This window comes from Danio rerio, chromosome 19, assembly GCF_049306965.1.
Source record: "Danio rerio strain Tuebingen ecotype United States chromosome 19, GRCz12tu, whole genome shotgun sequence".
In the NCBI taxonomy this organism is placed as follows: domain Eukaryota; kingdom Metazoa; phylum Chordata; class Actinopteri; order Cypriniformes; family Danionidae; genus Danio; species Danio rerio.
In genome coordinates this window covers 13399592-13471680 of record NC_133194.1, presented here as the reverse complement: position 1 = coordinate 13471680, position 72089 = coordinate 13399592, and the positions used below count along the sequence as shown (strand labels likewise).

Genomic DNA, 72089 nt, shown 5'->3' with positions numbered 1-72089 from the left:
CGCTTTCTCACTGCAATCGAACCGCTCCAGAGTTTGTTTTAATCGAGCCGAGACCACCTCACTCAAGCGATCTCAGAGCAATTACTTTTACGATTGCCCTGTTCACATATGCCAAACGAACCGCGCTAACTGGGCAAACGAGATACGTTCCGAAACTAAAGTGTAGGTGTGAAAGCACACTTAGACCTGATGTTTTGGGGGTTATTATAATTGGAACACCAACAGAAGCATCCGATGTGTATATCAGCTTACTCTGGACAGGTTATGGTCTGAGTCTAAAGGTTGAGACCTACTAGTCCAGATTTGACTAATCATAACCTGTTGGAACATTTTACCCACTCGTGATCAATGAGTGGAAAACAGTAGAGAATGCTGAATTTTGTCAAAGTAATAAGTGCTTCATCCATGTTGATGCCTCTGCTGCATGGTGGGACATTAACTCTCTCAGGAGTGCTTTATTGCTCGCCCACTTTTTTCTGCAGCTCTGGTTCCAGAAGCATATTTCTCAAATCAACCATGAACGTCAAAATATTTTGAGAGCATATGGAAACTCAATTCATGTCATTCGGATTAAAGCAAACAAGTGGGTTCAACACAAGCATATTCAGTTCATTTAAAAAACTTTAATTTCATAAAAAGTAATTTACATATTGAGAATATGAGTAAAGCATTTACTTCTGGAACCAGGTTGTTGTGCTCTCGTTGCTAATACACTATCAAAGATCGAGTTTGAAAAGAAAAATGGAAAATGTATGCGCCACTTTATGGGAGTAACCAAAATACTGAAAGTTCAATCATTTACTCATTACACAGGAGTCTAAAAAATTAAATATCGTTTGATTGATTTGTTTATTTAAGCTTCATTTACATATGAAAGCTGCATTTTTCATTTATCAAAACAAGCTTGTTGACAACATCTTTTGTCTATAAAATCTTTGATTACTTTTCAGTGTCACAAAAGTATTAACATGACTTGTGACGGAGTTTCTAATACTAAAGCGGGAGAAATTACAAATTCCCATGACATTCTTGGAAAGCTATACGAATTTTCAAATGTATATAAATCTCCAGTTCTCATCTAAAGAAGTAGATCAAACTAATATGACTTCTGTTTCTTAGAGACCCAAAATAGACCTGTCACAATATATTGACTTAACCTGCAATACTTGGAGATTAATTAATTTGCCATTGCAATGTATATTTACAAAATCACAATTAACTTTAAAGCCACTTCACAGTGACGTTTACAATCTAACTCACTGGTGTCGAAGTGTATAATTAGACATTTACCTTATAGGGCATATAATAGCATATATATAATAGGACATTTACCTGTTTAACATCAGATTAAAGAATATAAGTAACCTTAAGAATGATAAGTATTTTAAAGTGTTCATGGATATTTGCATTATTATGCTGTTATATAATCATTATATAAGATTATCTCAAAATGACAATGATATCGCTTATCTTAACAATTTCTGTGACAATATATCGCACAGCAAAAATTCCTTATTGTGACAGGCCTACCCCAAGTTATATGGAAAACGATCTATACAGAGTTCTCAAACTCGCTTATATTTCTGTTCGACTCTATGCGCATTCAAATTCTTTTAACAAAGCTTTGTGGTAAATGCTACTTGATGATACTTGACATTTTACCTAACAGCTTCAATTACACAAAGCCATGCTAAAAACATGAATTCTGAAGAATTTGTTTCTTTTTAAAAATTTTGTTTATAATAAACTAATAAAAGCAGGATTCCCACTCTTTCTCAAACAGTAGATTCAGAGACTTTAAAGAACTTTTTTAAAGCACCGTAAATTTTAACATCAAGCACTTTTGTAATACACACCGCTTACTGTACTTAATTCTTACTGTACTTAACAAGTCACTTACACTTACAATAAAATATCAGAGATGTTGTTTTGAATGTGTCTTAAATTCAATGCTGGTGATATTCAAATGCGGTTTCTAAAATATTGATAAAATGGATATTGTTTGTCAGTTATTCAGTTCATAGATTTTCTAGAGTAGAATTTCTTATTGTTTTTGATAGCAGCACAGTACAGTTGTTTAAATTACACCATAAACTAATTTAATTTCAAACTTTCCAGGCCTTGAATCTGTTTGTCTGAATTTCAAGTACTTCAAGAAATGTGGGAACCCTGTGAAAGGGAATACTTGGGATGTAATTATGTGCAAACTTTAATAAAACACACCGAGTTATATTTAGCAAATCATTAAGTTTTAAGGTTATTGCACACCGAAGTCTGAAATTTCCAACCGTAATTTTTGCACATTAAAAAAATACATTTGACCTGTGTGTTAAAATCTTTCCCTGATTGATAAAAGAGGTCAGTGCAGCTCAAAACCCCACCAAGCTGGCCGGCTGGATTGAAACGGTGGTGAGCAGAGTTGTTAGTAATCAGACTGTGGTTATAGACCGCAAATTGGAAAGCATCGGCGAGAAACTAGCGGCATTGTAACAACATTTGGACAGACCTGGAGACCAGTGACGGACATTAGACATCTGAGAAATTGGCAGATATTGACTCAAATTTGAAGATCTTTCCCATTTCTCTTTTGGCTTCAGCCTTGGCTGGAGACAATTAACTTCCCTCGGAGAACAAGATAACGAGAAGCTCTGAATTCCTGCTTCCTGTTCTGAGACTCCACAGGTTTACCTACACCGCTACAGATAGACAATCACCCCCCATCACAACCTATACAATGTTATGTCAATGTTTATGTGCTTGGTTGCTGGGCTTTTTTCCCCCTGATCTCACATCGCCCTACTTTAAGGATAGTCTAAGAGGGGCATTTTTCCACCTCTCTTTTCCCGAATGTATCTTATCTCCTGTTTCTAAAGACTACCTCTCTGTCTTCCCCTCAAATGTGTGATGTTTGTGGATGGTCGTGGGGGGTCCAATTTCACTACATGTTAAAGTGTATGTGACAAATAAAGGCTTTTCATCATCATCATCATCATCATTTGGAGATAATCATAGCAATCTTTGATGATGAGCTGAACTCTCCTTCCTCTCTATGCAGTATTGGAACACAATATGTAGCTTATTCCTCTTTCTTTTTCTACTTTGGAGAAAAGAGAACCAAGTATCGCTGCTTGAACTCTTATTTAATACACATCAGACTCAGTGTGCAAGATTTGTTTATGTGATGAATTTTCCACGTATGAATGCGGAAAAAAAAAGCGCATACAAAAACTTCAGTGTGCAAAGACCTTAACTTATAAATTCAAAAATCTTAGAATAAAACCCACTAAAACAGCATCACGGCTACAGCACTCTGTTGCATTTGTACATTTTGATAATATTTTGGCAGGACCTAACCTGATTCAAAAAAGGAAAAGCTAAAGACATTTACAGCTTTGAAGAAAATCAATTCTACTGTTCTAGAACAAAATGAGGGCGAGTAAATGTTTAATTTTCATTGTGGCCGAAGTAACCCGTTAACTTTATTAAAGTCTTGCATGTTTTGACTTTGTATTCTGCCATTGTTTTGACAGAGCGAGAACAACCAATGACTCCTAACTCCATGGCAACCTCAGCAAGAGATCTCCATCCCATATCTCTCTCCCCATCCCACCCCTGTGTTTTCAAAGCCGTTTACAGCATGAACTCCTCGACAAGGTTTCTCCACTCTGAACAACAGCACACACACCAGCACTATATCAGTGGACGAAACTCAATAATATCAAGAGGACCGCATCGCCATGGTTTGGATTGGTTTTTATTTTGTCGGACATATCATCTTTTCTGTTTAGTTTGCTTTTTGTTTTGTTGGGGGGAAAAAAAAAACAGCAGGATCTGAAAGTAGGTCTACGCGTTTCTAATGCTGTTCACACATTGTATTTTTAAGACGACTTTTTTTCAAAGGCAAAATGAAATGCTCTATTTTTTATATGAAATTACTTGAAATTTCCTATCATATCTACAGGGCTGTAATGCTCAAATCCAGTTTGTGAGATTATTAGATGACGTCCTATTGACGCGTGATCACATTGTGTACATAGTCTACCTTCTGAAATGTAAAAAAACAAAACAAAACATAATAATAAGATTGTACAAAATGATAAACAGACATTGCGTTAGGTGAAGACACACAGAACAAGCCAGCTGTGTCTGATGTTGAAGAGTCTTACTATTCTTAATTCAGGAGTAGGATCCATGAAATAAAACTGCTACTATTTTTTTTTCTGTAACAATGTGTTGCTTGATTCGTTTTTTTCCCACTGAAGCAGTCAAGCTGATGTTATTGCTTAACTATTTATACTGTCCAAAATGTCCAAACTAATTATTCTGTGCCATTTGGTGTGAGGGTAAATCTAGCGTCCAGGGGCCGTTGCACTAGCAGTGTGCAAGGTAAAGAGTAGTCTCGTTGTGACTTAAAGGGACACTAAGGCCCAATCCCAACTCTATTTTTGTACCCCTTCCCCTTAGCCCTTAAAACCTAGGGTGAAGGGAAAGGGCTTCAAAATTTACCACACCACTAGCACACGTCATCATATGTCATCGCGATCTCTTGCTTCATATGAGATCAAACGATCGCGACTGCTGCAGTTATTCCAGTTGTGCTATTTTTTGGTATTTATCTTCAGGAAATCACTAAAGGCATATATTATGTTATCATAATGATATAATGTGGCAATAAGATCGTAACTGTACTGTGCATTTAGGGATTATAGCGTTTTTTATTTTAGCTCAAAATAAAGGGTAGTGCGTAAATTGTAACTTAGGCCCAATCCCAATTCTACCCCTTAGTCCTTCCCCTTACCCCTAATTTTTTTGCGTTCCCGTGAAGGGTAGTGGTGTCCCAATTCTTTTAGCTTGAAGGCGTAAGGCATGGGGTATACACTCCTTCAAACGAAGATTTTTCAGGACCATACTCGAAACCAAGGTGTAAGAAAATTTCCCAGAATACACCTGCCACAGCTGCACCCGGAAGGAGATCCACAAATTAGTATTTTTTGTCATTATTACGATTTTTTGCAACAAACAAACAAACACACGTTTAATAAAATATTCATAGCTGTGTTTGTGTTTTACCATCATGCTTTAAAAAAAAAAACACTAAAATAAAAATTCCACAATTAATGATTAATCAAAACTCCTGTACAGCAGTCCCACAACATTCTGACACTTGAATACCCTTTCAGAGAAGTCTAGTGGCTGAGAATGAGCTTATTACAGTGTCTGCCATAATGTAAGTGTTGTTTTCGTGTGTTTACATAGATGAATATGGCCACTGTGTAAATACACAGTACAGTTACAATCTTATTGCCAAATTAGATCGTTATGATAGCATGATATATGCCTTCAGTGATTTCCTGAAGATAAATAGCAAAAAATAACACAACTGTAATAACTACAGCTGTCGCGATCGTCTGATCTTATATGAAGCAAGAGATCGCAATGACGTGTGCTGGTGCTTTCCCTATTCTTAGGGGTAAATTTTGAAGCTCTTCCCCTTCACCCTCGGTTTTAAGGGTGAATGGAAAGGGTTAGGGGTACAAAAATGGAATTGGGATTGGGCCTAAGTTACAATTTACGCACCACTGAACTTAGTTTGAACGTAACGCTGGGTTTTAACTAAGGACATTTTTAATGTTGTGTTTTCTTTCAGAAGTCATTATAATATGCTGATTTAACACTCAAAAGAAATGTTGCAAATGTTTTGCTGCTTAATATTTTTATGGTATCTGTGATATTTTTCCTCACTATTACGTGGACTAGAAAATGTAACCCTCTTTAGTGCAGTTCACCTGGCAGGCAACATTGCAACTTAAACTAGTGATTTGCCATGAAGTTGAGGTTTCCCGATGGTGGGAAATGAAATTTTAAGTTATAGAACTCTGTTTACTGTTTTGGACAATACAGACAAATCTTTTTTTAAAACAACTTTTAATCTAAAATTGTGGTTTAAAAAAAAAATCTACATCACAAATGTAATTGCTTTTAAATTTAGGGCTGGTATCTCAAAAAAAAAAAAAACTTTAAGTAATAAATTTGTTTTTTCACATAGGCAAGGGCTGGTATAAGATTCTGACGGTATGATAATCTTGGATAATATCACGGTTTTGCGGTATTGTGATTACTGCTCTAAAGTATATTCTTTTTAATGACTGGCTGTCTTCATTAGTTTTAAAAACACAGATTTCTTTCACAATTAAAACAGCATCTTTATATTTCTTTTCTGCTAAACAAAACAAAAAATGTTTTTTTTTTTTAATTTTAACACAAACCTTCGGAACTGTATAGCAGAAAATTTTGGTGGTTTTAAAACCTTGACTTTTCCAAACCACAGTATACCTTAAAACAGTTATCGTCCCATGCCTATTTGCATGTTAACAAAAGATTTAGCTAAATTCAACTTCCAAATTGTTTCCAATGCAGTCATTCTTAAATCTTATTAAATCTATCTCCAATTTTGCTTTTAAAACTATTGGTACTTTTGTAATAGTTTTAGTGGTGCATTTTTGATCAAATAAATGCATCCTTACTGATTTTAAAATAATAAAACCTGTACTTGTCTTATACACACATTTAAACCCAGAGATATCTTTGCTGGTTTTGTCAAATACATTTATCATTTTCACATCAGCTAACAGTAATGATGGGATTACTTTTTTTTTCGTCAGTGGTATTTCTTGGTAAACAACAATGGTCAATTTACTGTAAGAAAAGGGCTTAAAAAAGGGCTTCCCATAAGAGCAGCTCACAACTTGTCAGCGCAGGTTTAGCGCTGCATCACATTACAAGAACTGCTGCTCTGCTGGGAAACTCAAGTGGCAAAAAGCCAGAGCTGTTCTGTTCTCCACCGGTGTGTGGACGACACTATCAAGCATGGCAAAAACGACTCAGGACACATCATTTGGCAAAAAATAATGTTAGCAGGTTATATTTCTGTACTGTATGACAAGCATAAACGTGTATTTAGTGCAGTTTGACACCTTTACATGAGTCCATCAGTGATTTCCCTGGTTCATCCTTAAAACAGTCAGACCTGCAGATCAAATATGGAGTTCATAAAGAGATGTTTCAGAAGAGGAGAGGAGGTATCCCACTCCCGAACAGCAGTTTCCATGAAGGAGGAACCCGCCACTGCACTGAGCCCTGCGTCTAAGAGGAAACGCAAGCAGAAAAAGCCTTTCACTTTAGACATTCCAGAGCAGAGCATTCTAGACCATTTCCAGAGCAGGTCAGGGTGATTGTTTACTGTGGGGAGTACGGCGTATTGTCAGAGTCAGCAGCGCAACACGCAAGTGTTGTACTGCCCGAAGTAAACATGCCCCTGATCTGATATACAAGACAAAGATGAACTAAGTCATTTTTACAGTTTTTCTGGCATAGAAAGTGTTCTTGGAGCTTCGTTTGATCACAGTTAAAGACTGTAGTCACATGGAATGTTTATGGTTGCTTTATTGCCTATGGAGGATGAGAGAGCTCATGGATTTTATCTAAAATACCTTAATTTGTTTTCTGAAGATGAATGAGATTAAAACAACATAGTACAAGTAATTAGTAACAGAAATGTCATTTCTAGCTGACCATCCTTTAATTGCCAATTTTTTTCAATACAGTAAGACTAGGGATGTAACGGTATTGTAAATACCGTAATAACGCAATAGCAATTTTTTTTAATATTACCGTAGTCGCATGACTCGATAAAACTATAGGTCTTTTGAGAAAATTTGCTCAGGCGAATGAAGCGAACGGGAGGTATCGGAAACTACAATTCTACATTCTACCATCATCCTTTGCGGTCTGTTGTCGCTACAGATCCAGTAATGCGGAAATGGAGTGTGCTGCTAGTAGCGGGGTGAAAAAGAGCTGGAAATGATCGAACCTAAAGTGGGTTTTAAATTGGATGTGTGGAAGCATTTCCGTTTCTCTCTAAAAAAAAATAAATAAAAATGGGGGGGTTGGGGGGGTATTGTTGTCGCCGTGCGCCTACTAATTAGCGGTGTTGTCGATTTTTTTGGGGTATTTTCCTTATTTTTGTTTTTCCTGTAAATGATTCAATAAATACCGTATCGTGCCATTCATACCGAGGTATTACCGTACCGTGAAATTCTGATACCGTTACATCCCTAAGTGAGACACTGATTTATTAAATAAAAAAGGAGGTCTGACCGTTACTGCCTGGTATTAAAATGTGCTTACACTGATTTGATTATAAGTGTTCAGTTGAGAAACATTACCATTTCCATCTGGCATTTTCACATTTAATTACTTATTATTTGGGGCTTCAATTAGCACTTTTAAAAGGTCAGAGGAGGACAAGCTCAAAATGATTTTTTTATTTTTATTATTGAATTGACAAAAACACAATGTAATATCAGATGCAACCAAGGCCTTTGCATATTCAGGGTTCTTAAACCTTTTTCAACTTCAAATTCCAGCACTTTTCAAGCACTTTCAATGTGCATTTGTATGCTTTTTCAGCACCTAATAACCACGGTTAGTTACTTTATATATGTTGTAGGTACTTTTTCACATTTAAATCCATTGTGCTATTTTAAAAAGCACAATATGATATTTCAACTTAAAAGGTTAAGAACTATAGAGCACAGACTTATTGGGATAGTTCACCCAAAAATGATTAAAAAATAAATAAAAAAGTTCAGTTATTGGATGAAGCATGTTTTTAAGTTTGGTCTCTTTCTACCTAAAGCTGATATCTCAAAAAATGAGCTTACAATCAGATTTTGTTTGGCTGTAGTACCAAACTTTAATGACCAGTCATTATTTCTTTTTACAGTCATTGGATAGGGGTTTCAGGTGCAAAGATGCATTCTGGGTGAACGTCTCCTAAATACACATGAAGCTAACAGTGCCACAACAATCTGAATTTGTATTGTGTTCATTTGAATTCTTAAAAACCTAAAACTGTATTTTTAAATACCCAATGTCTGCAGTCTTTGAATTCAGAGTAAATAAAAATGTAAAAATATGTCTATAAAAATCAGACTTAAAAATTAGTCTTAAGTTTCAGATGTTCAAAAATCAAGTTAAGAAATACAAATTCAAAACATTTCTAATAGGACATGGTTTTATATTTCAATAGAAACTTTTATCACTGACAAATTTGCACCAGCTTCCACAGAAGTGATAATGATTTGTTCTTTTAAACATACATGAAAAAAGTAGCTCTACAATATTTAAAGATTAGTTCATGCACAGCTGAAAACTGTTTTAATGACTTATCCATGTGAAGTTCCTGAAAGCTTTGTTCATCTTCAGAACACAAATTAAGATGTTTTAGATCAAAATCGAGAGCTCTCTCATCCTCCATAGACTCCAATGGTCCAAGACCAAAAACTCAGTAACTTTGTCAAAACATTCAGTATGATATGAAGCTTCAAAAACACTTTTGTTCACACACTATATATATATATATATATATATATATATATATATATATATATATATATATATATATATATATATATATATATATATAAGGGGTGTAACGGTTCACAAAAATCACGGCTCGGTTCAATACAATACAGTGGTGTCACGGTTCGGTATGTTTTCGATACAGCAATAAAAGAAAAAAGCCAGAGGATTTCTCAGATTTTAATTCAACGGCCCTATTACTAGTTAACAATAATAACTGTGCTGTGTTCTCACGGGTGGTGTCTGATATTGCACAGATGATATTGACATATAAAATATATACTTATTAATTGCATACGTCATCATAATAGCAGTAATGGTCTTTTCATGAGCTGCAATATTAGTTTCATCTTCGAATGCAGGCTCTTTAGCGATAGTGAACGCAGTCTCAGTTGCACGATTGACAGCAACGTGATGATTAAATGATGGACTAAATAACGTTAGAGCATCTCATGCTTAAAATGTGTAGATTCAGTGGCAAACATTGTAACCTGTAAACTCTGTCCCATTGGCTTAACGGTGTATGCTTTAGATATTTTCATAGCGGACTTTAACCACTTGAAGTCTTTTATCCACTCTTGGAAATGTGTAAATGCTGGATTAACATTTATTACATGATCACTAATCAGATGTGTCATTATTTGTAACTTTAGGTGGTTTCTAAAACTAAATCTGTCAATGTTGTTTTCATTCTCTCGTATCCAGACCTTTACGTTTTTGCGGCTGTAGCGCCCTGTCATTGGAACTGAGTGATTGACAGCTGATATTAACCAATCTATTCATGTTCTGTTCTATCGCAGTGGGCCAATAAGAAGAGCTTGAAGGCGGGGCAATCATTGTGGGGTTTGTTTACTGCAAGTTGACATGTCAACTGTTTTAAACCATTCCTGAGCGCTGCGTTTGGCGTTTTTAGGTGCAAAGATGCTTAATGAGTGAATGCCGCCTAGTTCCACGCACTGGTCGCGCGACATTAATTTTATGCACCACCAAATGTATTTTGATGTTGCATTGATAACATTTCAGGCGCATGTCCTATTATTAGGATTTAAATATAAAACTAAACTTACAGGTTTTTCCAGCAGATGGAGCCAGTCATTGAGACAATTGATGAGAGCAAACGCGTCAGGGATGTTGTCTCCTTCTGAGCAGAAGATAAGCACTACTGCCATAGGGACGTCCTCTGTGCAACTACAAGACAAAAAAAACACTTCTTTGACTGATTTTACTATTATTAATTAGACATTTTACAGAAATATGAGGTATTTTACCAGTCAGTGTAAAGGCATTTTGTTACTCCTCCTCCAGGAATATAGAGACGTTGCTCAGAGTCAGAGATACCAGGGAAAACACTGATTTTCTCCATCTCCCTCCAGCCCAGCTCCTCGAACCTCTGCCGTTCCTCTTTCTCCAGAGACGGGCTCAACATGTATCGCAGAGGAGTGCTGCTCAAAAACAGGTTTATGTCAGCTGCTATTGAAGTGGTAGTTCACCAAAAAATGTAAATTCTGCAAGTGCTTTTTTTGTTCCCTCTAACCAGTTCGAGTTTCTTTCTTCTGTCGAACACACAGAAAGATATACTGAAGAATGCTGGTAAAAAAAAAAAAACAGCCATTGACTTTCATAGTATTGTTTGTTCCTACTATGGATGTCAATAGCCGTTTTTTTCAGCGTTCTTCAGATTATCTGCCTTTGTGTTCAACAGAAGAAAGAACTTCATAAACTGGGTTTCTGCAGCTTTCACCAAGTCAAATTTAAGACTTTAAGACCTTTTTAAGACCATGAAGAATAAAATTTCAGACGTATATAGTCTTAAACACTAAGGATTTTTTAATAGCCCAGCAGAAAAAAACATGTACATGCCCTATCAAAAACAAAAAACTAATTGTAATTAGTTATTTGTTAGCTACATATTAAAAAAAAAAAAAAAACTTAAAATAAATGTATGCACAACAGACATAGTTATGAATTAACTATTACAATTAGTTATGAATATAGTTTTGCTAAAAGTTTTATTGAGATGAATTGTTGATGATTGGGTAGCTTTGTGATTGTGTTGGATCGATTGGGTAGCTTTAAATAAACAATGAAGGATTAAGATCCGTTTCAAATTATTTAAGACCTACAAGACAATATTTCAGTGAATTTAAAACTTTTTCCAAAGTCTAAAATTTAGTTTTTGACATGTAAAACATTTTAAGATTTTTTTTAAATCCCCACGGATACCCTAATAAATGTTGAGTGCGAGTAAATGGTGAGGACAATTTTAGGTGAACTGTTCCTTTAAGCTTTTTGGTAGTCATTGAATGTGTCCAGTCAGTTGAGTCTCTAGCAGGTGTGTATAAAACTCAAAAATAGTGCTCACACACACACACACACACACACACACACACACACATTTACAAAAAAATGACTAAAAATGTATTCTAGAATCCCGATCAGTAGCAACGTAAAAAAAAAAAAAAAAAAATAAAAAAACTACACCCCTGCACACATATTGCCCTGTAGTTCCTCATTATGTGCAATAATGTTACCTGGTTCACAAAATCACATTTTCATAATATACACAGAAACAATAGCATAACGGTTTACAAAAACTTGCATCTTGAAAACCCTTTTTCAAAAATCAACACACCATTGTCCTGTAAATGAATGACTTAAATCAGGGCTGCTCAACCCTCTTCCTGGAGATCTACCTTCCTGCAAAGTTCAGCTCCAACCCTGATCAAACACACCTGAACCAATTAATTAGGACCTGAACAGCACTTGATAACTACAGGCAGGTGTGTTTGATACGGGTTACAACTGAAATCTGTAGAAAGGTAGATCTCCAGGAACAGGGTTGAGCACCCCTGACTTAAATATTCATTTTGTTTTTAGATTTTAAAACATTTTGTTGTATAAAAAAATATAGAATTTGAAACATTTTAAAGTAAAGCTTTCTTTCCTTAAAATTAATCACATGATGATTGATAACACAGTTTTAGTGTTTATTTTACAGCTTTAGTCTTCAAATGTTGCACCGCACATACTTGCCATTCATTTACATTATATAAATTACATTCTGCGTATCAGGCCATCAGTATTTCATTACCCATGAAGCTGTTGGTCATCTCTCTGATAAGCATGTGCACTGGACAGCAGCACAGTTCTGAGGAATCCACTGCTCTTCATCCAGGAGATCATCAGCTTTCGGAATGATTTCACTTTTGTCTAAGATAAAAATAAAAACTGACTGTATTAGTAATCGACTGTTAAATTGTCAGTGTTTACAGTATGTACCAGCAGATATTTGGCATTTTTTAGTTATCGGTGTGACTATTATTGTGTCATCAGCGAGATTTAAATGTAAGTTAGTTTAGATACAATTTGACAAGACAGTTGACAGTACTTTGGTAAGGGAGTAACAATTGAGCAATGTAATATTGACAAAATATAGGCAGGTTCATCGTATTATTTATATTGTATTATTATTTGTTAATATTAAACTGCATATTGTATAATTAATATAATAGTAAAAAAGAGATTCACCCAAAAAAATGACATTTTGTTATCATTTTTCCAAACTTCACTTTTTCCAAACATTGGGTTTCCCAAAACCATCGTTAGCCAACTAAGGTCGCAAGTTCCGTCGTTACAAACAGGGTTTGTTAATTTGCCATATCCCAAATACGTCGCTCCAACGAACATTCGCAAACTGCGTCGCAAACTTCTGCGCTTGCAACTACACCTCTGGAGCTGTAGTTAGAAAAATAGTTCCTGGCTGTCTTCTATTCCCACTTATCCCCCCTATGCCCTTTACATTTAGAACATTTTAACTTTCAAAGTTGGAATTATTAAAAATAAAAAAGCATTAAGGTCATCTCTCTTAGGTGTAATTTGCTTTCAAAGTGTTTTTACAGTTCAGTTATAGTGATCTTCATCTTTACAATTGTGTAAATGCGTGTGCGTGTAAAATATGGGGTTTTCTTTAATGAAGTAGTTACTCCGCCCAGTTTAGAGCATCATTGTGGGCGTTTAACGTAATAACTAACATGGTTCAAGCGATGGATCTGCGACAGAGAAACAAAGGGTTTTGGAAAACACCTGTCACTACATTGTTCTTTTCTCAAACGATGCATCGTACTATGATAGTTCAGCCGCGAGTTACATTGTTGTTTGGGAAATGCATCGCTGTTTGAGTTTCTTTCTTCGGTTGAACACAAATCAGATATTTTGAAGAATGCTGAAAACCTGTAACCATTGACAAAGTGTTTGTGTTTCTCTACTATGGAAGTTAGTGGTTACAGGTTTTCAGCTTTCTTCAAAATGTCTGCTTTTGTGTTCAGCAGAAGAAATTTAAACAGGTTTGGAACATAAGGAGGACTAAATAAATAGTGAGTAAATTTTCATTTTTAGGGTAAACTATCCCTATAATGGGGTCTTAAAACAAAATCTAGATAGCACTGGCTTTTACATTTTGTAATGGCTATATTTGAGAGTCTGTGACATGTAAAAGACAGAACCAAAAAAATCAGCATGGCAATAAAAACTCCACACTGATTAACCACTTAAAGCAGGCATGTCCAAACTCAGTCCTGGAGGTCCAGTGTCCTGCAAAGTTTAGTTCCAACCCTAATCAGACACACCTGGGCTAGCTAATCAAGCTCTTACTAGGCTTTCTAGAAACATCCTCGCAGGTGTGTTGAGGCAAGTTGGAGCTAAAATCTGCAGGACACCGGCCCTCCAGGACCGAGTTTGGATACCCCTGACTTAAAGGCACAGTATGCAATTTTCGCCGTCGAGGGCATCTGTTCAGAACAAACAAAGGCACAGTTTGAATATGGAATTATGGGACTTCTGCAGAAATCTTGTTAATGGATGAGTTGAAGAATTACAGATGAGAGACAAGAATGATACAGCATAAAGACAACAGAGCTTTTATTATACCACAGTCTACCGCTTCCAGTTCATCCAGTCATGATCAAATGAGTAAGCAGCAATGCTGTTTTTCATACGAAATACATCTTAAGATTCTGATAAAGTGCTGCTTCTTGCAGTCTAATAAAAGGCACGACATATTAGAGCATCTTTGCTATTTCTGTTTTCTATAAAAGCAAACCAGAAATCGAGGGTGCGTGTTGTAATTCACATGGCAACACATGACACGGTTTGTCACAATAGTTCAAATTGCTTGTTTTTTTTTTAATTTGAACATTCTTCTAAAAGTTCTTTGTGATAATTGAAGTATTAATCTTGATCAAAATAGATAGCACGCCTTTATTTTAATAAACAAAAATCATACATATTGTGCCTTTAATTGCACCTGTACACTTGTTGCATTAACATACACCACTAACCTGGATGATGGGCGCCCTTATCTGCAGCACAGCCAGTTTTAAGTCCCTGTGAGAATACACTGCACAAAAACAAATTCACAACATCACTCATGCAACATCTGTTTGAGTAAGCACACCGGCTTATACTCATGGATTTGGGTTACAAGTTAAAGATAAAAAAGTTCACCAAAAATGAATGGTATGTCATCATTTACTCATCTTTATCATTGTTTGAGTTTCTTTCTTATGATGACCACAAAGAAAGAAACCGGTAACCACTGACATCCATTGTAGGAAACGCAAACACTATGGAAGTCATTGGTTACCGGATTTCATCATTTTTCAAAACATCTTTTGTGTTCATCAGAAGAAAGAATCTCAAACAGTTTTGGAACAACAGGAAGATGAGTAATCGGCAGCAGAATTTTCACTTAAAAGTTTGCAAGAACTGGAAGCTACGAACATTTTTTTTTTGTATTATGACACAGCTCCTAGAGAAATAAAATAGTAAATGAGAAAACAGTAGGCGTGGCTTGTTTTTTTATACTGCGATCTGAATGGATGTAGTAAAGTAGGCATTTCATATAGAATGATTGAGAAAAAAGTTTCCGGAGAGATATTATAACCTAAAACAGAGTATATACAGGAATCAGGGATTGAAATTCAATGGCTTTTAAGACCTTTTTAAGACTTTCCATATATTTTATAACATTTTTATCATTATAGGTTTTAACCGGAAACACTAGCGAGATTTTAACTTACATTATATAAACGAAATATTAATGTATCCTAAATATTAATGTAAGAAACTAATCCAGACTAAAACATTATTCATATCCTGAATAAAAATCTATTAAATCTAGTGATTTAGCAGGTTGGCACCTAAAGAACTGCAGAAATAACGGTGTTGTCTTGGTTACTGCAGTAAACAAAGCAGAGTGACGTCAAATCTAGCAAGATTTAATTGATTTAATAAACTAAACAGCATCCTGATATTTGCAGATTTACTTCAGGCAAACTTTAGCATACAACCACACATCGCATAATCAAAAATTCAATCAAATTTAATACCTAAAAGCATTTAAGACTTTTTAAGTGCCTTAAATTTCTCTACATTGATTTATCAACTTTTAATACTTTTTAAGACTCCGTGAACACCCTGTAATACTCAGCCAAATCAACTTTTCTGTTTGTTGTCATAGTATGGTCAAAACTGACAGTTGGAGGGGCGTGGTTAAGCATGTTAGCCCCACCCAATACCTCAGACAGATGTAATCTGAGAATTTAACTGGAAGCAAACAGGAAGGGCATTTTTTTAGCTTTTAATTAAAGCTAAGGGCAAACATTTTTTCTTAATGACATGCGCAGATGTATTGTTCACCACAAAACTAGCAGTGTGAGCTAACAAAATCAATATGGTTAGTTTTGATTTCATGTGTACTGTAAAGGTCTAATAGCCATCCATTACCTTCTGCGCTGGTGCTGAGCTGAGCAGCATCTTCAGTGGATGAAGCGTATGGGTTGTTTCCAGCCATAGGAATGAGACAGTCTGTGTGGAAATATCCCACTCTGGGCATATTTAGCGTTGAGATGAGCAGATCCACGGCGAGCTGGCCCACATTTCCAACAGATACTGCAGGCTGTGAGAATATGAGGAATAACTGTCATATGGAGCTCCGTGTATTGGGGTCTCACATTGAGACTTTTTCCTTAGCATTATATTTTCAGAAAAGTTTTTTTTTTTTTTTTTGCAAAATATAAATAGGGAAATCATATTAATAACGTTAGTAGCCAAATACTATTAAACATTGTTAATCAAACAGTGCTGTTGTTGTTTTAAAGTCATACGTGCATGCATTCCTGACCAAATTTTGAAAGTAGCATGGTAAACAATACCAGGACCGTGTCACAAGTTGTCACAGAACTGTTGTGCGAGTATAAAACCAACTGTACCTAAATGCTCAGTGTTTGATAACTGCAGCTTACAGAAACCCGCATGTGTCATGATGATGAAGCTCAAATACTTACCAGTATCAAAGTAAAGCCTTTAAAAGAAGGAACGGCATCCCCCGATGAAATGAACATTTTAAAAACTGTTTATAACTGATTTCGCAGTGAAATGTGTACGAGTTTAAGTGGACCAGTACTGATTTTTACTTTCAATTTCCTGCGCTGTGAAAAAAGGACCTAACAATACTGCGTCATTCTCTCAGGACGCCCTGATGCCTGAGTAAAAAAAAACCTAAAGGAATTATTTGCGACGTGTAAGTTAAATATTTTTTGGAAGAAAAAAGGGCACATTTAAAGATATCTTACTCTTGATCTGACGTTAATATATCTTAATTTTGCCGTTATAATAATCTTTGCGATAAAAAAAAACATTTTAACATGTCAAAATAAAAGTCTTTAAACTAATTATAACAAAACGTCTATGCTCTTTGATTATATTAATTGCGATGATAGTGTTGATATATATATATATATATATATATATATATATATATATATATATATATATATATATAATTGTTAAATGTAAATTGATAAATTAATGTAAACATTGTTTCAATAAGTGAATCTGATGTGAAAGACTTTACTTTTGATTTTATTTTCAACTCGATATCATTAGTCTAAATAATACAGCTATACTAAAATTATATTTTAAAACGTACAACTTACTGTAGTTTATCGGTTGTTTACATGGATGATCAAAAGATGGCGCTAGACGCTAAAAATCTCACCGGCCTCTTGCTTGTGAGAGTTGCACCTCTTGCGTTCAGAGCCGCTTTTTTTCCTTCATATTCGACAAGGAATTGGAAATTTAGCATTTTGCTCAAAATGGACATGATACTCTCTCTCTCATTTACTGCAGCTTTGTCAGTTGTTCATCTATATATTAATCTGTCGTTCCAGTACAGCCAAATGCAGCTCTATTGGATTAGAAACTGGTGACTGTGGAGGCCGTTTGAGGATAAAATAATCACTGTCATGTTCAAGAAACACAGACTGAGATGATTTGAGCTTTGTAAGTAAGCTATCAAACAATGGGAACACTGTGGTAATAAATTGAAAAAAAAATTACTTGTGAGCAACAGAAGTAGGCTTAAATTATGCCTTAGTTGGGACCCAAGAATGTAAAAATAAAATATAAAAAACAAGACCAGCAGCCTGAACAATTGATATTAACAAGACAAGATGGATCCTTGTAGGGCTGCATGATATTAGAAAAATCTGACATTGCGATATTTTGTTTTTATACAATATATATTGTGATATGAATATAATTTCACCAGATGGATTGAATAGCTCTATTTTGAAGGAAATCATTCAGATTTTTTTTTTTGGGGGTGTGAACATTGTATAAAAAATAAACAAATTGAAAGCAAATAAAGACAATAAAGCAAAGCAAAAACCAGAGAGTCAAACAGTATTCAGGTACAGAAAATGGATGATGGAAAGTAAAATAATACTTTAGTCTTTGTTGTATTAATAATTCAGTAAACTCATTCTTCATTTCTCTTCATCAGTTACAAATGAGCTTTTTCTGTGCCCTAATGCAATCTTGAAATATCTTTAAAACACATGTTGTTCACACAAGAAAATATAAATGTACTCACCCCAAGTAGTTCAAAACCTTAATGATTTTCTTTCGTCTGCTGAACACTAATGAATATATTTTAAAGAAATCCGAAAACCTGTAACCTGTTGACTTTATTTGTAGAAAAAACAACTACCATGGTTGAGAGGTTCACAATCCATTGTGTTCAACCAAAGAAAGAAACCCAAATAGGTTTGGTCAAACTGAAGGGTGAATGAATGATGACAGAACTTAAAATTAACGCTTTAATGTTGAATAGTTCAATTACTGAACTTTTTTCCAATCTTCTGTCCATTTAGGAAGCCTGTGTGGATTGTCACTTCGGCTTCCACTTCTTAGGTGACAGGAGCAAGGTATTATAGATAATTATTCTAAAACAAATGTGTGAAAACTCCATTTCAGTAAACTTGAGATAAATCAGGGTGAATATGGTAATCAAACGCAATAAAGATACGGCGATGTGTATTTTTTCCAGGATTATTCAGAAATATGGTGTTTCACAGATATCAATAAGAAATCATTTCTGTCATCAGTTTCAGGCTTTCATAAAGTATTTAGTGCACTTGTAAAATATAATAGCTACTAGGCAAAACACTAACAACGTCAACACTTCACCAACACTTACAACATCTTATTCTTTGAATGCACTTTTAATACTAACAGGAGCCAATCTGTGGATTCAGTATTGAATATGTTCATGTGTATATACTACAGTAACCATGCAGCCACCTTGATGTCAAAAAACAACATAAAAAATGCAAATCGATTTGATGTCAAAATCTTGACGTTCATTTGACATCCAAACATTGATGCTTTTTTGACCACAAATAATGGCACAAAAAGTATTATAAAATAAGAGAAGTTTTGTTCATCCAAAAGCTTAAAGGGCACCTATGATGAAAATCCTCTTTTGTAAGCTGTTTGGACAGAACTTTGTGTGCGTTTAATGTGTCCACAGTCATATTGGGGTGATATAAAGACAATAAGTCTCTTTTTTTATTTCCTAACGTTAAAATCGGATCCAAATCCTTTTCATTTTGAGGTCCACCGCAACGTGACGTAGCAGTGCAGTTTCCCCACTCACCAATTTGATTGACAGCCTCATATTACCATGTCTCTGTAATCATCATCATTATTATTTTCATCCGCTTATCTGGGGCCGTGTTGCAAGGGCAGCAGTCTTAGGAGAAAACCTCAGACTTCCCTCTCCCTAGACACTTCTTCCAGCTCTTCCGGGGGGATCCCGAGGCGTTCCCAGGTCAACCAAGAGACATAGTTCCTCCAGCGTGTCCTGGATCATCCCTGAGGCCTCCTCCTGGTGGGACATGCCTGGAACACGTCCCTAGGTTGGCGTCCTGGAGGCATCCGAAACAGATGCCCGAGCCACCTCAGCTGACTTCTCTCAGTGTGGAGGAGCAGCGGCTCTATTTCGAGCTCCTCCCGGGTGACTGAGCTCCTCCCCCTGTCTATAAGGGTGCGCCCTGCCACCCTATGAAGGAAACTCATTTCAGCCGCTTGTATCCGAGATCTTTTTCGTCATAACCCGAAGCTCATGACCATAGGTGAGAGTAGGAACAAAAATTGACCGGTAAATTGAGAGCTTTGCCTTTCGGCTCAGCTCCTTCTACACCACAATGGACAGGTACATCTAACTCATTACTGCTGCCGCTGCACCGATCTGCCTGTCAATCTCATGCTCCATCCTTCTCTCACTCGTGAACATTACCCCAAGATACTTGAACTCCTCCACCTGGGGTAAGGACTTTCCTCCGACCTGGACATGGCAAACCACCTCTTCCATTGACCGCTACCTTATCGTGGTGGAGGGGTTTGAGTTCCTGAGTGATCCTAAGAGCTATGTTGTCGAGGGCTTATGCCCCTGGTAGGGTCTCCTAAGGCGAAAAGGTCTTAGGTGACAGATCAGAGTAAGTGCGGTTTAAAAACCCCTTATGAACTTCATTACATCGAGGGCCGTGACGTCGCCCGGTATGGTGCAGCCGTGGCCCCACCCTGGAGCCAAGCCTGTGGTTGAGCCTCGTATGCGAGCGCCTGGTGGCCGGGGTTTTTTTCCCACGGCTTAGCCTGAAAGAGCAACGTGAGATCATCCTCCTGCGGGCTCACCTCCTACACGGGAAGTTGTAATAACCTGGTGCATTGTGGAACGGGCGGTGGTCGAAAGTTAGCACCAAGACAACCCGATCGTCGGGTACAGAAACTGGCTCTTGGGACATGGAATGTCTCTGTAGTAACACATATCATCATATCAACAAGACAGGACTTGCACAAAGCAACTGGGATTAAAAGATCTTTTCAGCTCTCTGTGATCATCAATCATTATCAAATATGATCAAGAATGGGTTTTACAAGTTTAAAACGTTTTGAAAACAGTGCATGTTTGTAATAAGCACAGTAAAATTTACATAATTCATCACCACAGCCGCATGTCAGTACAACTATAAAGACACTTCAATCCCAGTTTGTGGACGTTAAATCAGGTTTATTTTGTACATCAACATTACAGATGTCCATACGGCAATGGGTATTAACATGTATCCTGTCACATTTGCCATGCAAAAACAGTGCAAAGCTAAACGTGTGTGTGTGTGTGTGACTCATCATTGCAGAAAGGCTTGAATTAACAAATACATCAAATAACGGTTGGGAAAGTTCTTACTGTAATAAGGAAGATTTGCTTCATTCTTGTCCGTCACTGTGCTGTTTGTCCACATGAAGGCTATGGCTTTGACACGCATGCTCATTCGCATTAAAGGCACAGGCAACAAAAACAGCTACAATGTTATAACAGCTCAATTTTCCCAGATTTAAATAGGTATAACAAATAATCTGATGTGTATTTTGAGCTGAAACTTAAGACACATTCTGAAGACACAAAAGACTTGTATTAAATCTTGAAAAAGGGGTAAAATAGGTCCTCTTTAAATTCCAAGTTTACACTGGATTTTGTATCTTTATGATGCATGTACTGTAAACAACCTTGATGTCAAAACGTCATCAAATTGACATCTAACACTAATGTCAAAATGGAGTTTTTTAATGGCAAGGTTAGATGTCAGATTGATGTTGTTTTAACATCTAGAAATTGATTGTCATTTTTTATATCATTATGACATCAAGGTGCCCGCTGGGTAAGTCTTTTAAGAACTGTAGGAACAGCATCATAAGTTCTATGAAGTAAACAAGCCTTCCCTTTTTCTTTTAATTAAATTTAACTTAACAGAAATGTTGTTTTAGTTAAGTAATATAATACTGAGTCAAATATTTTCATGAAGATGGGTTTACCACAATAGGCAAGTGCTTTCTTAAACTTACCAAATATATATTTTTAGGATGTGAAATATTCTGTGTTGAGTATTCTCACATTTATTCAGAAATCTTTTAAATATTCTTATTTAGAGTTGATTATCTGTATGGTAAAAATAATATATGCAGCATTATTTCATATAGGATCGCCAGCATTCATTCATGCTCCTCTGCTGCAGTTGTAGATCAAAATCAGACTATAAGCTTTCAGTTTCACAATTGCTCAGAATAATGATTTAACGTGTTTATTTGCATTGAGAGTCTGCTGTCCTGAAGTGTGCTGTGATTCTTTAGGGTTCCTGCATGCAAGCGACTGTGTGTGTTTGCTTACTTGAAGAAGGATCAAAGGGACTTTAGCCGCCAGACTTCACCTGTGTGCTATCTATAGAGCATTAGATAATGACCTGGCTTCAGAGGTAAGAACAAAACCCTTCTGTTCACATGCACCGCCGCTCTAACGCCGCATTTTATTATTCCATTATATCAAAGTCACGATGTAGCAGTCAGTCTTCAGAGAGCACAAACGCACAGTCCCAAACCATTCCATCATTACATTTTTCAGTCATGCAGTGAGGTTTTATCAAATGTGCACAGTGTGTGAAATGAGGTTGTCAAAATGGAGAGATTCTGAATATGTTATTGGGATATGAGGACTGTGTGAGTGGCCATGCAGAATTTAATGAAGCAGCTTGATTACTTTTTCCAAGATATATTGGTGTTGTCTTTTTTAGCATATTCTATTGAATCTTATGTATCATGCATGGCAGCACATTTTATAGATGTCTATTAGTTTTTATAAGTAGCAGTACTTGTGAATTAATTTGAAATACTATATAAATTACATTTAAAAAGTGCAAAATGATCTAAAACATTTCTGAAAATCTGCAGAATGTAACCAGAGGGCACAGGGGAGATATCATAATCCTGCACTGCAATTTGCTTGAAATGAGTTTTATTTCTTATGAGATCAATAAAGTTGCAATAATATCTTATACACAAACCTTCATTAAGTATCATTCTTTATTGAAGTAATCATAATAAAACTGGTTATAATAGACTAACTAAATAACTGAACATTGTTATTCAGCCAAATTCTGCCATCATTTTATTCATCATTGTATTTCTCTGAAGAATGGCAAAACGTGTATTCAAATATAAGGATTTAACATGCACTTTATAGCAAAAACTTCACATTTTACATGTGATTTTTAAAAGATATTGTATAAAAATAATGGGTGGCACGATGGCTCAGTGATTGGCACTGTCGCCTCACTGCAAGAAGATTACTGGTTTGAGTCCCGGCTAGATCAGTTGGCATTTCTGTGTGGAGTTCCCTGTGTTGGCATTGGTTTTCTCCAGGTGTTCCAGTTTCCCTCATATTCCAAAGACATGCGCTATAGGTGAATTGGGCAAACAAAATGATCCGTAGTGTATGAGTGCATATGTGAATGTGAGTGTATGGGCTTTTCCCAGTACTGGATTGCGGCTGGAAGGTATCCGCTGCATAAAACATATGCTGAAATAGTTGGCGGTTCATTCTAATGTGACAACCCCTGATAAATAAGGGACTGAGCTGAAGGAAAATTAATAAATGAATGAAAATAATAAGAAAAGTACATTCTTTTTAGGTAAGTGAAGTTTTAATATTATATAATCTGCACATAGTACACTGAAATAAGTGTTGCATGCAGAACTATTGCAAACAATTTATTTGTGTTGAATTTAAACAAATTAAATTTAATAATGTTCAACTTAATTTGTTTGTTTAAATTCAGCCCAAATAAATTGTTTACAACCACTTATCGTAAAAAAACAGTAAATCCAGGGAATCTTCTTTGAATAATCTTTTACAGTGTATATACATTTGAAGTCAGAATTATTAGCCCTCTTTGAATTTTTCTTTCTTTTTTAAAAATTTCCCAAATTATGTTAACCAGAGCAAAGACACTTTCACATAATTTTTTTTACCACCAGCTTTCTTAGCACCTGGTTGTGTCGCCATCTAAAATGGCCCTGGGCCAGTGCAACATTGCATCCCGACAGGATATGTTGCAGGCCTGCATTGGCTTTATCGCACAGGGGGCATTTGTCCTCAGATCCAAACCGAAACGTTACAGGGGCAGGGGAGGGTATTGTATGCTGCTCTTACGGGGAAACTCAGCCGTGACTGCGGAGTTTGCCAAATATCTGCCCAGGGTATGGTCCGGTGCACGACATCCTCCCAGCGGGTCCATGCTCCTTGCTTGCCCTGTGCAACAGTCTTTACAAAGTTGCAGTCCTGCTCCACTCCAGAGACTTCTTCCACCACTATAACTTTCCTCTGCTCCCTTGTGGCTTTGGAGCAAAACTGTGATGGCTCTCCCCATCCCAGCCCTGCTCCGCTGGTTTGAACTCTTCCCACTATCTCTTTGTGCTGAAGCCTTTCAATGGCTCGGTTGACCTCCTGCTGGGCCCTCCACTTACGCCCGGTGCGAATGGTCACCCCTGCGCTTCTGACTGCCTTGTCTCTTGACATTAATTAGCATTTCTGCAAATGCAACAGAATTAGCCAGAAGCCTATTTTTCATCTGTTGTCCCTGAACAACCTAAAAAAAAAAGCAATACAAAAATAAAACAATCAATCAAACATCGTTAAGAAGTACTAAAATAGACATGGTTATGTAGATGTCAATAAATAATGTATATATACAAGTTAAACTAAAACACCAACATTTTGTTATAGAGATAAAAACAGTTGAAACACATTTAAACCACATATCATTAAGATGGTAGGCACAAATGGAAACATGCTAGGTTCATTCTAATAGGAATGATGACACGTCTGATTCTCAGCTTCAGATTTTTAAATGTTTTTTGAACATATTAAAGGCGGTTCTATCGCTGTTGCTACCAGGGACAGAATTCCACTCCTGTGCAGCTGTAACTGAAAAGGCACCCTGATCAAAGGTACTTTTCCAGAGTGGGACAATACAGTCTCCTCTGGCTGCCCCTCGTGTTGCTCTGTGTGCGGTGTTGCTGATGTTTACAAACTGACTGAGAGGTGGGGGTGACAGACCATGAATGATTTTATACATCCGACAAATGATTGAATAATGACATTTTCCCAGCTTAACAATTTATGTTTTTGTAAAATGTTACGATGAGGATGTCTTAGAGGCTTTTTATCCAGTATTCTAATTGTTTGTAAAGTGACTCTATGGGCCCTATCATACCCCTGGTGCAATGTGGCGCAAGACGCGATGCAATTGTTGTTAGCTAGTTTCAGACTGGCGCATAAGTCGTTTTGATGTTTTGTTTTTTTCCCACAGAACCCGGCCGGGCTTAGCCTGAAAGAGCAACGTGAGATCATCCTCCTGCGGGTTCACCACCTACACGGGAAGTTGTAATAACCTAGTGCAAAATGTTCGTTTTGGCGCAATCATATGTGCGCCATAGGCGTTCTGGTCTAAAAAGGAAGGCATTCTGAGGCGCATTGCTATTTTGAGAAACGATAATAGATTTTTCAATAGACCAAAACAAAGCCGGTCTATAGTCCAGCGCAGAGTTGCGCCTCGCTTACACACTTCTTAATACACACAAGATGTAAAGCAATACGCAAATATCTTTCTACATGAAAAAGAATTCAAATATTAAGGATGTATATAGGATATAGTAAAGATATATATAGGATATAAATATAAAAGATTAAAATATTACAAAACATATTCTTTTCTAGCTATTCTATTTCTAGCTTCTTCATCTCGGGAGGCTTTTTCAGTTCATTCAATTTGCTTTTGTATAATGTTATTATTATTAGCAGTATTATTTATTATATGCATATTTATGTTTTATTTTTAAAGCTTAGATTTGCACACCTGTCAGGTTTTAGACCATATGGGGCACAGCATGTGTATTTGGATATAACGTATTTTCCGCACTATAAAGCGCACCGGATTATAAGACGCAGTCTCAATTACGGGGTCTATTTCTGTACTTAACCCATACATAAGGCGCACCGTATTATAAGGCACACGCTAAAATACACTGTCTGCAAAAAAGGTAATGGAAGCAAAACAGTTAACATAGTTTAGTTGAACTTTATTGTACTATTTAACAATACACTCACATTATTATTGTTTTTAATCAGTCTTCTCCCACAAATCCATCAAAGTCCTCATCTTCTGTGTCTGAATTGAACAGCTGGGCAGTTTCGTCATCAAACACGCCGGGTTCTCTCTCATCATTGTCGGAGTCAGTCTCATTGCCGGGTGGCTGTTCAGCAATGATGCCGGCTTTTGCGAAAGCTCGGACAACAGTTAAAGCAGACACCTTAGCCCAGGCATCCACAATCCATTCACATATGGTGGCGTAACTCGCCCGGCATGCCTACCAGTCTTAGTAAAAGTGTGTTCGCCGTTTGTCATCCATTGCTCCCACGCAGCTCGCAACTTCACTTTAAACGCCCTGTTTACATCAATATCCAGCGGTTGGAGTTCTTCTGTTAGTCCTCCCGGAATGACAGCAAGCTCCGAATTCATTCAAGTTGGTCTTCTAACTGTGGCCACCTTGCTTTGTTCCCGCGGAAACTCTGTTTCGTCTTCTTCGGCGCAGTTTATTTTCTTGTTTCCTCCACTTCCGAACCATAGATTCATTTATGTGGAATTGTTTCGCAGCTGCTCTGTTCCCATTTACAAACGCGTAACTAGAAGCTTGTAGTTTGAATTGTGCCTCGTAAACATGTCTCTTCATTGGTGCCATTTTCGGGGCTCATTAGACAAACATGTGGTTTTGATTGATTTATTGATGCTGCATACGGAGTGTACGTTTTACGTCTCTGTGTCAGCGGAAAATGCTCCGACAGCCAATCAAGTGGAGCGCTTTCCGAAATCACACAACATTTTTACAGATTTTTGAACTCCGTGCACACATAAAGCGCACCGGATTATTAGGCGCACGACTGTTTTATGACAAAATTTTAGGCTTTTAGGTGCGCCTTATGGTGTGGAAAATACGGTAACTCAATTTTGGACCACACTTCGTTATTATTGTTCATTTTGCTGGAAATTAGAACTGAATTTAGAAATAGTTTTGAAACAAATCTTTGCACTTAACAAACGAAATTAATTATTTATAGGCTAATTGATGTCTGTGCCTACAAGCTTTCCCTATCCACAAGAGCAAAAGTGAAAGTAGATCATTTATCTCTCATTCTTGCGCTGTAGATGCTCTGTTTAACTGTTATCTTGCTAGTAAAATGCTCAGTTTTTCCACTTCCACTTACTTTACGACATGTAAATAGCAAATTGCTCTTAAAGGGAATGGAAGATGAGACTGTGATTGGTTTATTCTCAAAACACACCTATAGCTCATTAAGAAAATAAACTCAACCCTTTTAGATCAAGTGCCACAGCGCAAAGCGGATTTTTCCGTCCTTATATTAGCGAAAATGGATTGACACGCCCTGAAAGCGTTTGCGCCCTGTGCTTTGCGCATGAACCATCAAATTAGAGCCCTGTGGGTTTTAGTGTTGTTTTGTTTACCTGTGACCAGGTTGTTAGACAGGAGGTTATATGTGAAAAAATCATTGAATGAATGAATATTTTAGCTGCCTGCAGTGATAAATGTGACCTTATGAACCGGAAATTAGATATGTTAAATTTTACATGGTTACATACCTTTTTAATTTGTGATTTAAAAGTTAATTTTGAGTCAATTAGGAGCCCAAGATATTTAAATTCAGATACAATTTGGATTTTGTCCACATCCACGTAGACGTCTGTTAGATTATTTGCTTTGTTTGTTTTAGAAAAGTACATTGCAATGGTTTTTTGTTTTGTAATTTTGTTTGCAATGACTCATTTGAATTTAAATGTATTATCTTTCTATTTCTAAATATGTTAGATGACCAAACTCTAGCTTTAATGGATATAACTGTTTGATAAAACAATGTTGTTTAAATGCACCAAAATTATTGACTATTTCCACTGATAGAAATAGACAAAATCTTTTTTTCAAAAGGGGGTGTATTCGTTTATCCTGAGCAGTGTGTATACATACACGCACACACTCACACAAACACGCACGCACACACAAACACACTTATAATAATCAAATGCAATGTATTAATCTGTATTAAGTGAAAATTAGTTTAAATGATCTTTATTATTTTTGTCATCTACATTTTACATCTACATCTATACATCCGATATTTTTGTGCAGTTAAATAATTATTTGATAATTGAGTTATAACTGAAAAGGCAATAACATAAGAATGGAGATGCACATTGTTTAATGATTTTTTTGATAGCGTTAGTTTTTATACGTCGCCATTTTGTTCCTACCAAAGTGACTTGAATGTGCCTGACGTCATAATTACAACTTGCCAACTCAAAAACTTCTCTGGAGGACATGAACACAGCATGTGTTTCTGAAAAGCTCTACCTGCGCACACACACACAGACCTGCAAGCATCACTTAGGTCACAGAGCCTAATCCTGCACACTTCTTAACCTTTTTTTGTTGTTGTTGGCATCTGCCAGCTCCCTCTGGCTATCAGCCTTGATCTCAGCATGCAGTAGCAGTGACCTTCGACTGCATTACACTGCTCTTTTTACCAGATCACATTAATTCTCTCAAAGGCGAACAAGATCAAGATCTTCAAACGACACTGGCAGATTTTCTGGTTTTAAAAAAATTTATTAATTGAGACTAAATCTAAAGAGATGTTTTACCATTTAACAGATTTTAATTTGTGATTGAACTATCCCTTTAACTACTAAGAAGGACGTGAAATAATTGGTGTAAAAATGAACGATTACAGTTTTTCTCAGTGGCTTTTGGTGCATTTCTCACAACAGTTTACATTTGCACAACAGTTAATACATTTCTCAAAACAATTAGTCATTTGTGCACATCATAGTAGCAGTTTCTCATTCCTTCCAATAAATTGCAAATGCTTTTGGACATGCATCAATTGCTTTCATACAACTCTCTGCTGTTTTATAACATTATCACTTGCTTATGTCATGTAATTCAAAATTAACTAAACTTGTGAATGCTGAATAGTCATTCTATATAAAACTAATAGTCCTCATTTCATTACATACAAACATGTTGAACTACTTGTCAAAATCTGTCAAGCTAATTTAAAAAAAAATCTTACATTTTTTTTCCCTCAAAATGTCTTCTAAATTGAACAATTTGATGAATGATTTACAGACCTGTGTATGTTGTGGGTTCAGTTCCAATATGTACTGCGATATTGTTTACAGTTGTGCACAGTTCAACTCAAAGAAAGTTTGTTGTAAATAAGGGTGTTTATTCTTTTGCACAATGCTCTGAATAAATTAGAACTGCAAAGAGCAAACGCAGTAAAAATGTGAAACATACATATTCAGTGTCTTGTACTCAGATACCTCACTAAATGCAGTGATGTCTAACTTTACTGTAGTTTTCAAATGGCTGTGCAAATAGTATATAGTGCTGTCTTGAGCATTTTTAGGAGGTGTCACCAAAATCTTGACTGTTTTTCATAGAAAAATGTACAGAGTGAACTCTGTAATGAAAACCTGACAAAGCCATTTGACTATCATGTTCATAAACAATGGTGTCTGGACTTTTCATCTTGATGACACTGTCACTTTCATTGACATCAATACTTGCTTTTGAGGAATGAGCTAGCCATTTTGAGCAAGTGACACGCTTTTGCAGGTTATCAACTAGGTTTTGCAGTTTGTGCTAATTGTTTTGAGAAATGCATTAACTGTTGTGCAAATGTAAATAGTGTTGTGAGAAATGCACCAAAGCCACTGAGAAAAACTGTAATACAAAATTATAACTGCAGACCCGGTACATCATCGACTGCACCAGACCCTCTTAAGTGGTTCCGTTTGAAAGTGTAGAAGCTACATTTTATGCACATACGCATCACTTCGGTTGTAATTCTACTGTATAAAAGTTATTTAATAACTTGTATAAACAGTATTTCGGATACCCAAGCTGGGTATCCGAACACTGGTTCATTTTCATATTTTTTATATGGTTCATATATGACACATGTACAAGTTATAGCTCAACTGAAAGCTCTTGCCGGTGCTCATACGGTTCTAGCGTTCTTTTTACTGTATTATATTCATATATCAAACAGTTGTCAAATGAATCGCTGTGTTTCCATGGCGCAGAAGTGAAAACAATACATTTATGATCAATAAGCAGCCCCAGATAGCACAGACAGCTGTCATCTCTTACCTTATGCTGTGCGCATCAGGGCCATTTCTCCTCTGTTTTTGAGGTGATGTGCATAAGTAATGCTTTTATATGTCTGATGTGGTCCAAACACAGTGAATTATGTTTGATCAAACAAAAGAATAGTGAAATTTGAAAACAATGATCGGTCCCTGTGGCTTGTATAGCACCTTTCATCAGTTGGAATACAATAACTTTTGCATAGATTATGGTAGAGACATTTTTATTTTTTCCTATGATTACAGACATGTGCAGGAACCACCAAAATTAATAATAGCACCCTAGACCACACAGAACCTAAAAGGTACACTTTCGAATTTAAGTTTATTAAAAAAAAAATTTCTCTTCCTCTTTTTTAGTTTTACATTATAACCAGACAACATATACGGATATTTTAAACACTTTCAATAGTGTTTCATAAAAATTCAAATGTTTTTCTTTAAAATTATAACAAATGTTTGCATTTACACCTCTGCATGTGGATTTGGGAAGCTTTTAAATTTGGGTAGGCAAAAAAACAGGCGGAAATCCCAAAATAGCACTTGTGTTTAAGATGTATATCCAATTGGCTTTATTGGAGCAGAGGGCTGCTATAAGTGAAGTTTATGTATAAAAAAAGACAATCACATGCACATGATTGCTAGCGGTTGGATCCGCATTATCCAATTCACTACGCTCCAATCAGATGACTCCTAAACTACTATAAATACCCTGGGTTTCATTCCACTGCTATCTTCGTATTGAAGAGTTCCCCCTTCCTCCCCTACTCCTCCTTCCTAGATGGGTGACACGGTGGCCTAGTGCGTAGCACTGTTGCCTCACAGCAAGAATGTCTCTGGTTCCAGGCTTTACCAAACCAGCAGACATTTCTGTGTGGAGTTTGCACTTCTCCCCGTGCTCACGTAGGTTTCCCCCGGGTTCCCCGGTTTCCTCCCACTGCCTAAAAACAAGCAATTAAGTTAATTGAATAATCCAAATTGGCACCATAGATATGCTTCTAGTATGTAGTTATCTTCAAGAGCAATCACTTACTGTTCATTGATTACTACAGCAAGGGAGTTCTCGGGATCTACCTGAGCTCAAACTCCCCTCTCACCTTGCAACGGGAGGGAGCCCTGGGCTCGAGGATCTCATGAGCTCAGGGCTCTCTCCCGGGACAGCATGTCAAACAAGCTTTTAAAATTAATTATCAGCTAAGTGTGAACTCTTAAATGTTTTTTATTATGTTTTTTATTTGCTTGTGGAGATGGAAATTTCTTTGTAATAAATTGCAATGTAGTTTTCACTGGCAATTGTTGAACATGATTTTTTTTCAAGAGTTCACACTTAGCTGATGATTTATAAAAGCTTGTTTGGCATGCTGTCCCGGGAGAGAGCCACGAGCTCAAAGACTCCTCGAGGCCGGGGCTTCCTCCCGTTTGGCAGAGCGAGAGGAGAGCCTGAGCTCGGTGGGTCTCAGAACTCCCCTGCTGCGGTAGCTAAGGGAACACGAGGGGTTAGATAAATGCTTGGTTGTTTTGTATGTTGAATGTCTTTGGATGGTGGGAGGAAACCGGAGAACCCGGGGAAAACCCACGCGGACACGGAGAGAACATACAAACTCCTCACAGAAACACCCACTGGTCCTGTGGAACCAGGGCCGGCAGTGTTCTTGCTGTGGGGCTCGCAGTGCTAACCACTGGGCCTCCGGTTCACCCAGTCAGAGGTAAAGGAGGAGAAAAGGGGAGGAAAAAAATAATAAGAGTAAATTTTGATTTCATGGTGACTTTAATATTTTTTTCAATCAATCCTCAACCAAACTACAGACTCTACATTTCGCCACAGTGATAACCCAACCTATTTCAACAGAAATGTCTGTAAATCCCTAATTAATGGTACTTAATGTAAGTATTGTGCAAAAGCACACACAATAACACTTTATTTCAACATTTCAAGAGTTCACACTCAGATGATGATTGATTATAAGCAAGTTTGGCATGCTGTCCTGGGAGAGAGCCCTGAGCTCAAAAGGTCCTTGAGCCCTGGGCTCCCTCCCGTTTGCAGGGCGAGAGGGGAGCTTTGAGCTCAGGTAGTTCTCGACTACTCCCCCTTTTTGATAAGAGCTGATGACTAAAATGAATGCTATAAAGAGATATGCTGCTGAATGAGAGTTTGACTGTATTGGTAAATGTAGATTGATCAATTCACTTGTATGCATGTTTTTGGAATGTGGGAGGAAACCGGAGAACCTGGGGGAAACTTACCCGAACGCGGGAAGAACATGCTAACTTCGTACAGAAAACGACAGCCGGCCTGTTAAAGGACTAGAATCGGTGACGTTTTTGCTGTGAGGCAACAGTGCTAACCACTGGGCCACCGTGCCGCCCTATGAAGGGAAAGGTGAAGGAGTAGGGGTGAAAGGGGGGATTGTTCAAATCTAAGATGACTGTAGTAAGAAACCCTGGCTCTTAATAGTGGGTTAGGAATCGTCTGATTGGTGGATCAAGCATAGTTAATGCAGGACAAGCCTTATTCAATCATAATCACATGATCCTCTCGAAATTAGTTTATAAATAAACTTCACTTAATTTACTTTTACAGTTTGACACAAAGCAAGCTGGGAACCAGAAAGCTGCAGGTTTAGGTTAACACTGTCAGCTTATTTGAGTAAATTTGAGTTCAAGTACAAAGAACTGTCATTCAAATTTAAGCGGAGGAAACTCTTTTTATTAATTTTATTGCACTGATCGATTTTACAGTGAATATACAGTGTATATATGTGAATATTGTGCAAAAACACACACAATAAAACTTAATTTTAATATTTAGTTTACTTTTACAGTCTGATTGAAAGTACGCTGGAACTAGAAAGCTGCCAGGATAGGTAAACGCCGCTAGTTTATATATTAAATTTGACTTCAAGTAAAATGACCTTTCATTAAAATATGAGTGAAAAGAACTAATTTTAAAGACTTAGACTGCTTGATTTTAAAATATATAGGATTAATAAAACTAAATTGTAACCCATTAACCTCTTGACGATTGAACCAGAATTGCTAAAACACAACTCATGCAAATGTACTGTTTGCCTTTCCTGCAGCACTACATTTACACTGATGCTTATAGCCGTTGTTTGCTAATTAAGCTCATCTAGAAACACACAAATTATAGCATATGCATGACATTTAAGGCTTCTGGTAGGTTGATGGCATCCCCACCCTTTATAGAAGATATTCTACAGAAGTGCCATATTAATAAAGAGGAAATCCTCTCTGCACCGCCACCGGCTTTTGCTGACATTGCAAAACCCCATTTGAGCCGATATCTCCAACGTCTTCATGGAATAAACCCTATAAAGCTTTGTCTTTGGACCAAAGTGAGTAAAGGACAAACCTGCACTCACACAGCATCGGGTAGCCTGAACTACTCTTCACCTTCTGACTGAAATAGCAGCTCCTCACGCCTGTGGGGTGTAAGCGGGTGGTTAGGTAACAGATAATCATTGAGAGCTCTGTCCTCCCATACTGCACTCGTTATCCACGCTAAAGCTGACGTTATCTAAAGATAAGAGCCCGTGGCTGCGCATGGACTCGCTGATAGAGCTGCGGCTCAGAGCCAACTGCTGCCCGAACACCGGGACAAACATTACAGGATAGACGAGGCTGGCTTTTATCCAGCAAACATCATCCTATTATCTGGAGAATTATCTGATCATGTGAAAGAAAGTTCACAAATGAAATCCCTGAATATGAATATCGCAGATGCTTCTATCTGAGTAAATGCAAATCAAATGGAGGCTCCTGTTTCTCTCTGGATTAAAATGAAAAAAAAAAGTTATCTGTACCTCATACAGTATGCATCTGTATCTCAAATAAGATACAGCGAAAACCAAATTAAGACTTTTGATGAAAAGGGATAAAAATAAAATTTTCCTCACATTCAATGTTCTAAACTAAAATGATAAATCTGTTGAACACAAAACAAGACATTCTGAATAATGTTGGGAAAATCAGCCGTTAGCCATAGGTTTCTGTCCACCTATTTTTATGCGCATTTTGGATATGCGGATTAAAAAACAGTTGATGGTAACGCCAAGATGCGCATAAATTTTGAAAATGAGCATAAAAAATGTACGCGCAAAACAGAGTAGGATAAACTTTATTCGATAAGAAAAGATGCACATGAACTACGATGGAAACACTTTTACCAAACAAACTCCAGTATGCGCATTAAAAAAAGGTAATGTGATTTTGTAATAAGAGATTTGATGACAAAAATGTGTGTGAATGGACAAACCTGCTGGCTGAGCACGTTGTAAAACATCCAACACAATCTCAATCCAACACAATTAAAGTTATTTTTTAATTCATTGGCTAGTTCGGTGTGAATTCGTATGATCTAATTCATACAATTTAGTACGATTTGCTCATCCCCCAATGACGGTTGGGTTTAGGGGGTGGGGTTAGGTGCCACGCCTCCTCTTTAAAAATCGAACAAGTTCGTACAATAAAATCTAAAATCTGAAATGTTTTTTTGGTTATTCTGAAACGACATTACCGTTTCGGTATTAGTGTTATTACATTATTAATTACCTCCAGAACTACCTCAAGAACGTCTGTGCTCCGTGTCTGACGCCTTCAAATGAAAAAATAACAATAATAATGCGTTCATTGCATGTCAGCATCGTCTTCTGAGGTACAAGTCATTTATCAAATAAGGAAAAGGTCCACGCAGCTTCTCCTGCTGCATAGATATTTACATTAGATGTCGCCTACCCTGTTGTTGTCTATTGGAAGGAATGCGTCAATAGAGCCGCCATTTTAGTACAGGGTAGCGCTCCTTTGAAATGAATGTGGGACCAAGCTGAAGTGGAGGTCTAGATCTATCTAGAGCCAGAGAAATACACACATATCTATGATCAAGAGTTTTCCCGGAGGTCAGTATGCTAATTTTTTTTTTATAAATTCCGAAAATTATATTTTACATCACTTTTCTACATTGATGGATAAGTGATCGCACAGGCATTCCTGACAAAAAGTTTGTTTTTGTGTGTATGGAAATGTACTATCTACCCTCCTTGTTAGATTTGTTCTAATTGGTGTCCTGAAACACAGCTCCTCTCCTGCTTTCACTTCTCATACTGACGGGGGGAGCGATTCGTATGTGAATGAATCTCCGTTATGAACTACTCCTTCACTAGTCAACAATAATACAAGTTTTTGGCAGCACAGCATCTCGTTGTCAAATTTCTTTTGCATTTTGCTGATTTTATTCAACAAAACTAGCATAAGCTGAGTATTTAGTGTGAGTTGGTGCTACTTTGCCTTATGGTGTATGCAGTAAATGACTGTATTATCATCAGTCAACCACGTTACCTGTGTAGCACAAAACTTCATAACATACAAAAACGTAAAAACTAAACCTTACCTATGTAATGTTCTACCTCTGTGCTTTGTTTTCTTTGTTTGCTCATTATTACACCCGTAGACAGCGCTAAAGTCCAGCATATTCACGTAGTAACACTGTCTTGGCTAGTGCGGTTGAATGACACTTGTCCTGGGAGCACTGTACAAATATGGCGGCGCTATTGACGCATGCTCAGGGTCCCTATGCGATATCTAGTGTATATATCTATGCTCCTACTGCAGTAAATTTGCAGTATTTAGTTTTGATATTTGGTGCCAGTTTATCAGGAAGTGATGGTTTTGTTCTCTTTGACTGCTGTATTTGTGCGTCTTTTATTCGATATTCCAGTTTTGCATATTTGGATGGAAACATAGCTACTGACACCTATGGTGGGAACATTGGATCAATACTATGAAAGTCAATGGCTATATTTTTTTTACCAACATTCTTTAATATATCTTTATTTGTGTTCGGCATAATAAAGTAACTCAAAAGTAACTAACACAATTTTAAAACTGCCTAAGTAGTTCTGCTCTTAATTAATTGCACTTCTCAGCTTTAGTGTGTATATTAAAATTCTAAAACTAAATCATAACCCATTGACTTTTACAGCGATGGAACCTCAATTTCTAAAACACAACTTGATAAAAAACAAGTGGAGAAATTAATTCATTCATTCATTTTACTTTGCTTAGTCCCTTTACTTATCTAGGGTCGACACAGCGAAATGAACCGCCAACTTATCCAGCATGTTTTACACAGTGGATGCCTTTTCAGCTGCATCCCAATATAATACACACTCATTCACACACATACACTATGGCCACTTTAGTCTATTCAATTCACCTATAGGACATGTCTTTGGACTGTGGGGGTCACCAGAGCACCCGGAGGAAACCCACGCCAACACTGAGAGAACAGGCAAACTCCACACAGAAATGCCAACTGACTCAGCTGGGACTCAAACCAGTTACCTTTTTGCTGTGAGGCGACAGTGCTAACCACTGAGCCACTGTGTCACCCAAGTGGAGAAATGATGACAGAATTTTTGGATGAACGCTCCATTTAAGTCTCCATCTCTTTCTTTATTCCAAAAAAACGGTATTGCATCAATTGGTAATCTTTTAGGATTTTATACAGCAACGCCAGCATAAGAAATATCAGTATAAAATCAAATTTATGGTATGAACAGAAGTATATTCACTACGTTTTTCTCCAGAGAAAAAGACCTTAGAAAACTTTTCTTGTCTTCTCTTTCAAGACGCCTTTCTGCAGAAAAGAGTCATGAGCATGAGCACAAATTCATTCAATCATTTTCTTTTTGGCTAAGTCCCTTTATTAATCTGGGGTCGCCAGACCGGAATGTACCGCCAACTTATCCAGCATTTGTTTTACGCAGCGGATGCCCTTCCAGCTGCAACCCACCACTGGGAAACATCCACACACTCTCATTCACACACATACACTAAGGACAATTTAGCCTACTCAATTCACCTGTACCGCATGTCTTTGGACTTGTGGGTGGAAACCGGAGCACCCGGAGAAAACCCACGCGAAAGCAGGGAGAACATGAAAACTTCACACAGACACGCCAACTGACTCAGTTGAGAAGCTCGAACCAGCGACCTTCTTGCTGTGAAACGACAGCAGTACCTATGTCGCCCATGAACACAAATATGCCAGTCAAAATATTTCAGTCCCAATGGGCTCATTCTAACTCATGAAAAAGCTATTCTAACATAAAGCAAATCTTTTCAAAATTAGCAAAAAAAAAAGTTAGCTGCGTTTAAAGTTGTTTGAGTGGCTAACTGTAGTATTGGTAACCTAGTAACCAACAGTAAACAAGGCAAGCATAATGCATACAGCTGACTGGTCATATACAGTATACGGTGGCCGAGAGAGCTGAAATTTAAGAAAGCACATGCAATTACAAAAAACACCAGTAAATTAAGAAAAGATCTTCAGCCATTTGACAGCAGATGTGCGGCAAATCCTCACATTGCAAACAAATTTTAAAAAGCGCACTACATTTTCACAAAACGCAAACAAATGAATAAAAAGCACTGCATTTTCGGGTTACAAAAACACGCTGCATTTTCTCAGAACGGTTTCAAATAGCACAGAACACAACGCAATGTTTCAAGAGGACCCTAAAACATGTCGGACCTAGCTATTTAGGTTATGTTTTTTTTAGGCTAACAAATACTTAAGACAAGGAAATTGGGATATTACAATAAACAAACAAAAAACTCACCTTTCAGAGATCACCAACAACTTCAATGAGCATTGGTTTATAGCAATTTATTTATTTTTTTATTGCAATAATAAAAGTACATTACAACAAATACAGATACAAAACTGAAAGAAGTATGGTAATAGTCAAGGCACAGCAGCGTCCATCGTGTTTTTGGGTCCCTTTGAAACATTTCTGTTGTGTGCCAATGTTTTTGCAAGTGTTGTGAGAAAATGCAGCGGGTTTTATTAACTTGTTTGCGTTGTGTGAAAATGCAGCGCATTTTTAATATGTATGCATTGTGAGGATTTGCAGCATAAGTGCTGTCAAACGGAGAAAGTGTTTTTTGTAAATGGCATGTTGAGCTCTTTCGGCCACCATACTTAGGGGTGTCATGTTTGCTATGTCTGAGTTTATTCAGAAAAAGCATTTCCCTCCCCCAATTATTCACAATGTCCAAAACCACCTCATCGTGTGTAAAAATGTTTTTGCAAATGAAGGGATTTTTATTCAAAGTTTGGTGTTTCCATCACTCGTATCTCATACTTCAAAATGCGCATTAACAGGGTGGTAGAAACCCAGCTAATGACATATTATTGATAGATGTTTTGCAGCTGACAGCCTGCCTTATATTTATGAAAACAAAAGCCATTTCAGCATTTGGTGGAAAATAGTGACAAAATGCATATGAATTGGAGTGAAGAAGAGACTGCTCAATTGGTACCTTTATATAATTTGACAGCAGTTGGAAAAAGATATAAATGATTATGCAGAATGTTAGAGCCTTTGAGTATACAGGTTGCGTGCTGCGTTTATCCAGTCAATGACAATGACACCGCAAATATGCAAAGATCATTAATCCAGGGTTTAGGGTCTGGTTAAGAACCATCAGCACTTAACAGAGATCTCAATATGAGCTCAATCATTTCTAATCAAACTCTATCAAAGACCAGAAGTATAACCTTCGACCAACAATAGGTGTAAAGGAGATCAGGTGAGACTAATGGTATCTTCTGTTTTTACACCTGAAAAAATGAGATGTGCAACCTCACATGTTCCCTTTTACAGTTTCAGAGGACTTCTCAACAGGCATTTAAATGGCAGTGGTAATTGTAAATGAGATGATACAAACAATCCATGGTTCAAAACCAAAAGGTTTTTGGAGCAGACAACCAAACCAAGTACAAAAGTCCTCATGACATTTATTTTTAAACAGCAAATGAGTTCACCAAGAGTTTGGCCTCTATTTTAATGAAATATGTGCAAAGTCTAAAGCCTGGTTTATACTTCTGTATCAAGTGATTGGCATGACCCAAGCCTTGAGCGTAGCCGTGCATTTATACTTCTGCTTGCTCTGCAATACACTTCCGAAACGCTAGCTGGCAGTAGGTGCTTTTGTCTCTCTGTGTTGAGTTTCTTTGCTGGTGTTTTGTTTTTTCTGAACGCTTTTCTTAATGTCGAAGTGGCTCAAATTCGCTCATTATGAGGCGGGAACCGGCGGACTTGCATCAACTTTAATCAAAAGGTTAACACCTAACAGCAGTCACCATCTGGAGCTCCTTTAAGGGACTCCACACTTGTAAACACCCGCTGCATCACAGTCGCACGGCTCTCACCTCCGCCCAGACTCGACAGCGCTACCAAGCCGACCAATCACAGAGCTTGTGTTACGCATACACGTTACATTTTTTGAGAGGTGCGCGTCAGTGTTGTCGGTGAGGGGCTATGCGTCCACACGTAGGCTGCGCCATAGCATACACGTGCGCTTGTATAAGTATAAATCAGCCTTAAGACTCATGGCGCAAAAGCATTAAGAGCATGTCTGAATCCAAATACTGCATGTGCCCTGGCACAAGGCCAAACAGCATTGTGCTTAATCTATTACTGAGTTATGGGTTTGTTTTGAGCATAACGTGCATTAAACCAATCACTCTCATCTCTCAGCTGCGTCATGCCATGGCGCATTTGCTATTACACTGTAAACTTTGGAAGTAAAACTGAAATGTTTCACTGGCGAGAAAACAGTCAAGCCTCCTCCATTTGGCCTCTTTACTTTCATTTTACCTTCATTTTACTCTTTGCTTTGCTCCTTTACTTTTATGGATAAGGAAATGGTGAAAACTCACTTTACTGAAACATCCATTAGTCTACATATTTAATTTTGTTTCTTAAGCACAAAGATTTGCTTTTTAAAAGTATTTCTAAATTCAGTTCTAATTTCCAGCAAATTAATAAATGAACAATAATATTGAAGTGTGGTCAAAAAAAACAAGAGTTATATCCAAACACACGTCCTATTCTAATGCCCCGTATGGTCCAAAACTCGACAGATGGACAAATCTAAAATTGTTTTTATTAAAACAAATATAAATATGCATATAATAAATACTACTACTAATAATAATAACATTATACAAATTGTCATGAATAAACCTGCATTAGTGCATGACAAAGGGTGCTTTCACACCTAGACTTTTTTTTTCTCGTTTGCCCAGTTAGCCCAGTTCGTTTGGCATACTGTATGTAAATCCACAAATCGCTCTAGGATCCACGCCAAAACAATCGCTCCGAGATTGCTTGAATGAGGTGGTCTCGGCTAGATTGAAACGAACTCTGGAGCGGATTGATTGTAGGGAGAAAGCGATACGATCCGAGCCCGGTTATATCACAGTGTTTTATGGATATGTAATAGGCATAGGGCTATATAAAGAGAGAATTATGAGCAGGGCGGGAGGTCATTCCAGACATCCTAAGTCTCCCGGAAGTTTCGTTAGTCTCCCGCAAATGCACAGAGACTCCCGGGTGCCATCAAAAGAGTGATAATCTCCCGGAAATCGCGCGTCTCCCTCACGCTCCTCAAATACGTCGTGCATCCTTTTTTACCCCTCCCCACCGCATCCGTCCTCGCTCTTCAGACACGTCACACGCACTACCACCCCCTGACAGCTGAGCGGGACTCTGCAAAATAAACTGTGAAACTGACCAATGTGAGGAGAGTTTACTCGCACGTGACTTGTTTTAGCTCTTTTGGTCCGTTTAGAAACTTTGCCGTGTGAAAGCGAACCACACAAAGAACAAAGAGCAACATTGTAACAATTTTAATCCCTGTTTCGAAACAACTGAATCGATTCACAGGGGTAAAAGCACCCTAACACACTCTGTGCTGAACTTTAGACCTTCTTTCAGTTGGTCAATGACGCTATATACTCTATTTTTTAATGAGATCTATTTCAGTTCCCCAAAATACCAACGCACCAACCATGCACCTTAATACATCTCCTTTTTAGACTAGAACACCCAAAATGACAAATGGATTTGCTATTTAAATGACGTCACGGAAAACAGGAAAATTACAGTTGCGCTGGTATGAAAATAGCAACATATCGCGCCAAACATGTCTTGCACCTTGCTGCGCCTGGTGTATGATATGGCCCTTTAGCTTACAGCAAGGCTCCAGCATTTCTCCTGAGAAAAGACCCTTGTTTATCTGAGGCAGGTCCTGGAGGGCCACTGTCTTATTGAATTTAGGTCCACCCGTCATTAAACAAACCGGAACTAGCTAACCAAGATCTCACTGGAAACTTCCAAGCAAGTGTGCTGGATGCAAACTCTTGTAGGACATTGACCTCCAGGATCAGGATTGAACTCTAGAAGATTATAAGATACCAATATTAATTCAACTGTTTGAAATCAAATTCTCCATTATTCCATATGCTTTGAACGTAATTAAATCATCTGAGCTATGACAGAGCTACCTCTGATTGATAGCATCCTCAGCTATACACACCAGGGCATGTTTGTGTACATTAGAGCTATGGTTATGAAACATAATCTTATGGCGTATTATGTTTCACTGATTTTGAATGCAAATCACGCTGTGGATGTCTGCGTGAGATGCCATCCTCTGTATTTTGCATGTGCGCCGGTGTTTAGTTATCATGCAATTGTGGGTGTAATTTGATTTCCCGTGCAGACCAGCAGATCACTGACTCAGCAAGTAGCCTTAAAAAGAGTCTGTACGTTAAAGCTAATGAGAGAAGGCTTTGACTTCAGTTTAATCTGCTTAAGTAAGGCATGGAATCCAATGTGAGGGACATCTGCTCTTAAGCTAACGCCGCTCACAATGCCATCAATGTGATGATGACAACAAAGTCCTTGCAGAACAAAATGGTTTCTGCGTGAAACATCACTAAAAATGTTTATATTATATCTATACACAAACACAGTTGCGTTAAGTGAGTTTATTGCATTAGGAATATTTCCCAAACTAAAAATAATCCATGCAAAAAAGAAACAAAATAAATTCTATAAAGTAGTTGTCTGTGATTTTGTTTAAATTTAAGACTGTCTTTGAATTGCAGAAATTAAAATGTAAGGATATTTATGAAGTAAGAGTAAAAAAAAACAAGTTAAAGGGATACAATTTTAGTCTAAATTAAATTTATTTTGAAAACAAATGTTTTTTTTAGTTGGTCTCACTTCACATATGTCCCTAACTTTAACAATATCACACTGTAAAGGCCATGTGTAGGGTTTTAACAGTGTTATTGTATATTTACAGATGTTTAATTACATTCTAAAAGCAATGCAAATACTTTTTTTTGCACAAAATTTGCATGCACTGTATAAAACTATTAATTTAACTGTAAGCATATAGTAATCCATATAATATAAATCAAGTTTACAATTTGTAAAGGAAAAAATATCTGCAATGATTACATCAAATTACATTTAAAAAGAAGAAGGCTCTAAAAGTATTATAATATAATAAATATAGTAACTTTTAGTTTTCATCTTTTTTTATTTCTGTAATAAAGTTTTATAGTTAACAGTTGCATTTTTTTTGGCTTGCAAGTGGCAGCAAGAGTCAATGCTGGATTCTTGTTGCCAGAGCAACTGAGTCTCTCATAGGCTTCTCAGGCAGGTCATGTGACCAGCAGCTTTGACGTCACTGTGGGAGGCAGTTTGGTGCTCTGAACTAAGCTGCGAGTGAGTCTTGTGGAGTGTTTCGTTGGAGCTGCTGGTTGCATCAAAGCTTGTTCCTGATACCTGTGGCTGCAAATCAACACCGAGGCAACCAAACGCCTCTTCCCTGTGGAGCTCCCCGGGTTATGGCCATCTAAAATCTCACGGCACAACAACACAACAACCACCTGAGGTGAGTTCTCTTTTATTTTTGTTCATGTTTTGCTGCTTTTCTTGCAGGTGAAGTCTCAGTGGTGTTACATGCACTGATGCGGAGAAGAGGATGTGAAATTGAAAAGAGATTTCTCTGCTAGGCTTGGGTGATTGGAAGGAAGGTGTTGCTTTAAAGCGAACAGGATGCAACAATCTGAACTCTTTCTAAAATCAGTTTTATTCCAAACTTCCATTGAGAATCCGGTAACTGACAGTGTGCTGGACGGTGATCGCCCTGAGTGGATTTCAGATCATTTGGCTTTGGATAAATCCTGGAACATAAGGCTTAGAGAAGGGAACATTGCCTGATTTAAGAAGTGATAACTTGCACTCTTGAAAGTAACAGTTCTTCCTAGACATAATTTGTTCCATGAAGAACTTTAACATCCATTTTTTTTTATTTTTATTAAAATGTCACTTTATGAAGAAATGGTTCACAAACCAAAAATGGTTCTCCTATGGCACAAAAACTACCTTTATTTTTAAGAATGTCTTGCTTGTTCAAACTACGTCTTAAAAAATGCACTGAAATGAAACAATTCTGGAGATTTTCAGGGGAAACTTAATTGTTTTATGGTTAATCTTCTTACATTAGAAACAATAACTTAATGGATTTGTCTTGGCTCAACATAAATGAATTGTGTGCACCCCTGCATTTTTAAAGTGTATATACTGAAGTGTTTGGAATTTCAGAATTAGATATAGCTTAAATAGTGTCTATAAACAACATGTTGGATTGCAATACATAGATTACATTTACATTTAGTAGACTATTTTATCTAAAGTGGTGTACAAATGAGGATAATGGCAGCACTTTGGCTCACCAGAGTATAAATGGCATGAAAAGATTAAGGTTTTTAAATCAGACAAACAGGAAAAACAGTAAAGCAATGACTAGTACTAGTAAGTGATATTGTTGTTAAGTGTTAAATGCAAACTAAATGCATAAAGGAAAGTCCAATCTCTAATAGCCCATGCGATTAATATGAGCTCATGAATTCCATTTTAAAAAGTCAATGCAAGCATTTAATAGTATAAAAACAGCACCACCTTTATACATGCTTTTATACACACTGCACTGCAAAGAAAATGCAGGTTTCCACACACTGAAAAAAATATTTAAAGATGATTCCTTGGATTTTTTAAGTTAAGTGGCTGAAAACAATTAATTTGGGTTAAATTTAAACAAACAAATTAAGTTGAACATATAAATTATGTTTCAACATTTCAACAAATAAATTATTTGCAACAATTTTGGACAATTTTTTTTTTTTAGTGCACAATACATTCAAGTTCTCCCAACACAAATCGATTAAGTTCACTTAACAAATACAAGTGAATTGGACATTAAATAATTAAGTTTTCCCCAAAAAAATCTCAAGAATTGTGTTGTTTCAGCTCATTTTATATAAGTAGTTTGAACAAGAAGGAACATGTATAAGGCCCATTCCTTTACAGTCACATGGATTAATGTGAAAGAGGAAACAAGCCATTTGAAATGACTTAATTCTCTTTAATGAGTAGTTGATTATTAGTGCTGTACAAAAAAAATAATAATAAAAAATAGAGGAATGAGATAAAGTCAGTTAAAGTATCACTGGGAACCAAGGCTAAATGACAGGCATTTTCTCAGAACACTTAACAAAACATCTCAGGTTGCAGGAAGTTGTTGAGAGACTTTTTTTTCTCTTTGCATTGTTGTGGCATGCATGTAGGTTGTTTGATGTAACAGAAAACACACATACCGCTCGGGGAGAAAGGTTTTGGCGCATGTACTGTCTGTCAGAAAAGACGCAAGTGGGCGCTTGGAAATTTGTGACGGCCTGTAGGGATGTGGAAACAGAGACGCTTGGCTTTGTGGGAGAGTTTTGTAAAGCCCCAGAGAGAAAGAGAGCAAGAGAAAGAGAGAGAGAGAGAAGGAAATAAATGCAGAGGGGAGTGTCTGTTTAAAGAGCTTCCTGTCAAGAGCTGCCGACATTCACAGTTGATAGAGAGAGGGAAGAAAAGAGGAAAGAAAGCTGGCGACTACACGAGGTCCAACAGGTGAAATCGAATCACATCATCTACGCGGAGGTAGGGTCACTGGAGGTGAAGGTTTTACTTTGCCATCGTAATCTTTGCTTGTGTTTGGCTTGTAGGGCCATTTTCTTTCAAAAGCTTCTTTGGAACAGTGTTGATAATGAAAACATCAATTCAATTCATAGAGTCTGTGGGTGGCTGACCTGACATCAAAGTGTGCACTCTGAAATAAAGCTTCAAAAAGTGACTGAACCACTTTTGGTTTCTTATCATTTGAAGAACATTTTAAGTTTTAATATTGTATTGTACATCTTTATAAAAAAATCTGACAGACAGCAGACAGACAGATAAATAGACAGATAGAAATTGTCCCTTGCCCCATCTATCTATCTATCTATCTATCTATCTATCTATCTATCTATCTATCTATCTATCTATCTATCTATCTATCTATCTATCTATCTATCTATCTATCTATCTATCTATCTATCTATCTATCTATCTATCTATCTATATATCTATCTATCTATCTATCTATCTATCTATCTATATATCTGTCTGTGTAGATTAATGTAGAATTGCATCCTTAAAAATAAAGTAAAAACTATAATTTATAATCTGTAATTCCAATATTTTTTTATATATCTTAAATATCAAAATTATAGTAATTCTTTCAACAAAGTAAATTTTATGGGTAAAATCAGGTCAAATAGATTTTTAAGGTAACAGTCAGAGTTTAGGCCTATTTAAAAAATTGCTTCAGTTTTTAATATCTGTGTTTTAAATAAAATATTTTGAATAATCACTTTAATATTTTATTGTTTAAAGACATATAAATATTAAACAATCTAGAATGGTCTTTATTTTGACAAGCTGAAAAATGATGTCTGCAAAATTGTTGCAAACAATGAAGGCCCCCTTAGAATTTTTTTTCTTTTTTAAATATTTCCCAAATGACATTTAACACAGAAAGGAAATTTTCACAGCATGTCTGATAATATTTTTTTTTTTCTGGAAAAAGTCTTATTTGTTTTATTTCGGCTAGAATAGAAGCAGTTTTTAATTTTTTCAAAGCCATTTTAAGGTCAAAATTATTAGCCCCTTTAAGCAATTTTTTTCTCCATAATAATTCTGACTTCTGTATATGGGTTGAATTTAAACAAACAAATTAAATTAGGTAACTTTTAACTTAATTTGTTTGTTTAATTTCAGCCCAAATAAATTGTTTACAACCACTTACCACCATTGTTTGCATATAAAGCATCTTATTTAATAACTGATTACCAGAAAGCTAAATGCTTTCAGGGAAAGCATGAATAATAATAGTCTCATCTCTAGAGTATTAATCATAAAGTCTTGTTCCAGTAATTAACACTTGTATGGTTTGATATTGGAATCAGCATGATGACCAATGCAATCTAAGAATAACTTGGTTCATTTGTGCAACTAACAACAGATTGTAGACAGTATATATATAGAGACTGCCTCCATCTTCTCTAAGATTCAGATCATGCTGAAAGCCTTTAGTGTCACTTGTCTAGATCTTGGGAGCTTTTGAGTGAGTGTTTGGATTGACTGTATGTGTTTTTAATGAGGCGGAGGGTTACTGTAATGCTAAACTCCAGCGACAGCAGCCGAGAACAGTAATAATTACATTATATTGAATCGTAGTATTGAGCGATAGTGATTTCGCACTTGAGTTCCTCTACATTCAATTTATGGCCAAAGAGGCTGTAATATAAAAGCATTTCCTGTTTGTTTTCATCATCTGAAGTGTCCCGTCACTTTAGCTCCAATTGACCACGATTTAAAACTGTAAACGGTACAAAAAAATGCTTCCAAAAATAGCAGCTCTGCAAATATTTACACGAAGAGCATGTGCTGGAATTGTCTAGCGATGGCGGTCGGTGTCGTTCTCACAGATATATGGAGGTCAAGCTGGGATAGTTTACCAAAAAAAGTGAACGCTTTTAGATTGATGGCTGGACGTTTACATTTGAACTTGACACAACATGTTTCATGTCAAAAGATGGGGTATTAATGGATTTGCAGTTTCTTCTGACAGGAAATATGGACCTTTAACGACCTTAGCATTGGGTAAAAAATGTCAGCCGAGAGTGTGTGATATTTATAACTACTTTCAAGTGCATTCGCTGAATTTTTCTCATAAGTGAGACGTTCATAAGGTCATTTATTTTAGCTTTCAACTGCTTATACTCACAGAAACATTATTCACGCATACTCTTCTTATTTCACAGTGCTTTAGAACCAATTCCTGAAGGCATCAAGGACCTGATAGACCTGACACTACTATAATCACAGACTTATACATTCATGCAGAATTATTTTATACTGAATGTTTAGTTTCGTTCGTTTACTATTTGGCCAGTCTCACTGTTGCATATGTATCTCCACTGTGATGAATAGTACAACTTACTTATGATTTACACAAAAGCACATTACCAGTGGAATCCAATACACTTGTGTTTTCTTTATCGCCAAGTCCTGGTATAAGATATTTAGTGGGCCTTACATAACACACACACACGAGTCTATATTTATATCCTACTGCTTCAGATTAGCCCTGCAGAACCTTGAGTTAATCCTGCAGGTACAAGGAGAGAGCGAGAGAGATTTGTTAGATAGTTAGCTAAAGAAAATGCAACAATGTTTTCACGTTACAGAAAATAATTTGGTGCATTGGAAGTTTTATGCAGTTAATATGCCTCCAATAAGTGGATTTAAAATGTAATCTCTCTAGAGATCCAATATTAGTATAATTAGCTTCACCAATTAAAGTCTGCATGAAATTAAAGTTTAAAATTTTGATTATTTTGCTGGCATACATTGTCAGTCTTAAGGTTAAAACTGTTTTGGTAATCTTTAATCAAAATCTAACTATTTGCTTCGCTCTTAAATGGCAGCGCTTCTCTAATGATGTCAGTTTGATGATTAAATATGCTTATTTGATGACTAAATGTGCTCAGCCACGCCCCTTTTACCATTAGTTGGCTGTAAGTAAAAGATGACAGGTACATTTAAAAACTCAACCCCTACTCAACAATGTGTTTCAGCTGGAAATACTAAGATTAAAGTCTGCAGCTACCTCCAGTTCATGCAGACTTTAATAATATATACTATATAGCAGGGCCGGAATGGGACTCCTTCTCAGCCCTGGAGTTTCAAGCCTTAGACCAACCCACCTCAGTTCACAACTGACTATAATAAAATAGCATCATTTCCATTCAGTTTCTAATGACACCATCACGTCTTTTTCAAGAAACCAGCTGCTTTAGAACTTTTTTTTCATAAATATGAGAACATTAAATAGCTAAATCTCCAACACTATTCTTTAAAACATCACAATGTCCTTTCCTGCAATATCTGAATATATATTCTGTGCAAAATTCTTTAAAGATATCCAGTCCTTTGTAATGGTGGTCACACAAAAAAATAAAATATGTACACCTACACAAGTAACCCAAACAGTTTTATATGTCTTAACACAAAAAAATGTAAAAGTAAAAATGATAATTTACTCAGGTGAGGTTCCAACTTAGGTCAGCGGCTCTGAAACGCAACGTACTGACCACTGGACCACAATGGCACTGTAAAGTCAGTGCGTTTAGAATAAAAAATAAGTATTGCAATGTTATCTGCAAGACTCTTTTAACCACAGTATTACTTTCTATTGATGGCTTAATCTTTTTCTCCCCTTGATTTCTGATCAAGTTATGTCAGATTCATTAATGTAGTGAATCATCTGATTTTCATTAGGCATGTGTAATATTCATTAATATTAATTATTCAAATTCTTATATATTCGCTAAGGTGCCGCTGTTTGAGGTAGAATGTTACTTCATCATTAACCTGCAGGCTACGAGAAAATAAATAGAAAGAGACGAGCTGCGGCAAATTAATGAATAAAAAGAGTGAGGCTATGGTCAAATAAATAAATGAAAAAAGTGAGACTGCTGAGAGTGCACGCAGCTAGGGACACCAGCCCTCGTGGCCAAAAAATGGACCCGATTAGCCATAGAGATAAAATTGGCTAAATCCCTCCTCTAAAATAATTTCCGAAGGATTTAGTAATTTTATTGAGACATTTTTGTTCATAAGATGAATGTGTCAAACTCTTAAGAAAGGTTAATAACGCCATATGGTTGTTAGAGTTCAAATAGGTTTTGCAATGTTGAAAAAAGGAAGTGTTGGCGAGTCAGTGTATTAATATGTAAGTTAAGCAAGTGCATGTTTTTATGAATGGGTCATTGAAGAGTTTAATTAACCATTTTATTCAAAAAATGCTCACCAATAAAATATACTTTGTTTTGTTGAGAGACTTGTAACTGTTGTGCAGGGCATTTGTTAGATCTTTACAAGTTAAATTATTATAAACGTTTTGTTTATTGATCTGTTGTATGAAATGAGTTTTGCAATTGTGAAAATGATCAAGAAAAACAGCAATTTTATCCATATTCTTGAGACTGTTTTGGCCCTTGTATTGAATTTCATGGGCATTTTTATGTATTGCTGACATTTTTTTGTGATTTGAAGTTAGAAAGTTTTTCTGAATACAAGAGCTTAATTTTGGATCTTAACTTAATTTATCTTGACTTACGATTTTTAGATATCCACAAGAAAAGAAGCACAAACAAACAAAAATTTGCAATGCATGCAATATTGATTTTTTGAAGACATGCCAATATTCAAATATATACTATGACAAGGAACATGTACGATATTGTTCTTAGAGGCACAAAATTATGTAAATTCTTTTTAAATAATATGTAAACTTTAAGATTACCTTTTAAGAAATTTAGAAATTTATTTTATAGCACTAAATTATTAAAGTATTAATAGGTGATTTATTTTCTTACATATACATGTTTTTACATGTTAGTCTGGTCTATGACATGCCTGAGATGTTGTTTAAATGAAGCCTAATAGGTATTTTGTTTGTTAATGCTTTATAAATACATAGGTTAACTAAAATAAACAGAAGATTTACATTTATTAATCTTGGGTGATGTTAATTTCTTAATGTTGAATAACTCAAAGGTTGTAACTGTTTTAATGGGGCTAATAAAGTTCAGTTGTATTTTTATGCCAACAAATGTAGTTGGTTCTCTACTGTTGCTGTTAATGCTTTAACTATTATTATTTATGCATTATTGAAACCTCATTTTGAAGTATACTGTACACGTTATCATCCTTTTATATTTGTCTACTCTCCCAATTTTGTTTATTTTATTATACCTATACATTTTTTTTATTGGTTTAGAGTCCACGATTGTAATACTAATGCAAATGAAAATCTGCTACAGTCACATGACTAGGAGGAAAACTGTACTAAATGGTTTTAAAAGTGCTTAATTTATTCTGGATGTGGCATTTATTCTGTTGTCAGCATAGAACAGATATAAAGTGCAAACAGTGGTAAATGCTGACCAAAACAAAGCCACATAAACCAACAGTCCTGCAAAGGTTGCATGAAGTTTATAGCTATGTGACATCCATAGCTAAACTGAGCATGCTACAGTTTTAGAATGACTGAACTTCTATTTGTTCTTATATACAGAGTTGTGAGAATACAAAGAAAGCTCAGATCAGGCTTAAACTGGAAAAAATAACAATATGGGGAATTTTTAATTTATTTAAATATTGACACTAGTGTAAAGCAGTGTTTTTACAATCGTATTGCAGTCGATTTATATAAACGTCATATATAAAAAAAAAAAATAAATAAATAAAAAAAAAAATATATATATATATATATATATATATATATATATATATATTTTTTTTTTTTTTTTTTTAATATATGATGTTTATATAAATCGACTATATATATACACATACAGTTAAAGTCAGAATTATTAGCGCGCCTGTTTATTTTTTTCCTCAATTTATGTTTACCGGAGAGAAGATTTTTTTCAACATATTTCTAAACATAAAAGTTTTTATAACTCATTTCTAATAACTGATTTATTTTATCTTTGCCATGATGACAGTAAATAATATTTTACTAGATATTTTTCAAGACACTTCTAAACAGCTTAAAGGGACATTTAAAGGCTTAACTAGATTTATTAGGTTAACTAGGCAGGTTAGGATAATTAGACAAGATCTTGTATAACGATGGTTTGTTTTGTAGATTATCGAGAAAAAATATAGCTTAAAAGGGGCTAATAATTTTGTCCCTAAAATGGTGTTTAAAAAATGAATAACTGCTTTTATTCTAGCCAAAATAACACAAATAAGACTTTCTCCAGAAGAAACAATTTTATCAGACATTCTGTTTAAATTTCTTTGCTCTGTTAAACATAATTTGGAAAACATTTAAAAAAGATATTTCTGACTTCAACTGTATATGCTCTTAGTTTCTTAATACTGTTTTTTGTGAGATGACATTTAAGGGATAGTTCACCCAACAATACTCATCATGTACTCATCCTCCACTTGTCACAAATCTGTTTGAGTTCTTTTTTCTGTTGAACACAAAAGAAGTAACCAACCACTGACTACCATAACATTTGTTTTTCCTTCTATGGAAGTTTATTATTACCAGTTTCTAACATTCTTCAAAATATCTTCTTTTGTGCTCAACAGAAAAAAACAACTCATAAAGGTTTGGATCTACTTGAGGGTGAGTAAATAGGAAATAAATAGTAATTTAGCACTTTAAGCTTTTAGTTTTATGATGAAAGCACTTAACTGTAATTGAGTGGATACATTGATTAACACATAGACATTATATTCAACCAACATATATTAGCATAACTTTCAAATTCTAATGAATTTACTATAGTACACATTATTTAGAGTTGTGTATTTTGGTCATTTTAGTCGTTTGTGTGAAAGTCCTCTACTGCATGCAATATGATATATATATACTAAACATTTTTCTGTTTAACTTTTCTTAGAATGGCTAAACTTGAAGTGCAGTACTAAAAATTAGGGGGATTTTGTTTTTTAAGGTACTTTTTGATATGTTGCCATGGCAACAATGTCCAACAGTGGATCTAACTTAGAAATTTCAAATGTTAAATTTTCCTTATAATTATTAATTTTGTTGTTTTGAATGATTTAATTGGTGTTGCAGTATTAAAAGCTTTATCACAGAACTTATAAATGACACCTTATACATACTTTCCAACAACCGATATTCAAACAGCTTTCATTTATTCCATTCTTTTTTGCTGAATATTATTGAAAACAAGCATAATATTGTGTGATCATGTATACAACATACAGTAGCTATAAATATTTCCTCCAGTAAATATTATAACAAATAAAAAACAAGTCTAATATATCCAGATGCATCAGAATGATGTAGCTACTAGCTAACAATGTATATTATACTATATACTATGTCTGTCCTATCTGCCTCAGATCTAACTTACCTGAACTGTCTCCATCACTGCTCTTATCAAATGTCCAATCTGCATCATTCTCATGGTCACTGAAACCCATCACGTCCTCACATCCATGCGGAGGAAGATCCTTTTCTTTTTTTAAATGACCATATAACATGGTGGTCCTCACTAATACACTCTTCCTTGTATTTATTTTAAAAGTATTGCCTTTAAAATGTGATTTAAGCCATCATGCAAGTGCCATTAACATACAAATAATCAACAATACATTACTAGCATTCATGTTGTTATTGTTACAACTTAAAAGATCACAGCTGACCTTGCTAGCTATAGCTAACCTATTGCATCATTGCACATTTCACTATTGCACAGTGTTGCCATTTGGCAACACACACATTTAATTGATTTACAGAAAACTAATTTGATCAAACCAAAACATTCTGAATTGTGTATATGTCATTATGACTATATAGAGTTATGGCTTGAGTTGATCCTTTGTTTTTATTGATGTTTTTATTTGCATTCAGCAGCTACTTACACTAAACTCCAGTCTGTCAGAAATTGCGCCACATAAAACACTGCACGTCATGTGACTTACCCAAAGCACATCATTGGCTAAACTAAGGTCTTCCCTTTCCAACAAAAAAAAAGTTCAATGTTGGTCTAAAAGAGACAGTGGCAGGGAAATGAACATAAATATCATGTCAACACCCTGTGGTAGAGGGTAAATATAGTGGGTTAAGAGGTTAGAATCTAAGTTTCTCCTTTAGTGTTTCCTTTAAATAAATTACATAGCACCTTGAAATCAACAAAATTCACAAGATTGTTGTTTGTATTTTGAAAGCAAAGCAACAGTAAATGGCATAAACATTGCCTCAAATACTGCAGGGACTATAAAATCTAGACCCTTTGGGTATAATTGTGCACTTTTAAAAAGCCATTGTGTCATTATTTCTGAATCCGCTTGAAGTTCTTTTGTGTTTCCCTCCTCTCTTTATGATTTTAGCAGATACACATTGACCCTTTTGCTGTATATGTGAAGGAACTTTCCACAATATGTCACTAGATGAGCCCATGATAACTCATACGAGAAAATACTGTTCTTTCTTACGCTGTAAACAACGCCAAATGTTTCTTTTGGTGACCAAAAAGGAAACGTTAAGAGCATTTGAAGAGTTTTTGAAGCCCCCTCACGTACATTTTCCACAGTCATGCTTGAGTTTCAGTGCTGGTGGTTTTGATTCGGCCTGTGTGGTTTTGAAGGGTTGATGGTAACAGAGGAGAGCGATCGATTGTCACATGATGCACACCATCCTGTTTCATTATTTGTTCGTCTGCTGATACGAGAGTTTATTTCTGGCTTTGACAGCCCATGCTTTTCAAGACTTGTCAACAGAGTCATTAGTTGATAAATTGGCTGTTGTGGGCTGATGCAAGACGAAAGACGAGAGTGAAAATGGGTGGGTTAAAAATTCAGCACTGTTTATATGGAGATGTCGATTTGATTTCAGCTTGCAAACGTTTTCGATGCTGTCTTTCTCTTTCTTATATAACCTGGATAGCAGTAAAGCTGGTAAAAGACATGCTTTGAGATTGGCTTCAGATAACAGAAGTTAAGAATGAAAGGTTTTGAAAAAGTATAGAGAGATGGATTTTGGTACATTTTGGAAATTCAAATTTGGTTAGTTAGCAAAGGTATCGTATTATCTAATTTTACTATTTATCTAACAAGTTTGTTGCATCTAATATTTAAGTTTAGGGTAATTTTAGTTTATTTATTTGTTCATTTTTAAACATTTTTGTTCATATTTATCCTTCGTTTTAATTTTTGTATTGATATTTTAGTATTTTACCACTTGAATATAAGCTTATTTGCTAAAGTAATGGTTATATAATGCTAATTTGCATGTATTTGTCATTAAATGTTTCTAATTTTTCTTTTTTGTTGACTGCTAGATAAATTTATCTATATAACTGTCCCGTGTCATTATGGATAAATAAATATATACAACATTGACAAAATTAATGTGATCGCTTTTAAATATTATTTCACTTTAATTTATTTTTATTTGTTTTAATAAATGAAAGTCACTTGGCTTCCAAGGCATCAATAGTTTGAATATTTCATGTAAAATGTCATTTTTATTTTATTTCAGTATTATTTTTAATTAAAACAGTGTAAACAATTGTTCCTAGTTATGATACTTTTTGAAAATGAGTTTAAATCATATTTATTTTTCTGTATTTTTCTGCTATTAATATCACCAACTTTTGTCACTTTTTAATCACTTTTTAATCCTCATCTTGGACTTACAGTAATGAGCTTCTTTATATTATATTACTTAGCATTTGTTCTCTTCCAGCATGGCTAATCATAGCTGCTGAAAACAGCTTGTTTGGTGTTTAGTGTCACCTGTCCTGGGCTCACTGAGGGGACGTCAGCATCTCTTGTCCACCTGCAGTCGCCTGTGCTCTGCTGTTATATAACCATGACGTCTTTAAGAGTCTTAGAGTTAATTTGAGACAGAGATCTTTGAGCTCTTGACCCTAGAAATAGAGTCCAAGAACATCGCTGATCCCCAACCCAGCGGCTCTGCTTTATTATTACGAGCTAAGCTCAGGTCCTCAAGAACATGGCCTGTCTTGAGGACAGATCACAAGTGATGTCATTGACCACCCAAAAGTCTGTTAACAGACACAAACAAACCCCTGACATACGCATTGCATGGCCTTTTCTTTATTAAAGGACCAGTATGTCATTTTCACCACTAGAAGGCGCATATTCATCACAAACAAAGGTGAAGTTTGATGATGCAGTGACTCATGGAATCATGAAAGTCGTGGTCTTCAGAAATTATGTTAATGGTTGAGCTAATGTATTCAAGACATGGTTTGAAGTGTGGCTAAAAGTGAAGACACTGTATTACTAGTTAAAATCAATTACTTCTTTGGATATGAACATTCTTCAAAACATTTGGGATAATGTAAAAGTCCATAAGACAGCAAAATATATAACACTGTTTAGTGGTTTCTGGATATTTTAATGAAAATAAAAGTACATATTATGTATTTTGTAAGATTGGCTTGTTATTTTCAAACATAATCATTTTCACTTCTTAATCTGGCCTTTAACATGCAGGATATTTACTGCTTTATACATCCACTACATCTGTTCATGTAAAACATCTATTCATCTTAGGTGATGGTCAGTTTTTAGTTCAATAATTCAATAACTTATTGATATCAAAAGTAACTAATAGTCTAATAAAGTCGAACGCTAATTGCATAAAATACATATGTTAGCTTAAAACTGAATATTTAAGCAAACATTAACATCATAGCTGATGTCAAATGTCAACAAACATCCTGCTCTTGATGTTATTTAATGCACTAACTAGCGTTTACTATCAAGAGCTTATTTGAAAGGTTTATTTTGTAATATCTGAATCCTTTTGCAATTTGAACACACTCCTGCATATTAGCATCAGTAACTATTTAAGGTTTTCTTTACACGTTCCGTGTACTTACTGTAACACTTTAAGGTCACGTAGTTACACATATCCCATGCACTTACTATAGTAATTACAATGTATTATGCATACAGTAGGTACATGATTACAACCAACCCTAAACAACCCACATTCTAACCTCAACCGTATAGTAAGTACTAGTAGTTAATTAATTTTACTCAGTAGTTAATTGAATAGTTACACTGTAACTAGTTACATTTTAAAGGGCACTTATTTTAGTCTCCAGAATGTGTCTATAAAGTTTCAGCTCAAAATACATATCAGATTTATTATATAATGTAGAATTGGTATATTTTAGTGTCTGAGGACTATTGTTTTATACCTAAATGAGCTGGTTCTTCCCGCCCGCTGTTCTGACGTGCGTGTCTGTTTCTCATGCGTTATGTCAGATAAACAGCAGTCAGTGATAGAGACAGACACGGATGAAGCTGAAATAAGGTCTAGAGTTAATCTGATGTATTTGTTGTGGAATTTATTCAAACCTTTCTGAAATTATGAGTTTCACACAAATACTCTTTGCAGCACACACACACACACACACACACACACACACACACACACATACATGCAAACTGCCCCAGTGCATGCTGAAGGTCCATGTTTGATGAAGCCAACAGAACAACATTGTCTGTGAATAACAGAGATGAAATCTTGTAGTCCCCGAACCGGACCCCTTCCAGCCCAAGGCTGCGCCTTGAAATTCTGTCCATAAAAGTGACTGCCCCTTGTCACGTTTTAAACTTATGAAATTAATTATTAAGGTGCAGCTAAAACCAGAGAGTGGTGACATGTTTTAATTCCTGTTTCTTTGCAAAAAAAAAAAAAGTTCTGTGGACATAAGTATTCATTTTATTATAGAAACATGGCACCTGTCAATTAATTCAGTGGGCTGTGAATCCGCACGCCTCCAGGACATTGCAGTGGATCTCAAAATCACTGGGATTTGTATCCTATTTTAACGTCAGTACATTTTAAATAAAGAGTCTTGTGGTGTTTATGTCACTCCAATATGACAGTGGACACGCTATACCTGCACAGTTCTGTCCAAACAGCTTACAAAAGTTGATCATAGGTGCTCCTTAAAATAAACTGTAACCAAGTAAAGTGTTGCCGCAGCTTCATATTGTTTGATTGAACTGTTGCCACCGTTGAATTGTGGTGCATTTATAATACAAAAATGACTAATTCCGGCACAGCTGGTTCGTGCTTGATGGAAAGAGCGATCAGACTGTCTGTTATCATGACGACCGCTGGAACGTAACACAAATGCTGCTTATCCCTTAAACAATTAAACTCTAATGATGGATCACGATGCTTTTATCCGTGTGCTCACTCCATCTTTCCAAACAGACACTAAACTCTGCCATGGACAAAAGGGCCTGCTGTGCTTTTTTTTGGTCCCCCATGAGGAAAATGGGGTCCCACTTTATTTTGATGGTTCGCTTGTTGAATTTAAGTTACATTGCAAACTAATTCTCATTGGATTGTAAGTAGACTGTTAGGTTGGGGTTAGGGTTACTGTAAGTTGACAGTCTACAGAAGGCAGTCTACTAATACTCTAATGGACCATCAAAATAAAGTGCTCCCGAAAATGGTTTATAAGTCATTGAGAATGAAGTATTTCGTGTTCTTTGAGGGTTGAGTTCAGGGGTAATGTTGGGGGAAAAGAACAGAATATACAGTGTGTACAGTATCAAGATCATTATGTCTGTGGGACTTCCCCATAAAACTTGAAAGCCCAAAATGTCTGTGTGCGTCAGTGAGTGCGAGGAAGCAGCATTGGGTTTTGTGTGACATTTGGATGGTGAACACAGAAGGCAGTTTGTTTTAGTGAAGACATTACAACTGGTACAGCATTTGAAGAAGGTTAAATAGTTGAATACTGTATGTAAACTTTGACAACACAACATAATAAAGTATCTGTGGGTCTTTTTGTTCACATAATTTATTTTCAGTTTGACTTTGTTAAAGATAATTACACATTTAAAGGTTTGGGGTAAGATTTATGTACTTTTTGGGGGGGGGGGGGGTCTTTTGCTTACCAAGGGTGCATTTGTTTTTTTTTAAATAAAGTTAAGTTTGAATCATTTAAAATAAGTTTCCATTAACAAATATTTTGAAATCTATCTATCTATCTATCTATCTATCTATCTATCTATCTATCTATCTATCTATCTATCTATCTATCTATCTATCTATCTATCTATCTATCTATCTATCTATCTATCTATCTATCTATCTATCTATCTATCTATCTATCTATCTATCTGTCTGTCTATCTGTCTGTCTGTCTGTCTGTCTGTCTGTCTGTCTGTCCATCCATCTAGATAAATGTAGAATCGCATCTTTAAAAATAAAGCATCCATCCATTGATCAATCCATCCATCCATCCATCTATTTTATTTATATTGTGATATTAGTATTGTTCTAGCACTTTAGCACAACTTGACTCTTTTTGTTGTTGTTGTTAGATGCTCTGTCAACATTATTTATGTTTATGTAAATAATAATATTTTTGTTAACGTAATACGTCTTTAATGAATAAAATTGAAAAAATCATACTAATCTACAACTTTTGAACCGATTTATATATTTATTAAGTAATGCGTTAAGGGTGCATTTAGGGTGGGTTTATACAACACCAAGAAACCATTTTAAATCTAACAACAGACATTTTTTAATGTGACCAAAAAAGACATTTCGGAGGCATCAAATATCAAACATTTAAAATTGAGTCGAAAATGTTGACTACAGAAGAACTAATTAGTGAAAATAAATACCATGTTGCACGTTCAGACTATAGAAATGCAAGAAGAATTTCTTTGTTATTTTTTTTAAATCCCTAGCATGCAAAATAAAATAGTTTTAGTCATTTTTGTGGATACAAGTGAATGGGGATCATTTGACAACATTGTCGTCTGTATGCAAAACATGCTACAACAAAAAAAAAAATCTGTTTTTAGTACAACACTGTGTGAACATTCTGCAATTCACCAAAAGCCAAGTGTTAAAACTGACTTGCGTAATATCTATTTATTTCTATGTAGATAATGTTTCCACATTTGTGACAGACAGTTTCTCACAAGCTATTGAGAGAATCAGATGTGGAACGGCTAGCATAAAAGTCAGCTATTTTTCATATTTTTATGTTCATCTGTTCCTCTTTTTTTGTATTATTTCAATACGAGCAAAATAAACACACTAAATATAGCGTCTGGCTGGACGGTCGGTCACATGCGCTACGTGAGGAGCAGTGAAAGGCAAACTGATGGACTGCTTCCTGTTTACAAAAGGAGGTTCAGTTTCTCCATCTCTTAATCTCCACAATGTTATTTTGTTTTATCCCCATCACTCTCCATCCATTCTCATCTCAGCAGACACGGATGAGAATAAAGACTCGTTACGCATGCCATTTCCATTCCTGACATAAATATAATAACAAATAAAATAGAAAGAAAGTAAAATATTTAATAAAAATTGTTGAACAATTTTAAAGGCAGGCATTTTTATCAAAATTAACTTTTTATTTGTTCATTTGTTGAAATCATTTTTATCAGCTACTACTTGCTGTGTTAAAATAAAGAATTGTTGGTAATTTTGTAGAATTACCCTAATATTTGGTGTCGGGATCAAGTGTGTATGGAGGCACATGGGTTTTTTTTATGAGAGATTTGCATCAGGAAGTAATTTTGGTGCAGCTGCACACACACACTGCAGCAGGTGAGAGTATCACTGCGGTCTACCAGTGGAAAGTTCAGTTGACAGATGGGAAAAGGAAGAGAAATTTTAGAAACGTGGCAGATATGTGTGCTTTGCATAGATAGTATATCCACAGTCAGGGTTCAAGCCACTTTTCCTTTCTTTTTTTATTCTGTCACTGTTTATTGTAGTCCCCAAGAGGCTTGACTGAGAATCTTTGTCTCCTAAAACAAAATCTATAGGAGGAACAGACACCAGTGAGAGAACCGTTAATATACTCTACGCTATATTTAGGCTTAAGATTTATCTATTCAAATATAACATACTTTTTCTGTCCATTTGGCTGCACAGTTTTAACATTGTGAATATTTTCAATCATATATAAACGGAACAGGTTTGCACTCAAAAATCCCTATTTTGATACAGTATAATTGATGAAAAAAGATAAATCAGTTGCTTACTATCAGCTTTACCAAATGGTTGACCATATTTTGACTGTTTTAAATAATGACTGTTTAAGTCATTTAATAAAATGAATGAATGTTTTAAATAATGGTTTACACAGCATTGTTGGTTTACAAAAAAAATAAATAAATAAAACAAATAATAATCCTGTTGCACTACTACACTTGAATTAGGTTTTATTGTAAAAAAAAACAAAAAAGGAAAACATGTTAAATGAGAACCATAAAATATTTCAGATGTCCTTAAAAAAACAAAAATGATTTAGTATTCAAAAATGTTTTATTTTGATTAAGTCTTTAAATAAAACATTTCTATATTTTCAGATTTTTCATAGTATCTGTATTAATTCTGGAACTTTTTTTTTCATTTTGTAAAGGTTGATATTTTAGAAATTATGGGATGTGTTGAAAAAAAAATGTATTGTGTGTGTTAACTAGTGACATGAGTTAAGAAATGCAATCAAAAAACTTTTTTTTGCAGGGGCAGTTAAAGGGATAAAATGTTTCAAAATTGTTTCAATACGGTTATCGGTTATTGATCTTTAATTTAAACAATATTTGATGATAAATCCAAAAATTTGGTTGTGTTTATCAATGTTATCTTCACAAAAGAAGATGACTTGAAACTACCAGAAACTCTGCTGCGTCAGTAATATGACTGAATGCAACCACTCTGTCCCACTCATCTAATTATCGAACAGTGCAGTGTAGGGGATTAAAACAAAAGTTAAAAATCGGTTAGTTTATAGTTTTGTCTTGTGTGTTTTTTTCCATTAACTATAATGCACATTAGATAAGCGGACTGAGTGCTCGCATTCAAAGTTTTAAGTCACATTACTAACACAGAGGAAATGTTAAATTTCTGTTTGTGTAACGCTCTAGATTTTTCGCCCTTATTTTTGTTGACAAAATTACAGTGAAGTTTATAACACATTTACTATTTATTTTCAATGCATACATTTGATTTACAAATAAGCATCCCATTATTGGTCAAAATGGTTCCATCCAAATGGATGGAAATTGCATATGATATTCCATATCATATATTGCATATTAATGTATAAATCCTAAATGTAGGCCTTGTGTGTACTATAGAACTGGAAAATGTGTCTGGTTAGATATTTATAAAATTAATTCAGTTAAGATTTAAAATGATCCACAACTAAATGTAGGGTCCTTGCAACAAGGAGAACTGAACCAGGGATCCGTTCTTCATATGTGTACAACTCAATTAGCTGGATTTGGTTATTAACGATTTCACATGATCCAGGATCGTTTCGTTCTTCAAAACTAATCTGAGAGTTGTTGTCATAGCAACGGTTCTGGTAGCTCTAACCTGCTTGGGAGCAGGTTCATTTCATATAAACAGGATTAGATTGGGTCAGTTCAGCAAAAATAATACTGAAAGTATGTACCAAATGCTGATAATTTCTTACAGTGGTTATATACACTTAGGAAAATAGTAAATATATCTATTTTTAACTATATATATATATATATATATATATATATATATATATATATATATATATATATATATATATATATATATATATAATATATATACAAAGTTAAAAAAATATATATTAATAAAACGTATGCAATCTGCACTCCGAAATAAAAGTACAAAGACTGCCACCTGGTGGTTCATAGAGAAAATTTATTGATCTTATATTGTCTTTTTAGATACAAACGCATACATGCATGATATATGCACATGTTTTGACCGCTAATATGCCAGTGATTGACACCTTTACTGAAATCAAAATGTTTTTTGATGCAAAATTAATTTATACAGTTATTCCTTACGCTGATTCAAAAAAATTGAGTAGGATACATGATGAATACTCTTGAAACATGAAAGTGTAAAGCCTACAGCTCGCAACAAACGTGTGAAGTTATTGTGTGTCATATTTTACAAACCGTTTACTGCTAATTTTCTGCAAGTTTGCTCACATGGATAATTCAATATAAATCAGATGATGTCATTACGCTGCTGTGCCATCAGCCAATCGTTGCATTGCTGATCATGATTTCGAGGATCGATAGATCTGTTCTTCACAACACACGCATTGATCTCAGATCAGTCCATCCAGACATTTTAATCTGATTCGCGAACTTGTTTGAAGAACCAAATTAGCCAAAGATCAGTTATCAGGAATAAAAGATCCAGGATCTGTCTTAGAGCAATTAAGTGAGGTACGAAGAACGGACCCCAGAAATGTGAACACACTCTGAATTTAAGTCCATTAAGATAAAAAAAAATTTCAATCCTGTTTTTCATTTTGCATTAAAAAAATAAAATTCTAAACTAAACTAAATTCATATTTGGAACACTAAAGTAAATATACAAGGTTGAAAAGAGAAACTGCACGATATATTGTGTCAGTATCGATATTGCAATGTAATCATTTACTATAGTCACATCGCAGGATATGCAATGTTGAAATTGTACCGTCTGTAACTTTAATAACAATTCATTTTATTGATTTTATACGCAATAAAGACTATGCAGTATTATTTTGCATTTGATTATTCAAATACTGTACAATGAACAATAAAACTTTTTATTTACTTTTTATTTTTATTAGTGTATTTTTCTTAATTGTATTCATCTATGCTCGTAGATGATTTATTACAATTTATCAAATCTAAAATGATCAATTCTTTCCAAACAGAGATATTCAAGTCATCTGGTGAAATTGCATTCATATCATAATATTTAATCACAGGATAACAAAATATCGTATTTTACAGATATCGTGAATTCCTAATGTAAAATGTATTTAATTAATTTCTTAATATGAACCATTTAACTCTTTATTTTTTTCTCTCCTTCACTTCTAGCTGAATCCAGAGCATCGACATGGGAAAACAAAACAGCAAGCTCCGTCCCGAGGTGATCCAGGATCTGCTGGACAACACAGATTTCACAGAGCATGAGATCTTGGAGTGGTATAAGGGTTTTCTGCGGGACTGTCCCAGCGGGGCGCTCAGCATGGACGAGTTCAAGAAGATCTACGGCAACTTCTTCCCCTATGGAGACGCATCAAAGTTCGCAGAGCATGTCTTCCGGACCTTCGACGCCAATGGAGATGGGACAATAGATTTCAGAGAGTTCATCATTGCGCTGAGTGTAACATCACGTGGCCGCTTGGATCAGAAGCTTAAATGGGCCTTCAGCATGTACGATCTAGACGGCAACGGATACATCAGCAAGGCGGAGATGCTGGAGATTGTGCAGGTGTGTGTTTGAGTGTGGTTCTCTTTAGTCTGGGTTTAAACAGTACAGTGCCGATGTCTCCTGACAACGTCAACGGTTTTGGTCTTGTTTGTCAGTACAATTTATACAAACAAGCTTTTTATTTTCAGTCAGCCAGCCCAGTTGCTTTGGGTAAACTGCCATGCCATTACAAAATTATATTTAAGATCTGATTTCTTTCATTCTATAAGATTTAAAGTGGGTCTCAGACCGGACAAGAAGAACTGCTTCAAATTCAAAATAAATAGAAATGTATTTTACCACAGTATTTTCAATGGAGTTTCTGCTGCTCCTGATGGCACTTGCGTCTACACTGTCTTGCATCTTGTTTTACGCTTGAACAACTTAATGAATGCTTAAGTCTATTTAACTGATTGTATATTAATTACATTACAACATCGATGCTCTAAAAGGAACCTTATGAAATTGAGCATGTTAGCTGTGCATATAGCCCATAATGAATGCTTAAGTCTATTTAACTGACTGTATATTAATTACATTACAACATCGATGCTCTAAAAGGAACCTTATGAAATTGAGCATATTAGCTGTGCATATAGCCCATTAGTGAGTTAATGAAAGAAAAAAATACATTGTTCGATTATAAATTAGCACTTAGCACTTCTATGGGATTATAAATTTATTTAGAAATATTTTGTAATCAATGGAATTTGTTATTCTGATTCTAATAATTTCAAATTAGTTGTCAAAAAAAAACTTTTTTTTACTTTAAAAAATGTCACATTTGATTCAACATTTTTTGTCTTTCTTTGTAATTTAATTTAATTTAATTAATTTTTTTCTTTTTATCTGATTTTGTATTAATACCTAATGTTAGGTATTTGTACTGGAAAACTAGATAAACTTCCTTCATAACAAAGTAGCTTTTGCAATGTTTGCCTTCTGCGATTTAATCATTGTGCACCTTTAGCATTCTTATCTGTGTGTGCTTGAACAGCATAGATGCAATAAAAACAAAAGGTTTTATTATTTGCATTTTTTTTTTTTTTTTTTTGCTTGACAACATTGTCAAAGCAATTTAAAAAAATCATTAATATGCGTGCCAGACCAGTAGTTGGCAATATCTGTCCGACCTCGCAAGTTATTGTTGCTTTGGTCGTCAAACACTCAAGAATGTTTTAGGCTGAACAAGTAATGCACATGTGCATGACGATCACCTTTTACACCAAAGCGTATTTGAATAGTTGACAGAAATTTTTCCTTCATTTTCATTCGGTTTAATCACTTATTTATCAGGGGTCACTACAGTGGAATGAACCTCCAACTATTTCAGCATATGTTTTACAGAGCGCATGCCCTTCCAGCCGTAACCCAGTACTGGGAAACACCCATGCACTCTCATTCACACACACACACACACACTCTTGCACTGCAGCCAATTTCATTCATTCATTTATTTTCTTTTTGGCTTAGTCCCTTTATTAATCAGGGGAATCAACCGCCAACTTATCCAGTTTTACAGTATGCAGCAGATGCCCTTCCAGCTGCAACCCATCACTGGGAAACACCCATACACTCTCATTTAAACACATACTCAACGGCCAATTTAATTTGTCCAATAGCGTATGTCTTTTGACTGTAGGGGAAACCGAAGCACCCGGAGGAAACCCAGAGGGAGAACATGCAAACACCATACAGAAATGCCAACTGGCTAAACTGGGACTAAACCAGCAACCTTCTTGCTAACCACTAAGCCACCTTGCCGCTGTAATTTACATAAATAGAATATCATTTTCATTCATTCATTTTCTTGTCGGCTTAGTCCATTTATTAATCCGGGGTCGCCACAGCGGAATGAACTGCCAACTTATCCAGCACAATTTACACAGCGGATGCCCTTCCAGCTGCAACCCACCACTGGGAAACAATATCATTTTGGAAACCATAATTTACACAAAATAATGGGTTAAAGCACATATCCTATTTATATTAGAAAATCCTATTTATTTGTTTATTTCTGTAAACACAGCGGAGTTTTGATTGTAGCCATTTCCACAATGAAATTTGGCTGGTCTAAAATCCATCTCTCTGACTGGTTCAACATTATACACAGAAAATCCTTGATTCCTGGTTAAGACAGATACTATATTGTTATTTTTTTGTACGTTTGAAGAATATACCTGTCTAAATGCACTAATGGTCAATTGTCAAGGCTCATTTATGTCGCATGCTAACTGAAGTAGCTCCTATATTATGAGAAGTATACAAAAAACACAAAAAAATAACGTTAAACTATATTAAATAATTCAGTTTTGTTCATAAAATAACATAGAAAATCAGTAATATCAGACAGCCTCTGAGCAACTGTATTTTTTGGCTTGTGCCTTATTTGTTTTTATTACTTAAAAAAAAGGTTTCTTCATATAGCATCGGTAAAAACAAGAAAAATCCTTGTCTCTTGTTCAAAAGCACTTTCCACTTAGGCTTGTTAGTTCGCTCAATTAGACAGAATTGAGTGCAGCAGGCAATTATTTCTGCTCATGTTTAGGTAAATTTTATGCCGTTGTAGCAATTGGTGACATGCGTCAACTTCCTAAGTGCACTCTCTGAGTCTGACGCCTGAGTGTGAGCAAATAGCTGTAATTTCCTTTTCAATTCATGCGGTTTTCAGAGAAAAGCCGTCGCTATGGTAACTTAGAAACAGTTCTGAAGTGACTGCTCTAATGCCAAATCAAACCCAGAGTCCTCTAATCTTCTCTAACAAGATTTACTTTGAACTGTACAGCATAGGTGCACTTCCAACCCAAAAGCTAGCTAATTCTGAAAGCATACGTAGCATGTTTTTCTAATTGATAAGATATTCCCAGAATGCAAAGCAGTGGGCTCAGATTCCTAAAGATAACATTTTGCATATGAAGGAATATGTTGATTTTCATAAATGTAGATATTCTTTTTTGAGTACTCTGTAGTTAACTTAGCAATGTGTTAGTGCCATGCTAACTCTACTATAGGACATATTGTTCTGTGAAAGTGAAAAATTTCTCTTGTTGCACAACATCATGTTTTCGTAGGGTAAGAACTCACACTTAAGTGTGATCTTTTTTATCTCGTCTTCCTCAGGCCATCTACAAGATGGTATCTTCTGTGATGAAAATGCCAGAGGACGAGTCCACACCTGAGAAGCGCACAGACAAGATCTTCCGTCAGATGGACACAAATCGTGATGGTGAGCTTTTTATTCTCTTGCAAAAAAAAAAAGACCTCATTTTTCTGAATGTTTACTTTCTAAGTTCAAAGATATATTAAAAACATACTTGCAGTTATAATATGTTTTTAAAAGAATTGTTTACTTTAAAGGATTGGTCCAAACAGTTTTTTCTCGTTTAACACAGAAGACGATATTTTAAAGGATGTTTGGTAAACCGGTTGTCATTGACATCCATAGTAATTTTCCACTACTATAAAAACTAATAGCTAGTGGTTTCCAACATTTTTCAAAAATATCAGGAGAAAGCAACTCATAAAGTTTTAAAACAACTTAAGGGTGTTTCAGTCATAATTTTTAGTGAACTAGCCTATAAACTCTAAAAAAAAGCCTATGAACACATTATATTCACAATTTTTTCCATTTTATTGATTTAACCGTTATTTATATAAACCATTTATACATATTAAAAGATTGGTGACAGAAATATAAATAAGAAGGTTATTAAAGATTTCTAAACAAACAATACAAATGCGACGGTTAAAGTTGGCATGAATTGGAAATTAAGGCTGCGTCCAAAATCGACTACTACTCAGTAGGTACTGTATTTGAATTTAAACGTACTACTCAGCCGTTCAATCTATACAGTATGAATGGAATTCGGACGTACTACATCCACCATTTTGTCATGGTCACATGACCTACTTGCGTCAGTTGCGTCACTTTACTCCCATTCATGAATTCGCTCATGGGGCATCATGGGATAGCGCAACATGCTTGGGATGCGCACTCCAGAATCTTGCTGGAAGTAGTAAGTCATCCGGGTACTTCTCGCATACTGATTTTCAAATTCTATGAATTCGGACATACTACTCGGCTCGCATAGTGATTTTAGCGTACTATATAGTTTGGAAGTATGCGGTTTTGAACGCAGCCTAATTTTGTCTTTTTTTTTCCCCCTATCGTGATGTACATCTGATTCAAACAGTTTCTGAAATCAGAAGCAACGTAGGGCAGTGAAGATTTTGTCCTTTAGCAACAGATTAAGATGTGCTTTGCTAACAAAATAGAGGAAGATTTAAAAGCCACTTTGCTCTCATCATCGTAACCATCTAGTGCAGAATATTTTCGGATGACAAGAACAAGGACGACAGTTTACAAACAGAAATGTATCATATTTGTTCAAACTACTGCCTCCCACAAAGGAAGGGCAAAAACAACCCTCACTGATAGCCCCGCCCTAAAGCCATTCCATGTGACCAGAAGTGAGAAAAAGTCATTTCGGCGGGAGGGAAGGTTGTGGTTTTGATTAAGGATTATGAGTAGGCCCACACGCGCACGCAGATTTTCCGCCGATTTCTGGAGATTTTTATCCCATTATTAATTCTATTTATTTACTTGAGTAAATGTGTAAATATGAATTTATTCAGTTTTTATTCAGTAATTTATTACTTTTTATTTAATATATTAAGGTTTTAGTTATGATACTCCGCTGGATACTCCCAAAATAATTCCGCAGAAATCTGGCGATTTTTACCAAAATTCTCTGCAGAAATAGCAAAAAAACTCCGCAGATTCCGTCTGGCCCTGATTATGAGGGCAAATTAATTTAACAAAATAATGAAGTGCACAGATACATTGTTTATAACAACACTTCTATATACATCTAAAAAAAAAGAAGATTAAATTTGGATTTCATGCTGGCATTAAATGGGCTCGAGCATTTACTTTAAAAATAGTTTTGCTGTTTGTTCAAACTACTTAAAATGAGCTGAATCAACACAATTCTTTAGGGACAACTTAATACTGTTATGTTTAATCCACTTACATTTTTAGAAACAAATAAGTTTACATAATCGATTTGTGTTAGGAAAGCATGTAGCAATTGTGTGGAGCCCAGCATTTTTAAAAAAAAAAAATTTATAATTATTTTTTCGGGTTTTCACCTTTATTTTTGATAGGACAGTACAGATAATTGACAGGAAAGCATGGGGAGCAGAGAAAGGGGAGGGATCAGCATAGGACCGCGCGGCGGAATCGAACCTGGGTCACCGCGAGCACTGGAGTGCATGTGTCGACGCACTAACCACTACACCACTAGCGCCGACGAGCCCAGCATTTTTTAGAGTGCACCTGAAAAAAATCTAATTTTGTCCCATGCTAGTGTTACTATTCAAACCATCCCAGCGGACATACAATGTCATAAGACATTAATATAAGATAGGATTAAGGTCACCAGAACCTCTAAGGACAACCTTATTTTGACGTCCAGTAATGACGTTAAACACGCTGTTATTTAGTTGTATTTAGGTTGTGTTGGAAAGTTACAAAAATATTGTAACTTTAAATACTGACATTTATCCAAAAGTGGTAACGTCCCCACAACGTCAAGCTGTAACATCATTACACGTTGACTGTTTAGTTGTTTTTAGGTTGCGTTGGAAAGTAACCACAATGCAATCTGTCCGACGAAGGACATTGATGTCGGCCTGACATTGGGTTCTGACGTCAACCCGATTTTCATTTCCAAACAAAATGTAACATCCCACGATGTTAGGGTCAATCTGATGTCATGTTGATGTGCTGTGCTTGCTGGGATGACTCTTGTCTAGCTTGCTTTTGACGTTAGTCTCTGTGTTTCTCCCTCAGGTAAGCTGTCACTCGAAGAGTTTGTAGAGGGTGCAAAGAACGACCCATCCATCGTGCGACTTTTGCAGTGTGACCCCAGCAGCGCCGGCCAGTGAATCAACAGCAGTCTCCCAACAGTCATAACCTCTCGTACACAAAATCGTTCCGTCCCATCTCCTTTTGAACATCAACAGAGCCTGGACTCCAAAACTACACCCCTCAGTGTCTGAGGATTTCACACTGAACACCATGTTTGTTTTTTTAGGGTCACTGAGATTGTGGACACTGAGATGTGTCTCTCTTTACTTTAAATAACTCATATAAGGCTTTTTTTTGTTGCTAAAAACACAAAAGGCAGTGATGTAATTGGCATCACTTGTTCATTTTTGGTATTGAAATTAACCCTTAAAAAGGGCTCGAAATATAAACAGAGGTTGCCTGAGATGGAGCTGAAGCGAAAATTTTCCAAGCACGCAAAAATGCACAGAACGATAAAGTAAACACTTTGTCAAAAATCATAGCTTATTTAATAATTAATATTTTTAAGAGTTTACTAAATTAAGTCATTTTACACATATATTAACAAATATCATTCCTAAGGGTTCCTAGTGTTTCAATTACATTCAGCACATACATTTATTTATGAGAAGCACTTGGGCGTTTTTTTTTACTTGAAGTGTTTTTCCAACATTTATTGCATTATGTCAGAAAGCCTGTGCTAGATATTCTTAAAGGGGTATATTTTGTCATGATGGTGCTCCTTTTATGAGCATCCGTATAATCTTTAAAATAAAAATAAAAATACACTTTTTTTAAACTTTAATATTCGCTGCATACTGTAGGACTGACTAACCGTATAGTTGGACGATATCATTAAGCAAAGAACTATTTTCATAGGGACAAATATAATATCAATCCTGCTGCTTCAAAAAAAAAAAGAGAGAAAACATGAAAAAGTATTAGGGGAAAATGTAGATATAATTTATGGTCCAGTGATACAAATGTATCACAACACAAAAAAAAGACGTTTTCTTTTATTTCAAATAATCCTTTGTACAGTAAAAGCCAATATAGGCACGTTCTGAAAACATAGCCCTATATTACCTTCATGTGGATGGCATCTCCGCTGTTAGCAGTTTGTCCGATTGCTCGACATGTACAACAGAGTTCGAGTCGGGTGAAAAACAGTTCCAGAAAGCACGTAAGACAAAAGCAGAAGCCAAAAAATAAAATTAACAAGTAAATAAGAGGGTGAGAATGTAGTCAAATCTGAAAACCTGGTAAAAATCAGGCGAGGGTTTTTCTTTTTTCTGGTTTGCTTTTCAAAACACTGCTTGGCTTTAGGGAAGTGGATGGGCGGGTCAATCGGTGCTTCTTAAAATACTATTGGTTGAGTTTAGGGAAGGGGGAGGGCAGGAAATCGGTCGATTGGTCAGTCAGTCAGTCAGTCAATCAACAGCGGCCTCTAAAGGAAATACGTGAGAACAGCAGGCGCAAACGGCATCTGACAAAGAGTGCACAGCGGCCTCTGCTGGATTCCCGAAGACAAAACAATCAAAAAGTGCAAATAAACGTACCCCCTGGGACGTATTTTGCTCTCTCCAGACTAGAAATGTATATAATGGTACGTTTTCAGAATGAGCCTGGGTTGGTGAACGCATATCTATTTAAGACTGTAACAATGAACAGCGAAGACCACACGTTTCTATGCACATTCACATTAGACCATTTACTTATCGACCAGCCAACAGAATCCCTTCAGCTTGTTATAATTTCTAGACGCCGATGCAGTCAAAGCTCTGCCCACACAGTCAGCTGTCAAATAAAAAGTACATATTTTAGATGTACCTTAAGACGAAGTGAATGTTGTTTGACATAGGGAGCTGAAGCTTGACTGAATCTTGTCTTATTGAAATCTTGGTATCCGATTCTTATATATCATGGGAAACAGCTTAAATCATTTTGCACGTTCTACATGTGGATCTGCACCTCAAACTGAATGTATTCTCTTCATTAACTGGTACTTTCTGTACATTTCAGGATGTGTGTATGTGGTGCTTTTTTCATGTGTATTCAGTGTTTGTCTATGCATGTATTTTGACCAGCACTTGAGTTGAAAAGAAATACTGTCGGTGACTTTTGAAGCAATTGGGGTGTAGGATATTAATGTGTACGATTATTTCTGCACAACCTCAGGGTTAGAAGTGGTTTGAACGTGCAAGTGTAAATGGATGGCATATGCTTTTTTCTGTCATGCAAATCTGTAGTCCATTATATAAATACACAAACACTCGCTCACATGCAAACCACGTCATATTTGTAAGATGGGTAGCCATTATAAGCTTTCTGTGGTTTCCACTGAAGTTGCTGTGAAGTCAAGGTTGTAATGATCAAATTTATTTAAGCCATTAGAACAATTTGTGAAGGAGCTTGAAATCAAAACTAATCGCTGCTGATGAGTTTTGCTTTTTAAATTCTCCTTAAAAATATATATATTCTTCATTTCTAAACCCCACGAGACAGCAACATGTGGTCAAGTGCCAAACACAGGTAAATATATATGGCAAACCAACAGTGTTCTATCACTTTATGCTGTACAACTGTTATCTGTCAAACTAAATGTTTGTCACTTTGTAGTTTTTATATGGTAACCTGTACATTGTGTGTGTAGGTATTATTAACGCAGGCATCTGTTTTGATTATATCATAAATAAAAATCTGAAATAAACATTTGCTGTCTAATTGTCTCACATGAGCATAATTAAATAGATAATTCACTCAAAGATGAAAATTAATTGATAGTCATAAAGATTTTCAAGATGTTGGGGACTTTTATCTACATTATTTACAACTTCAGAAAACAATCTTGAATATGACTTTCATACTGATCATCCTAATTTAGTTTTGCCTTTATTTGTCACAAAAGCTGTTTACTTGGATTTTATGATTCACCAAGGATTGTGGTTTTAACTAAAAATCTTCTTTAATAATCTAATCAAAGAAAATAGATTGTATATATATATATATATGCTTGATAAAAATAGTTTAACAAAAAGAAAGAAAAGAGAAGTGGTCCATGAACAGAGCCCTGCAGCACCCCAATATCAAAATGTTACAATCTGGAGATCCCAACTTCTGCGAGTAAGCCTAGAGCAGTGGTGTCCAAACTCAGTGCTGGAGGGCCGGTGTCTTGCAGATTTTAGCTCCAACTTGCCTCAACACACCTGCAAGATAATTCTAGAAAGCCTGCTTAAGCTGCAGTCACATTG

The 72089-nt window shown here is 35.8% G+C and overlaps 3 protein-coding genes across 11 annotated transcripts in view; 2 read left to right on the top strand and 1 right to left on the bottom strand.

Moving 5' to 3' along the window:
- The window catches only part of ptpn2b (protein tyrosine phosphatase non-receptor type 2b), a 29997-nt gene extending 25771 nt beyond the window's left edge, over nucleotides 1-4226 (top strand). For both annotated transcript variants that reach the window (XR_012394637.1, NM_212654.1), the window contains 1 exon segment: nucleotides 3531-4226. Coding sequence is in view for 1 of the 2 variants with exons in the window: in NM_212654.1 (NP_997819.1) it covers nucleotides 3531-3555 (25 nt within the window). In the remaining variant the exon portion in view is untranslated.
- Nucleotides 4227-6894: 2668 nt separating this feature from the next.
- Nucleotides 6895-18012, bottom strand: psmg2 (proteasome (prosome, macropain) assembly chaperone 2). 2 transcript variants are annotated; one of them, XM_073931082.1, is made up of 7 exons: nucleotides 17418-18012; nucleotides 16207-16378; nucleotides 14760-14818; nucleotides 12515-12633; nucleotides 10692-10865; nucleotides 10491-10611; nucleotides 6895-7143 (listed from the first exon to the last, which is right to left on the bottom strand). In XM_073931082.1, the coding sequence occupies exons 2-7, from the start codon at nucleotides 16313-16315 to the stop codon at nucleotides 7063-7065; spliced, it is 663 nt and encodes a 220-aa protein (XP_073787183.1). In that variant the 5' UTR covers nucleotides 16316-16378; nucleotides 17418-18012; the 3' UTR covers nucleotides 6895-7062.
- Nucleotides 18013-42489: 24477 nt separating this feature from the next.
- Nucleotides 42490-71548, top strand: ncaldb (neurocalcin delta b). 7 transcript variants are annotated; one of them, XR_012394546.1, is made up of 5 exons: nucleotides 42490-42656; nucleotides 51305-51341; nucleotides 62612-63008; nucleotides 66108-66581; nucleotides 67127-67860. XR_012394546.1 is itself a non-coding variant. In XM_009294100.5 (5 exons), the coding sequence occupies exons 3-5, from the start codon at nucleotides 62631-62633 to the stop codon at nucleotides 68934-68936; spliced, it is 579 nt and encodes a 192-aa protein (XP_009292375.1). In that variant the 5' UTR covers nucleotides 42490-42656; nucleotides 51305-51341; nucleotides 62612-62630; the 3' UTR covers nucleotides 68937-71548.
- The last annotated feature ends 541 nt before the right edge of the window (nucleotides 71549-72089 follow it).

Coding starts and splice junctions, on each gene's coding strand:
- ncaldb (XM_005159585.5), top strand. CDS start 62,631: ATGGGAAAACAAAACAGCAAGCTCCGTCCCGAGGTGATCCAGGATCTG. Junction 63,009..66,107: donor AGATGCTGGAGATTGTGCAG/GTGTGTGTTTGA, acceptor CGTCTTCCTCAG/GCCATCTACAAGATGGTATC. Junction 66,214..68,841: donor GATGGACACAAATCGTGATG/GTGAGCTTTTTA, acceptor TTTCTCCCTCAG/GTAAGCTGTCACTCGAAGAG.
- psmg2 (XM_073931082.1), bottom strand. CDS start 16,315: ATGCCCAGAGTGGGATATTTCCACACAGACTGTCTCATTCCTATGGCT. Junction 10,866..12,514: donor GATGACCAACAGCTTCATGG/GTAATGAAATAC, acceptor GTTTTTGAGCAG/CACTCCTCTGCGATACATGT. Junction 7,144..10,490: donor TCCATCTGCTGGAAAAACCT/GTAAGTTTAGTT, acceptor GTTTCCTCTTAG/ACGCAGGGCTCAGTGCAGTG.